The sequence below is a fragment of the Glycine soja genome, chromosome 14 (genome assembly GCF_004193775.1).
Source record: "Glycine soja cultivar W05 chromosome 14, ASM419377v2, whole genome shotgun sequence".
Classification (NCBI taxonomy): Eukaryota; Viridiplantae; Streptophyta; class Magnoliopsida; order Fabales; family Fabaceae; genus Glycine; species Glycine soja.
Window position 1 is genome coordinate 10,770,729 of NC_041015.1, and position 72,089 is coordinate 10,842,817.

The following is a 72,089-nucleotide window of genomic DNA, read 5'->3' on the forward strand; positions in this document are numbered from 1 at the left end:
CAACTCCTTAAGGCTGGTGACATCTAGGCCCTTAATCTTGACTTGATAGAATCTTTTTTCGATTTGATTTGTCCCCATCATTTACCTAAAAAGGGGTGAATCAAGGCTCCGATATGAATGATGCAATGCGCAAGCATGAAATGAAAAGAAAAACAAGTGGTAATTTACATATACGAGACCGAAAAAGATCCATCTTTTTAATACTACGCTCTAGGCATTGCGACGCCCCAACGTATGCATTAAAAAGTGACGCATTACTCTAAAGAGACCAGATATCACTAGCTATACAGCAAAACTATAATTTATGTGCTATTCGCAAAAGAATGCATGAGAACAAATGGCACAGAGCGTGCTTGCTCCATGCTTCTATTTGGGGACCTATAGGATAATATCTAGGGGTCTCTAATAACTACTCCCAACGATCCATATCTCACATGGCTGTTTTCTAGAGGTATCATCACTCAAGATAATAATATTGCGGCGGCATGGAATACCAGCGACAACACATTATAAAGAGAGAAAGCTCTAGACGAGGTTTCACTATTATCAAGCAAGTCAGAGACCTAGCATGATCATAGATTCACCTCCACTCCTTAGATTTCCATAGACCCGGGTATAGGGCCACTTTTTTACTCAAACCCGTGGGTGCTTAGAATGCAGTGTAAAAATGTGGAAAAGACAGCATTTATTATATTTACACAGTTCAAAAAAAATGCACACACAAAGTTTCACAATTCCACACTTTCCTAAAATAGGCCTAACTCACAAAAACAATCCTCAGTGGAGTCGCCAACTGTCTCAACCTACCCTTTTACGGGCGAGCGAGGCGAGGCTCACGGGTGCGTCTTCCATGAGAGGAAAATGCACGGAGTCGCCACCAACGTTTATTTGTGGAAAACGTCGGAAAAATCAAAGGAAACCGGTCATGAAGAATATTCCAGATTCGGGAGTTATATTTACGTTTGAGGAAGGTATTAGCACCTCTCACGTTTGTCCCAAAGGACAACAGCCTTAGATTAGAATTGTGTGAAATTATGTATCTAAATTTTTATTTCTTTTTATTTTGAGGTCAACAAAAGCGGGGCTCTTGCTCCTACGTACCCTCCATCGAAGAGGAAATCAGACCTACGTAGTTCTTTCTAAAAGGCGAATCAAGCGATTCTTCTTACTTGGAAGGTGGTCCTTTTAAGGCGTTGGACCTTAAAATGATCCATTTTTACTTGGTGAGAAAAAACTGAGGTATCGACCCTTAAAATCCTTTTTAGTGATTTTTTGCGGACGAGCTTGACTTTGCGAGTTGATTTTAGCCTTAGTTTCACTTTAGTTATTAGTCAATTCAATTAAGAAAGAGAAACGTCCGATTGATTTTTTTTTGTTTATTTTACTAAAAGATATTTTTGATTATTATATTATTATTTTACCTCTTTTTAGTTTCCAACGTGGTTACGGCATGATCGAACGGTCGGATTTCTTTTTAACAGAAATTAACGGATATTACAAATCAAATGATCGGTGGAAATTTACTTTATTTTTTTATTAGGCGAGAAAATGACTTAAGTAAATGACTGAAGCACGTCAAAAGGGGGTACGGAAAGTAAATGAAACGAAAATAAAAGTACATGAAACAAATAGGAACCACTAAGGGTACATAGAATGAATTGAAAAGTTTGATTTCGGGAATTTACCAGTTGAAGACCGAAGAACGACGAAGAACGAACGACAAACGATGAAGAACGGTTGAAAATCTTCGCGAAATCACCCACGGAAATGTTACGGAAGCGCCTCGGCTTGGATTTTCTTCACGGAAACACTTTTTCTCACTAATTTTAAGTGATCCCGAAATACCAAGAGGGTTGAACCCCTTTCTCCTTCACTCCTCCCCCTATTTATAGGAAAATAGGGGAGGAGCTTGCCACCCAGCTCGCCCAGGCGAGCCAGGTTGCTTCCTCCAGAAGCAACCGCCTTCTGGAGGAACATCCTGGAAGGCCCAAGTGGGCCTGGTTGCTATTTGCACCCCCCTTTTTTTACTAAATACACCCCCTTGCTTTTTTTTATGATTCTTTTTCCGTAACGTTATGAAACTTTACGAATTTCGTAACGATACTTGTTTTCTTTCCGTAAGGTTACAGAGCCTTACGGGTCACGTAATTACTCCTTTTTTGACTTTCGTAATGTTGCGGAACCTCACGGATTGCGTAAAAATGCTTCCTTTTGATTTCCGGCATGTTAAGAAATCTCATGAATTGTGTAACAATGCTTCCTTTTGATCTTTGGCATGTCACGGAACTTCGCATTTTGTGCAACAAAGGGTGCCAAGTACCTCGAAGTGGTCAAACAAATGTTGCATGCCATCAAGCAATGGTCCCCAAACGAAATTAGGGTATGACAGCGTAGGTTCAAAACCTCTACAAAAAAACGTTTGCAAAATATTCTCGATACCAGAGGTTTTTGAAAACCGCCGCTAATTGCTTGTGGCGAATATAACTGCGGAGGTTTTTGAAAACCTCCGTAATTTATTTTGCGGAGGGTAAAAACCTGCACTAAATGAAAAAATAACCTCCATTATTTAACAGATTTGTTGTAGTGAACGCCTACATTCCGCTTGCAGCCAATACAAGCACAACCTAACTTGCACGAGATTCAACAATCGAAACTACGGTAGTCCCTAGGAGAGGACATCCTCAAAAAAGAAAGAGTTAGCAGTACTGAACAAGCGAGTTATCGATCGGGGGTAAGAAAAGGACTACCTTTAAAAAGAAAAAAAGTGAAAAAAATAATAAGTTATTCTATCAATAATTCAATTAAAGATCGAGTCAAGGGAGAATGTTGCTTTAAAAAGAAACTAATAAAGAGAAAATGAATTCCATGAATTAGGAGACCTAATCGAATCCCCAAATCCATCTCTCATTAGCGAAAGCTACCAACCTAGTTTTGCTGAAGCTCTACCAATATAGCATGATGCTCTTTTTTAGTGTCTTTAAATTCGCTAAACACTTCCAATACCTCACCACACCGATTTCACAGCTCGACTTTCTTTCTTCGCAGCTTTCAAGCCTTATCTTTCTTGTCTTGCTTGCTCTTCTTTTTTTAAAAGAAATTACTTGAGCGGCTTTAAAAGAAAATCTTACCTTTAGCATAGCAATAGTGAAAAAAATTAACTTATTATACTTCCAGAAAATTAACTCTATCATCATTAATGTATAGGCCCAAAAAATCTTACCTTTAAAAGAATAACTTATCGATATTCAATTAAAGAAAAAAAAAGTGAAAAAATAATAAGTTATTCTATCGAGGATCAATTGTTGTACCTCATATATTATACTTCTTTCATCTTATTATAATTGTTGTTCTAAGTTATTCTATATAAACTAAGAAAAATTAATAAATGAATAAAAAATAATAACAATTTTACAAAATTAACCCTATTATCATTAATTCATTTTTAGTTTTTATTACCTATGACATTAATATTATTATAAGGAATATAAATAAAAAAAATTAATATTAAAAATTAAAATAATTATTTTAAAATAATTTTTACTTCTACGATGATTATTACGCGACAAAAAAGTAATACTAATCCATAGAATTTAAACAATGATTTTTTAAGAGTTGAACAATAATTAACACACTGTATATATCTCCACAACTTCAATTGATGGATAGAAAAATTAATCTTGAAGTTCGTATAGCAAGTAAAACAATATTAAGAAAGTCAACAAAGTGCGACAATAATATTGAAATCCAAAGCATTTAAAGAAATACTTAAGAGAGATTAAAATAACATCAACACCAATTAAGTTTGATCCAGAACAACTTAAAAAGTACTCATGTTGATAAGGTGCTATCCTTGATAAAATGAATCAAGAATCTTCAGCACTTTGATAGGTTAGGTCGTACGTGATAAATCTAAAGAATTCGTCCAACGTGGATATTAGAGAAAAGAGACTTTAATTAATCTGAAATTTGATAATAAAAAAAAAGTAAAACTTAGTTAAAAATTATTTTCATCAAAAAATTGAACTTTTTATGTCCAATCTTATTCTATAATTAAAAGAATACTTTAATTGATTCTGCTATAGTGTTTTCTGATGTAATGTTTCCGTGTGGTAACTTGGTACGCCTTGTAGTTATCACTGTCTATAATAAAATTGTTTTGCTGTTGTTAAAAAAAAAAAGAATAGTTTAATTAATAGCCTAACTAACTTTTTTGTTGTTGAAGAAATATACCCTAATTAACTAACTTAATTACTTAATTATAATTACACTTAGAGATTAAAAATAATGCAACCTACTAACAATCCTAATCTATTCTACTTCACTAGCCATGATTTCATTTTTATATAATATTTGATCGCAAACAAGATGAAACTTACATGAAATGAAATTTCATAATCTCTAGTAAATTATGCATGGTTTCATTTTTATATAATATTTGACCGTAAACGGTCCAGACGAAACTCACATGACATGATTGTAGTAAAAGACGTAAGAATAGTCTATTAAATTATATATGGTACTTTAAATTTAATTGTTCATTTAAACGAGTCGAAATAAGTCTAGTTGTAAATATTTTATTTATAAATTATTTTATGACAGATTATACATTACTTTGAACATTTAAGTTTCTGAAATGTAAAACAAATTATAGAAGTGTGAACATAAATGTGTGAGGTTACTATACTTACATCATCCTCATGATGTAACGCATGCTCACCCTCTTTTATTGTAAATTTACTAGGAAATTTAAGCGAGTTTTGTTCAAATGTACGTAGTCCTCGTTACTTTACTATTCTATATTTACAAGTCAATGTCATTTTAGTTTGGTGATGATGTGATGTAATAGACATTAGTGTATAAGTGTATTGCCTTGCTTTGTGGCATTTATTAATGCCTCGTCCTGTTCTATTGAATAGTGATGCTCCACAAAAGAAGAAATGTTATAGTTAGGTCAATTTTGTGTCGAGGTACTTTATATTTTTTCGGCAATGCAAGGACAAGCCACGAGCACCACGATATATATAATTCCACGCTACTTTTGGTTTGATGTTTTTGGATGATTCTTACGTGTGTAACGTGAAAGGGAAACCTTTAAATAGTTTAATTTCCTAATTATGCTTTGAAGGAAGAATACGTACCTCCTCATGTTAATATTATTGCATTCATAGAAAACACATATTTCATCCGTTCCAAAATATTAATTATTTTTTTCATTAATATTCCTAAGTGTCACTTTAATTTTTTAATATAATGTTAATATTTTAAGATTAATTTTATAAATTATCATTATCTTTTATCTATTTATTAATTTTTCTTGTAAAGGAAGTAATATATATTCACACCTAACATATGCTTAATTGATGAAAAGGTTTTTAAGTTTGAATATTCACGTCTTTCGATTAATTGAGTTTTCACTGAGTGATTTTGCAAGCTTTTATTGAAGCCTGTGAGATTCTCTAATGTTGAGGAAATTCATAAAAAGAGGAAAAAAGACAGGAGAAAATATCTTATTTAATTTGGTTAAAAGAGAGAGGAGAGAATCCTTTTCTTGTTTAGAAGAGAGGAAAAATATATAATGTATGGTACAAGAAGAGAAGAAAGATGCACGAAAATTAGTTGCAACTCACTATGCAATACCTTCCGTGAACACACGCAGGTAGCAAGTGTAAGTTTTAATAGTTTTCTTAGGATCACAATAATAAAAAAATTAATAGGATTTTAAAATTAATAATTCTTATAAATAATAGATAAATAATATGTATATTTTTTTATAATGAATTTTTTTAAGTACATTTTGATTCCTTGATAGAGAAAAAAAAAATAAGATTTGATTTCTTTTAATTCTTCTTTCTCTTTTCTCTATTTTCAACAATAATAGTTAGGATTAAGATAATATTCTAATATTAAAAAAGAAACCTTATTTCACGTTAATAAATATTAATTTTTTAAAATTATTATTCTCATCAAATAATAATTATTTCTAAAAATTATTTTACTTAAACTCATGATCCATTTACAATTATACTCATAATCATTAATTATTATTTATTTATTAATTCTTAATAAGTCACATACTTTTCGCATAACAAATTAAATCTCACAGCGGATAGCAGAAAACTAGAGATACAAATACACAATTGCAATATTAATAAGAACAAAATTAAAATATCAACAAATTAAGGTTTGGAAATAAAAAGGCAACTTCGAATTTAATTTAAAGAACCGACATATATAGTGTCCTTTTGTCGGTGTACATACTACCTCATTGAATTAATATGCATGCCACTCGTGTTCACATTTCCTTCAACCTCTTTCGTTTTTCTCTTGCCTTAAGATTCTTTTGCAAAAAGAACCCACCACCTTAACGGTATGTCGATAATTGTAGAACCCTCGAGCATCACGAATAATATGACAAAATACATCAATAATGATTTAGATAGGTGATAATAATTTGTGTTCTTCAAGATTTAAATCCTGACATTAGATTTTAAATAATTGGAAATAAATGGATAATTTTTTGATTAAATGATAATGTAAATAATTTTAAACTCAAAACTTTAAAAATATGAATTCCGCGTGCTACCTGTTACCCTTTGTTTTTTACTATACTATGTTGTTCGTACTTCGTGCTTGTTTAGGTTAACAGGGGAAGAGAAAAAAATAGGGGAAAAAAAGTGGCATATATTGGACTGGGTCAAGTTGGGCTATTCTTCTTTGGTGTTGCTAATGGTCCCTATAAAAGTTACTTTTGGCCCCTATCTCCATGAGAAATCCCCATTCTGCCTCCCATTTGAATTTCTCCACCCTTCCCTCTCCCCCATGCTCTTGCCCCTCTTTCCTGGCACTCCCTTCCTCTTCTCTCTTCCCCAATTGTTCTCCTTCCTAACCCTCTCTTCCTCTCCTTCCCTTTCCCAACTCCTATCCTTCCCAACCCTCTTCATTTTCCCTCTCTTTCCTCAACTTGCACCCAACCCTTCTCCCTCGCGTCTCATGTATTTTTTCTGCCATGTCTTGTTCAATGAAATCATGATTTTGTTATAGATGTATCAGCAAAGGAATCACAATTGTGTTTATTTTTTTTCTAGAAAAACATGTAACAGAATGCAATTTCATTGTGTATTCTAAAACAATTGAATCATAATTTTGTTACATATTTTTTTTGGGGTTTAGAAAGACACAACAGAATCCTGGAAAAACAACACAACGAAATAACAATCCTAGTGTCTTTTGATGAAACACAACAAAATCATGATTCTGTTGTGGTATTCTAAACCCAATTTTTTAAATGTTTCTTATTTTTTTTCTTAGTTTAGTTTTTTTCTTACTTTTATTTATTTTTAATTCAAAATGTGTCTTGATGTTTATTATTTTTTAGGACAAATGTAATGTTTTTTAAAATTTTCTTAGTTAAATATAATTGTTTATTCTAAATGATTACTGACTTATTTTCTTCAGATGGCTCGCACGAAGCAAACATCATACATTGCTAAACGTGACCCCTCCAATGAAGGCTCGTTGCAGGAAGGAGAAAATATTGCAGAGAGACATCATAGAGTGACTATGTCGGGGCGTCAATGTCGTGATGATGAGCGATGAAAACAGCAGTTAGAGCTACAACCACAACCACAACCAAGGTCAAGGCTAGTTGCTGATAGGATCATTAGACCTCCATTTGGAGGAGGTCTAGTTGATTGGTCCCTTCTTCAGTCTTATAGGGACCACTGTGCTTGTCATATTTGGATAGGAGTGGTCAGAATTGAAGCTTGTCAACCACAATGCTCAAGTACTACCACTCTCGACTCATCCATAAGTTAGGGCTTACATGGAGCGGTCGAGATTATCAGTTCTTTTTATGGTGTAGTATCTTATCACAAACAGGGGCTTGGTGAATGCCTCTTTTGAGAGATGGCACGAGGAAACGTCTTCCACCTACCTGTTAGAGAGATGACCATCACTCTGGATTATGTGTCTTATCCATTGCACTTGCCTGTGATAAACAGGCTCATTGATCATGTCCCCTCACTCTTTGACAGAGAGACAATGAAGATTCTGCTGATGACTCATTTGGTCGTTCCAACAAAGACAAAGGTTGTAGCGATGGCAAACACAAGTGTTAAGGTGAGTTTGACATGGCTGGAAGACCTTTATCACCACTATGTTGAGTTAGGCTCATATGTTTGGGCCACAACTTATCTCTTTCACTTGATTGGAAATACAATATTTGTCGACAAGTCCTTGACTCACGTTCATGTCGCCTACCTCTAATACCTCGGAAACTTGGATGCTTGCCATGAGTATGCATGGGAAGCAGTTGCACTAGCAGACCTCTACTACAATCTCTCTTATGCGAGTTAGTATAACAACAAACAGTGTGAATGTTATATGATGTTATTCAAAGCAAATGGAGGATTATGTGGTGGAGGACCCGATACCCACCAGACAAAAGGTATTGAGAGGTCCAAGCATGGCCTTCCAGTTAGGGAGAAACTGGATGACCTACAAATGAATGTTGTCGTGTGGTGTCCATATAAGGACCGTGGGGATGTGAGGCCTTTTGCACAACAAATCCTTTTTTTTAGCTTCATCAAATTCAGGACTGACGTGAGGCCTTATCATCCAAAGAGGATTTTAAGGAAGTTTGACCATGTACATATGATTTCACACTACCCACCTCCCCGTTTTATGTATCAGCTTTGTGATTAAGCGTGGGTGGAGTGGCAACAACATATCATTCCTCTTGGCGATGTTGTGCCACCTAGGGGTCCTTGGGCTTGTACCTATGACTATTTGCCTTGGTTTTACAAGGTTTTATACGTTTATTTTCTATCAGATTATAGCTACAACTTAGGTAGCCACTGACAGATTATGTACTAGATGGAGACTACTCTTACCAGGTAATGCAAACTAGATTTTGTTGGTTTTTTTCCTAAATTGTCACTAAAAAATAGTTACTAATTGTAATTGTTATTGCGGGATTGATTCTGGATGGCAGTAGAAGCTATGTAGAGCTTGTTGGACCTTAGAGTTGTGCCAAAGGACACTAGCCATCCCCAACTCATACAATAAGCTTTGCAACTATCGCAGGAGGGCTTAACAACTGGGTGTAGCTCAAACACATAGAGACCCAGGAAGAAGGTTGACAAGGATGGTGGCGAGGGTGGCAAGAAAGGTTGATTATTGTATTAGACATATGTTATTGTTATTATTATTATTATTATTATTATTATTATCATTATTATTATCATTATTATTATTATTATTATTATTATTACTATTTTTTTATGGTTTGATGTAATATGTATAGTTTTTTATGTTGCTTTGAATTTTTTTTTCTAAGTTATGTTAAGGTTGAATTACTTTTCTTGTGTTCATCGAGTGTTTAAACAACACACACTTAGTAATTTAACAACAATGATTTCTTCAATCGATTCATAAAATAAACATCAACAACTTAAGAAGTACTAATATTATAGACTTTTCTTTAAAAAAAATGTATGATATTTATAAAGTAAAAACATAACTAGACAAATTTATCATGCATCAGAACAATGATCTCATCAGTAGATCTTAGTTTTCTTGGTTTGTGCAACAGGACAAAGATTTCATTTGCAAATAGACCAAAAATTGCATTCAACTCAATCAGACCTTTACTACTAAATTCCAAAAAAGATGAAAAACATTTTCTCCACATCATCGTTGTGTTTAAGCTTCATACACTCATATTCAACGCAACTATCACCTACATAAACAGGTTGATGGCAAAAAGGATAACTAAAATTTTGCAACCTTCGATGGCGCGTCCACAATTATTTTCCTTACAACATCAAGTGACATGTTCTCACTTATTGTGATGAATTTCGAACCACTTGGGCATTCAAACAATACTACTTTAGATGATGAAAGTATGTCACCATCACAATACACAATAGCAAATACATTCTCCATGTTTTAAGCAATATGGTGAATATCAAGAAGCAAAGGTGTTGAGTTGCATCAAAACCCTACTGTTATTTATATTATATTATCTATTATTTTCTTTTGAGTCATATCAATGGTTAAGATCGCACTGACAATGTAAACGATTTAGATTGTGTCTATATTTAATTCGATTGGTATATGTATCATAAAAAGACATTGTTCAATCAATAATGCAGTGTTCTAGTATTCAATCAATAAAAAATACCAAATGTATTTTTATTTTGTAACTTTTTTTAAAACATTACAACGGAATCACAATTATTTTGTTTTAAGGGGGTGCCAAAAAAAATTATAATGGAATCATGATTCCGTTGTATTCTAGAAAAATCATAACAATGAAATCATGATTATGTTACGTTAAGGGGGGTGCCACAAAAAACAACGGAATCATGATTTTGTTGTAATGTTTGGCTCACAAAAAAACATACAACATAATTGTGATTTCGTTGTACATTATACAATGAAATTGTGATTTCGTTATGTTGTGAGAGGGGATGCAAAGATGAATGCACAATGTAATGGTGATTCAATTGTGCATTCTATTCAAAGGAATCATGATTCCTTAGGAAAGGCAATTTTGGAATAAAAAAAAGGGTCAACTCCTATGTAGGGGCAATAGCAAATGGAATGAGGCCAATAGTAATCCCTCACTTCTTTCATTATTTGATATGACTTTGGAGTATATTTGAAAGAGGTTGCTATTGGCACACTAAATATTTGCTCCTAGCACCTCCACCCCTAGGAAATTTCCTCTTTCTCCTCTCGTTTTTCCTTAAGCTCTGAAGTTATCTCCCTCTAAGCTCTTTTCCATTTTCATCAATCTCTTCTCTTTTGATAACATTTGTCTCTCCTCTCAAGCTCGAGCTTTCTCTTCTTAGTCTTGGAACCTGAGGTCACAACCTCTATTTCTGGTGAGTGTGGCTAAGTTATTGTTTATTTCATAGTGACAAATTTATCAAAAACTTGTTTCCATTGTGTTCTATAACACAATGTAAACTGAAAACTAGTCTCCTTTTTGTAAATGAGATAGTACAAATTGGAAACAAGTTTTCATTCTTTAGATATCCATGTACAAATGAAAACTTATTTTCATTCTGCTCTATAATGCAATGGAAACAAGTTTCTAATTTGTACTATCTCATTTACAAAACATAATATGTTAGACACTACAAATATTTCATATGTTTTGGGTTTTAACTTAAGTTCTTTCTTGGTAGGTTAGCCCAAAAAAGAAAAAAAGGCTTCCTTTTCAACTCAATGCCCATCCCAGGTAACAAAACTGAACTAACCCAATCAAAAAATCACATTATGATTTGATCCAACAATAAAAGAAAATAGAATCATGACATTTTGTGAGATGATTTTTTTGGGGGTAAATAATCACTTCACTCCCTGAATTTGTAATGCGATGACAATTTAGTCCTTAAAAGATGAAAAAATAAAATTGTACTTGGATTTGCGAAAAGTGCAACAATTTAATCCAAACATTAAATATCTTCATCAAAGCAAACAAAATGTTCTGCATGGCATTCGTGGATGGATTTGTCAGCGAAAATTTTCCTACGTGTATTGTTGATCCGGTGATGAGTAGGATGGATGGATTGATTTGTCAATAAAATTTCGACGGAGTAATTTGTCAATGAGGAGAATTGTTGATTTTTTTACATCAAAAAGCTTTTGCAAGAAAGTAACCATTGAGTTGCAACAACCACTCCTGTTGGATCGAGTGGCCTCAGAATAATTAAGAAGGGGGTGAATTAATTATTCCTAAACCTTTACTAATTAAAAATTACCCTTCTAAGGCTTTTACTTATTTTGTTAAGAGAATATGGAGTAGAAGAGAAACTTAACAGAAAGTAAAAGCACAAATTAAATGCACAGCGGAAAGTAAAAGAGTAGGGAAGAAGGTAACAAACACACAAGAGTTTTTATACTGGTTCAGCAACAACCCGTGCCTACATCTAGTCCCCGAGCAACCTACGGTCCTTGAGATTTCTTTCAACCTTGTAAAAATCCATTTACAAGCAAAGATCCACAAGGGATGTACCCTCCCTTGTTCTCTTTGAACCTAGTGGATGTACCCTCCACTAGAACTGATCCACAAGAGATGTACCTTCTCTTGTTCTCAGTCAAACCCAAGTAGATGTACCCTCTACTTGTACCACAAAGGATGTACCCTCCAATGTGTTAAGACAAAGATCTCAGGCTGTTAAACCTTTGATACTTTGTGAATGGGGATACAAAAGAATTCTCAGGCGGTTAGTCCTTTGAACACTTTTGTATTAGGGAAAGGGAAGAATCAAAAGAATTCTCAGACTGTGTCGTTTTGAATTCTTTGACAAGGGAGAAGGGAGACACAAAAGAATTCAGGCGGTTAGTCCTTTGTTCTTTTGGAAAAGGGAGAAGAGAGACACAAAAAGAATTCAGGCGGTTAGTCCTTTGTTCTTTTGGAGAAGGGAGAAGAGAGACAAAAAGAATTCAGGCGGTTAGTCCTTGACGAATTCTTTTTGGCAAAGGGAGAAGAGAATGAAAAAGATGAATAACACAAGTTTTCAAGGTTTAGAAAAACCAGAAAACTTTGGAAAGCTTTTGGCAAAAGGAAGAAGAAGAAGAAGTTCAAAGAAACTCAGAAATCAATGTGGAAAACTTGCTTGTGTAAAGAATGAATTGGAAAAGATTGATTGATAGAATGAATGAATTGATTGAAAAATGCAAAACAAAGCCTTGCTTTTATAAACTATTCGTGTCTGGTTAAGAAGACCATTTAGAAGAGTTATAACTTTTAGAAAAACTTAAAACCAATTTGAAAAAGTCAAAAACCTTTTGAAGAGTTACATCTTTTGATTTATTCAGAAACAGTCACTGGTAATCGATTACCAAATTAGTGTAATCGATTACACAAAGCTTTTGTGTGAAAGGATGTGACTCTTCACATTTGAATTTGAATTTCAACATTCAAAGGCACTGGTAATCGATTACCAAAACATTGTAATCGATTACAGCTTTTTGAAAATAATTGGAACGTTGTAAATTCAATTTGAAAACTTTTTCAAAACAATTTTGCTACTGGTAATCGATTACAATAATCTGGTAATCGATTACCAGAGAGTAAAAACTCTTTGGTAAAAGGTTTTGTCAAAAACTCATGTGCTATTCAAAGTTTTGAAAAACTTTTTAATACTTATCTTGATTGAGTCTTCTCTTCATTCTTGAATCTTGAGTCTTGAATCTTGATCTTGATTCTTGAGATCTAGAACCTTGAATCTTGATTCTTGTCTCTAGACTTTCTTCTTGAGTCTTGAATTCTTCTTGATTCTTATCTTGAACTCTTGAATTTTTCTTGATTTACTTGAGTTGTTCTTTGATTGATCTTTGATTCACTTTAGTTGTTCTTTGATTGATCTTTGAGCTTTTTGTCATCACCTTTGTCATCATCTTTTGTTATCATCATTGTTATCATCAAAACACATTTGAATCACCTTTGATTCACCATGAAGCTTTGCTTCTACAATTTAGTCCTTAAAAGATGAAAAAATAAAATTGTACTTGGATTTGCGAAAAGTGCAACAATTTAATCCAAACATTAAATATCTTCATCAAAGCAAACAAAATGTTCTGCATGGCATTCGTGGATGGATTTGTCAACGAAAATTTTCCTACGTGTATTGTTGATCCGGTGATGAGTAGGATGGATGGATTGATTTGTCAATAAAATTTCGATGGAGTAATTTGTCAATGAAGAGAATTGTTGATTTTTTTACATCAAAAAGCTTTTGCAAGAAAGTAACCATTGAGTTGCAACAACCACTCCTTCTCCAACAACCATTATATGTTGCTTTCTTCCAAATGAAGCTCCATTTTCTTCTCCCAACTTCAATGGCTAGTTTTTTTCTTCCCCCAATTTGATGCAATTTTTCTTCTTCTTCCAGCCTTGAACGCAAGTGTTGTTGTTCTCCCTCAGCTGCTCAAATTTCATGCAAATGGGTTGATAGGTAACAAAAAGTTATGCTACCTCAACTACTAATTCTACAACTAAAAGAGATAAAATAATAATTCTGAATTCTTCATTAATTTCTTAGAGATTCCAAAAGGCTACATATAGCTAAAACACTAAGGTTACACATGCCCACAATTCTAATGATAACTATAACTATTACCAGCTAATAAAAGGTTGGACTTACAACAAAGCTAACTTTATTGAATTCAAAGTTGGAATCCCTTGCAAGAGCTAAGGTCTTCACGTTCCTTCTTGGTCTTTTAGCAACGTTAGGCCCAATATTGGTGATGGAACTATGATTCACATATGGTGGAAAAAAAAGTCATGGTGAAAGTGGGTCATCCAACAATGATGGTGACAACCATAAGCGTAATGTTAAATGCTGGTGTGGGTTGAAGGCTATAATAAGAACAACTAAAACCTCTAAAAATCCAGGGCCAATCCTTTTGATGAGAGATGGATATGGAAAAACTAAGAATGAGGATGAATGCCTTGCAAATGGAGTTGAAGATAACCAAATACTTTATTTTTCTTTTGTTTTTGGTCATGGTTGGCTTAAGGGTGGTAAGTGGGTGTTGGATTGTGTGACCCAAGTTTGATTTGATTTTGTTTTTTTTTTATGAATTTGTGAGTTAGTTGCTAAATTGAAGAATGCATTTGACATTATCTCGTATTGATGAAAGACTTATTTGTCAGTTAACATAATGTTGAAAATGAGTTGCCGACAATGGTCTCTTCATAGCTTTTCTCTTTAACTCTCACTCTCACTTAAAGGTAGGAGCATCAAAAGGCACCCATGTTTTGCATTGGTGAAAATGGGCAACAAATGGTTACTTTTTTGTGTATTATCCATGTAAAATTTTTTATGATAAATTTGTTGAAAATTTCACCAAAATGTATATACTTATTGACAAATTGATCCTTAACAAATATTATTAACTAACAAACTAGTCCACAAAATAAGTGATAGCATGCACTCACTAGTAGAATCATCCGTGAAATAAGATAACATGAACATAGTCCATAAAACTAAAATGAGCATGCATAGAACATAAAATTGTTGTTCATTACTCATAACATACCCAAGTTCCCAAGTAGTAGTAAAATTTATACTATTATTGTACATTACAAAAATAAAAAACAAAGACACCAAAGCATGCCACAATGTCACTGTCATAATAGAAATTTCCAAAAATATATCCAAAATATGTCCAAAACACGTTGAATCACTTTGAAGAAGGTTGAGGTTGTTGGATACGTAGTGTAGGAATGAAGCTCATCAAGCTTGACTGTGACACTCTTGGAAATATACTCCACTTGGAAATGGAACTCTAACCATAGAAGTATTTGCATGTTGGATAGGAGGTGGTCTGACTGCAGGTGCAAGTGGTACAAATGTGGGGACATTGGAAACTTCAATAGCAGCTGCTGGTGGTGCAACTTCAATTGCAGCCTCTTCAGTGACTGGTGCATTTTGAAAGCAAACCATTTCTTTCTGCATTGAATGAATGAAATTAAAATAAGTTACTATATTGATGTTTGAGAGTAAATGGTTTCTAAGTAAAAATAGATCGCCAAAAATATTAGTATATTGTTGTTTGAGTTGTTGCAGCTGCAGTAGGAGTAACAACAACTTCAGGTGAGGGTTTCCGTTTTTTAGGTTTAGGTGGCACACCACCATTATTGCAAGCCCCTGCTGTTGTGACCTTCAAGGCCACATCTCATACAAGTAACAGTGGGAAAATTCCTTTTCATCCTAGTCCTATTGTTGCTACTTTCTCCCTCAGTTGTGTCCTTTCTCCTAGCTTGCTTAGGTTGTCCATGTATTCTCTTCATTAGGGTGGCTTCGGTTTGTCATATTGTGTCCTCACCCAATACTGTTAACTCCTGGTAGGATGGATGTATTAGGCCTGCATAACAAACCTAGATACAACACAATAAAAGATAACAAGATAGGAATTCAAGTCAATCCAACGCAAACATAGGATAGTCTGAAATAAGAAAATTTAAATATATACATGAACATATATACCAATAAACAAATGAATTCCACAACCATAAAAAAACCCAACATTTTGTATTTAACTATTTATACTAGATCCCACATTTGAATTAATAAATAAATAAAATGAGTAAATAATACACACATAACTTAAAAAGCTACAACAAAGCATGCCTCTATGCTTACACACCATGGTTCAACGTGTTTCCACCTTAAATGCTACAACTATGAACCCATCTCTTAGTCGTTTTTACATTCATAACTATTCTTTCAATACTTATCTACAATTATACCAAGCTTATCTATTGAGTTAACCTTGCCAAATACACAACATACCACACCTCAAACGTTATTGTCTACTGTACATGGAATAAAATAAATTAACAATGAGCTCAATCTAAGATTAAAATTGATTAAAAGGAAACATAAAAAACACTAAAAGGGTAGAGAAAAAAAGATACTTAATTGAACCAAATTAATATGTTGTGTTCATAGTACAACATAAAACAGGGTTCTATAAATCAAATAAATTGATAGAATGAAAACATGGAATACAACATATAAAAAATAGAACTCTACAATTTTATAATTTTATTATAATGAATGTTAAAGTAGTAATAACCTCTCAATGAAAGTTAGAAATGTTATACATGTCACATGCCATAGTCTAGAAGTACAATGCACAATGTTCAAATCTACATCAACCTTTGTTTCGTAATGTTGAATCTCATATCTGTTGCCATCATCATTTCCCACCCACTATGCAATTCCCTTGTTTCTTTCACGCTTTTCTTTCTCCAAACATGATTGTTGCATGTGTGCCAAGGGTCTCATTCTAGCAACCATTTTCAGTTTGTTACTACTCATTTTCCACATGATATAACACCTGATCTCCTCTAATAAAGTCAATATTGGATTGCTCCTATAATTCAGTATCTTGGCATTCAAAGATTCATAATTATTTTTTGTGATAATTCTCACTGAAATAGGCTTTTGTCCAGGATTCCTTTGGCCATTTGTACAAATACTTGAATGCATTCTCATTCTTCCTCTTGATAGTTTCCATGGCCTTTTTAAATTTTGGTTTTGTTGTAGCCCTTGCACATTGCCAGACTAATCCCCTCAGCTCCTTGTCTTTCCATTGTTTGGAAAAGTTCCTCCACAAGTGCATAACACAAAACCTATGAGGAGCTCCAGGAAAGACCTCTCTCATAGTTGGGACCAGACCCTACGAGATCAATAACAAGGCACAACCAGAATTCAATATAAATTATACTGACAATTTAGTCACTAAGGTTTGTCACTTAATGATAAATTAGTCCCTAAGGTTTTTCGCTTAATGGCAGATTGGTCCACGAAATTTAAAGCAACCAAGTAATAGATTATTAAAAATATTCATTCATGCATATATGCATGCAAGGTCATTAAGAGAGAAATTTATCTTTTGTATGTCAAACATGAAGTTCCAACCTAATTGAGAATAATCACCCAAATCTTGATGTAGTAAAGTTAGAAACCATTTCCAATTTTCCTTGTCTTCTACATCCATAACAACATAAGCTATAGGAAATATTTCATTGTTAGCATCTTGACCAACAACACACAACAAATATCCACCATAATATCCTTTTAAAAAACAACCATCAAGGCTAATTAATGGTCTGCAACCAGCTTTAAACCCTTTCTTGCATGCATCAAGACACACATAAATTCTTTGAAAGATGGGTTGGGAATAGGGTACATGAATGCAATTAATTTTCACTGTGCTTCCTTCATTGCTTGTTGTCTGCTCATCAGCATAATCCCAAATTCTTTCATATTGTTTTTTAATATTTCCTTCAACCATGCTTCTTGCAGCTTTCAAAGCCCTAAACATCATTCACTCTTCTACTTTCACACCATAGTCAACCTTCATATGGGCATGTGCCTCATGATGAGTTAAAGTAGGGTGTACCTTTAACTTCTCAACTAGCTTGTTTGCAACCCATTTCCTATTAGCTTGTGAGTTCTTGAAAACACTTCCAACAACTGTGTTCCTTAATGAAAGTTTTCACTTGAAAGCTTCTTGCAGCTTTGCTCCATGCACAATAAATCTCCCATGGATAGTCTTTTACTTTGCAGCGAGCTTTACATCTTGTAAGGTCATTTTTAATCCACTTTACTTCCCTGCCAAGATTAATTGTGTAGTCCTTAACTGCATCTTTAAAAATAGCTATAGTATCAAATTCCATTCCTAGCTGAAAGTGCACTTGGCCAAAGCCGTTATCAGAATTATATTGAGGAGACTCTAATCTCTTTTTGCCATTATCCTCTTCATCACTACTAGGTATAGACCTCAAAGATTTAGAGTCATAACTATAATGACTAGTGCCAGATGAGTCATCAGCATGCACACCTGAAACAAGTTGGTATGCCATGTACAAGTAATAGTACACCTTCATTTAAATACACATTAATTAAAAATAATAAATATTAACACTTACCTGAAAGATTCCTGACAAAGTCAAGATCACTGTTAACATCATCATCATAATAATCTTCAGATTCATCATCATAACCTTCATCTTCTTCATTGTCATCCTCAAAGTCATCAAAGAATTTAGAAATGTTTTCAGCGACTACATTTTCTTCATTAAGACCAGCATAGTCCAGTGGCATATCATATAAAGGTTCCACTTCATCTGCAGCATTTTTAGAAGTCACACCCTTTACTTCTTGTACATTAGGATGGACATCCTTTGCATATTTTTCAGCAAGCACCTCGTCACCCAGTGGCACATCATCTGTAGATTTTTCAGTGTCCGCCGCCACACCTTGTGGCACACTATGATCCACACTATCTGAACATTTTTCAGCATCCACCTCCTCACATTGTGGCACACTAATATCAACATCCTTTGTGTATTTTTTCAGAACCCTCCTTCTCCCCTATTTTCCCATTGTATTCAACATCCACATCATCCTCAATCACCATCACAATCTCCGGTGTGTCATCAACCGCATGATCAAAATATATGTGAACATCCATCTTTGGATCAACATAAGTTGTGTGCTACACATACCCAACACATCTACATCAGTTTCTAATAGAAGTAACCCTTCCTTAAACCCTCTTCCAGGTACCAAATAGAAAACTTTTTCGAAACTAGGTATATCCACCACATTTTTTTTATAGAGATCCTGAATAACCCAAATGTTCATCAAATCAGTCTTGACTGACTCCTAGTAACATTCTTCCCCATCTAAATACTCCAACACCCCTTCATCATTATAGCCAAAACGACCCTTGTAGCGCAACACAAGGTTAATTTCAGACATTCGAAAAAAATGAAATAGGTGCTAATTTAGTGTTTTTTTTAACGCAACGGGGCACACAAGCAATCATCATGAAGCCATAAACCTACCCCTTTCAACAACTCAAAAAATTTCAAAGTACAAACATAATCGAAAAAGACAATGCATTTACGAAAAATGATGTGTTTACCTTACGAAGCACAATGTTGTTCTTCATAGAACAAAATCGTTACCATCGATAGACACTAAAAGCACAACTGGTTGCATTGCGTTCTCACTGTGCTCTTGTCGCTTTCTTGCCGCGTCGCTCTGGTTGCATCGCTTCTGGCCCATTCTTGCAAGCGGCAACCAGATGAAAGTGTAACTAGCGCTGGGAAGGATGTGCGTCGTGTTCGCGTTTTGGGTCTTGGGTGGTGGGGATGGTGTCACGTTCTGGTCGCATGGTAAACCTCCGCGTTCTCGCAAATGGCCACTGGAGGAAGCACAACCAGTATCGAGAATGGTGTGTGTCGCGACAACAAGGAGAGAGGAGTGGGGTATGGTCTGGGTTGACTTTCAAAAAAGAAGCCAACCAAGAAAGGACTTTTTGTCTGTTTTACACTTTTTAATTTTAATGACAATTTAATCTGCACATGTTATACACTTGTTTTGTCAGGTAGATTGATTTGAACCATGTAAACTACGATTGTTAACGGAAACAAAAGGATTTTAATTCTTGGAACAAATTGTCATGACATTTGATATTTGTGGATTAAATAGATAATTTTCATAGTATAAGAACAAAATTGTTAACGAGTATAAATTATAAGGACTAAATTGGTCATTTTCCAAAAAAAAAAATGGGATAAGTTATGTGAAAGAGTATTTTTGATCTTTCACTGAACATTAATACCATTAACATTGTTATTTAACGAAATGTTAGCTTAGGGTGTCAAAATAATGCATTTTAATGGAGGAGAGGAGAGTGCAATAAGTCCTAACTAGGAGAGATGAGTTCAAATTGCTCTTGAAAATATTACATAGGTATCCTCTTAAATATTACACTAACACTTCTTACAAGAAAAGTAAGAGTAATGGTTATAAAATCGGGAGATGCACGTGTAATTATCTGAAATCTGATGTAATTTGCTCTAAAATATAATTAGTTACATTACAAATGAAAAAAAAATAATAATCTGAAATGATTTACGAACAATTTAATTTTTAATTATTTGTGAAATTGTGAAGTAGTGCGGGAAATAGAAAGAGAAAATATTGAAACGGGAGAAAGTGAAAGAGTCTTCAATCACAACGAAGCGAGCTTGAGTCTTCAAACACAGTTTGTTGTTGATGTTTCTGAGGTGTGAAGGGGCTAGGGGCATGGATGAAGATCAAATAGAAGGTTGTGTGAGTGGGTATTTGAAGCAGAAAGGGTTTACGCAAAACGATGACCAACTTCAACTCACCAACACCGATTCATCTCTCCAACCTGATACTATCAATCGCGGCCTGTACTCTCTCTCTCTTTCTCTCTTTCGTTTCAATTTTCGTACATTTTCGTTTTCTTAATTTAAACCCTTTTGCCTGTGAAAATCATGTATGTTATTGGATTAATGGATGAAAGAAATTAGACATAAACTAGCACAGCGTTAGTGTCACCCGCGAAACGGTGGAGCTATTGTCAATAATCAAAGCATACATTAAATTACTTTTATTTTAGGTGTGTGAGTGTTTTAAGTCTTGCAAAAGAAAAATTGATTTAAACTACGCAAGGTCAAGGTATGATATGGCATGGTTGTTAGATATCTTTGCCCTGAGTTTGTGATTAGAAGTTCATCCTTAGGCTGCCGTATATGGAAAAACATTTGTTGAGAGAGGTAAGTTCCTTGATAATAGATCTTAGCATGTCGAGTGATTAGTCTCCGGCTTTTGGTGGGGATACCTTGGGTTCACCCCCAAAAAGCACTTAAAAGACTTAAACCATGTAAGTGTAAATTGTAGTTTTAAATGATCAATGAAATTGTGCAAATTTCAGTGGGTGCAGTTGCCCACCTTAGTGCCTAACATATGAGTTATGTTTCATATTTTGAAGATTCATTGTCTGTTCTGTAAGAAAAGCATGGGAATTTGTACTGTGATGGTGCATTTTTACTCGATAGAGATTTCCTCCCACACTGCCATGCCTTGCTAATCACTTTGCTCATGTAAGTAAATCTAGAGGATGAACTTCAATGGAAATTTATATTGAATTTTATTGTAAAACATGAAGGATAGGTGTGTGGTTTTACTTTTGTGAATGAGGGAGAAAAAAATTAGTGGTTTTCCCAATATTTTTATGTTTTCAATTGGGAAACAATTTTTTTGTTTTAATTAAGATGATGAAAGAGGGCGAGCTCTAGTGCAGCGGTAAAGTTGTGCCTTGGTGACTTGTTGATCATGGGTTCGAATCCGGAAACAGCCTCTTTGCATATGCAAGGGTAAGGCTGCGTACAACATCCCTCCTCCATACCTTCGCATAGCGAAGAGCCTCTGGACAATGGGGTACGAAGTTTTTTTTTAATTAAGATGATGAAACTGCCAGTTAGCTTGCTAGGCCTATTTGAAGTTATTGGAAAAATCCAAGTCCCCACATCAACTAGAGATTAGGGGCAAGATAAAGTATATGTGGGGGACAACCCTCACCTTACAAGTCGGTTTTGTTGGATTGAGTTAGGCCCTTAACCTACATTCTAAGAAAAGTGTGCTTTTAAACCAGCAAAGGTATCTGTTCTTGACATTTTGAGTGTCTCACAATAAAACTATTGCACAAATATGGTTTTGATTTGGATTGTTCTCCTTCAAAAACATCTAGCAAGCATGTAAGCTGTTGAAGAGGGGGTTTACATGTTTTCATAGAACATAGTCATCAGCTTGCCTAGAGCTTACATTAGGTTACCTTTTCAATTCATGTTATTTGTGGAGTGCCTTTTTTTTTTTAATGAAAACCCTTTATTTTGCAGATTGGAGAGAGGTTCTGCTAGATACCATGATGGGTATGGTAGACTAAGATCGTGGGCATACAGATCACTTGACTCATACAAGGTAACATGCCGTTTGTTTTAAGTTCATTTGTGAAATTGCTGTGTTTCAGTTTTTGTAGTTATTACACATTGTTTGCTTCTTCTTCTTTGCAGCATGAGTTGCTGCGTGTGCTTTATCCACTATTTTTCCATTGCGTCATGGATCTTGTGGCAAAAGGGCATATTCAGGAAGGTATGAAATATTTCTACACCCTAACATTTAATAATAATTTTATTAATATAATTATTTTTATCAGATTTTAAAGCTCCTAATGAGGCCATTAGCGCAACATGCATTTTATGCTTCTGTATAACGATTCATAATTCCATTGGATATTCTCAGCTTGAAACTTTTTCAACACCTTTCGTGAAGACCATGAAATGATGCACTCACGAGACCTTCAAAAGTTAGAACTTGTTCTTTCTCCTACTCATTTGGAGGTTTGTTGCTGTCTAAAATATTGTAAAGTATTTTACTGTTTCTGTGTGTTGTACCACACACATAAAACCTTTATTAATAATCTGTAATGACACATAATTAAGGAAACCCAGTAATGAATTTTAATGAGAGAAATCCCTAATTTTAGCTACACAATCAAATTATATCAAAACGTATATTTGACACTCCCCCTCAAGTTGGAGCATAAATGTCATATGATCCAAGCTTGTTACAAATATCGTCAACTTGAGTGCCCTTGAGAGATTTTGTGAGCATGTCTGCCAGTTGTTCTTTGGAGCTAACAAAATCAGTGGTGATTTCTCTTGAAAGTACCTTCTCTCGCACAAAGTGACAATCAATCTCTATGTGTTTAGTCCACTCATAAAAGACCGGGTTTTAAGCAATGTGGAGAGCAGCTTCATTGTCACATATTAGTCTAGTATCCTAAACGTCTCCAAATTTTATCTGTTTGTAGAAGTTGCCTAAGCCATGTGATCTCGCATGCAGCTGTTATACCATGACATGATACTCAGCTTCGGCACTAGATCTTGCAACGGTTTCTGCTTCTTGCTCCTCCATGAGATAAGTTCCCTCCAATAAGGACACAATATCCAGGAGTGGATCTCGTGTCTAATGGTGATCCTGCCCAATCAGCATTAGAGTAACAAACAATTTTGGCATTGCCTTTGTCTTCATATAGCAATCCATGACCTTGTGCATTCTTGATGTATCGAAGTATGCGCATTGCAGCATTCCAATGACTATCAGTCGGGGCTTTTGGAAACTGACTGAGTAGGCTGACTGCAAAAGTGATGTCTGGTCTAGTGACAATAAGGTAATTAAGTCTGTCCACCAGACGTCGATATCTTCCTGGGTCTTCCAATGGCTCCCCCTGACTTGGGAGAAGCTTCACATTAGGATCCATAGGAGTATCACTAGGACAACAATCAAGCATACCGGTCTCGGTTAAGATATCCAGAGCATACTGCCGTTGGGAAATGGCAATGCCAGAGGAGGATTGGGCAACTTTAATCCCTAAGAAGTATTTGAGCGGACCCATATCTTTAATCTGAAATTGACTGTGGAGATGAGATTTAAGGCAAAGAATACCCGCAGAATCATTGCCAATAATAACAATGTCATCAATATAGACAACAAGGTAGATGCAAAGGTCAGATGGCAAATGGATGAAAAACATTGAGGGATCAGCCTCACAACGGGTCATGCCAAATTGGAGCAAAGCAGAGCTAAAACAGCCAAACCATGCACAAGGAGACTGCTTCAAACTGTAGAGAGAACGGCGAAGGCAACAGACCAATTGGGAGTCACCAACTGTAAAACTTGGAGGCTGATCCATATAGGCTTCTTCTTGCAACTCACCATGCAAGAAGACTTTTTTGATGTCCAGCTAGTGAAGTGGCCAATGCTGAACGGCGGCCATAGCAAGAAAGAGACGAACAAAACCAAATTTGGCCACAGGGGAAAAGGTGTCCCCGTAGTCAAGACCAAAAATCTGAGTGCATCCTTTGGCCACCAAGTGAGCTTTATAGTGATCAGTACTGCCATCTAGACCGACCTTCGCTGTATAAACCCAACGACAACCGACAGTGGTCTTGCTAGTAGGTAAAGGGACAAGTTCCCAAGTGCTGCTGGCGTCTAAGGAAGCCATTTCCTCCAACATCGCCTGTTGCCATTATGGATCAGTCATAGCTTCACCTGTAGACTTAGGGATAGACACAGAATTTTACTGTTTCTGTGTGTTGTACCACACACATAAAACCTTTATTTATAATCTGTAATGATACATAATTAAGGAGACCCAATAATGAATTAGTGTTGTTAAAAAGCGGCCATGGCGGCGCCATGGCAGAAAGGCGTCGCGGTTTTTTGAAAAAAGCGGCTGGGGAGGATATGTGCTAAAAGAGAAAATTAAAAGACTCAAGGGAAGTATTAAGACCTGGAATAGAGAGCAATTTGGTGACCCTTTCAAGAAGTACAAGAAGATTGAGGAAGAGTTAAACCAGTTGGAAGCGGACACAACTGACAGACATCTACAGCCCCAAGAACTGTTGACCAGGAGGAAGTTGCAGGAAGAATTATGGGTAGCGGCTCTTTCACACAAGTCCTTAATGAGGCAGAAAGCGAGGTTGAGATGGATTAAAGAGGGTGATTGTAATTCCAGGTACTTCCATTTGTTGATCAATTCGAGCCGCAAAAATAACTGCTTAAACGGAGTGATGATAGACGGCTCATGGATTGAAGAGCCATCAGCAGTAAAAGAGGCAGTGAGGATGTTCTTTATGAATCGTTTTCAAGAATCTGACTATAACAGACTGCGTCTGGATGGGATATGCTTTAGGACCATTGATTGACAGCAAAATGATATTCTTGTGGAGAGATTTCAGGAGGACGATGATAGGACCCAACCAGTTGCAGGAATGCCACATGAGCAGTTGATTCATCATTAGTCAAATGGGCCCAAGGTTTGGAAGGTGTATGCCAGAAAGGGCAAAAAGGGAAATAGTGGCTAGTTTGTTACTAGTGGATGACGTGTCCAGGAATGAAAGAGAGAGGATCTGATTTTTCTTCGTTTTAAGGATGTAGTGGGAGGGGAAAAGGGCATCTGGGATTGGAGGAATATTCTAGAATGTATAGGAGGCTCTAGCTTCCTATTAGGAGCCTTCAGATCTAGGGATTGTTATTCCCTCTTCTGTATTTGCTTTCAACTGATTAGAATTAATAAAGCTTTCATTCCTTATTACTACCCATTTTTCTGTGTTTCCTGTTTTCTGCATTTCTGGTACGTAACAAATTGGTCTGACCTGCCGGATACGGTCGACAACTGAGCCAGTGAATGCCACCTAAGAAGGTGACGTTGCTAGCATTCACGAAGATGGAAGCTAGGGTTGAAGCGTTAGAGACTGAGATCTCAGAAGTGCGATCCGCTCTCGTCAAGGTGCAGAAGTCGGTGACGACAAACCACACTAATTTGATAGCAATGTTGGAGAAATGCTTGGGTAAGTCGTTGCTGGTTGATGAAGGGGATGTGAGCTTCTCTTTTAACGGCTCGCCGGCGGTGACAAAAAAGAGGGACCCACATAGTACTGTTGTCAACAACCTTTGTGGAGTTGCATTGACGGAATTTCGTCAGTCCGTTAAGAAGGTTGAACTTCCGGCCTTTGACGGTGAGGATCCGGCGGAGTGGATTTCACGAGCCGAAGTATATTTTCGCGTTTAGGACACGACACCGAAGGTGAAGGTGAGTTTGGCGCAGTTGAGTATGGAAGGACCAACGATTCACTTCTTTAACTCTCTCATCGCAGTGGAAGAGAATTTGACATGGGATCGGTTGAAGGAGGCATTGTTAGGTAGGTATGGTGGTCACGGAGAAGGAGACATTTACGAACAATTAACAGAGTTGAAACAAGAAGGGACGGTGGAAGAGTATATCACTGAGTTTGAGTATTTAACTGCTCAAATACCCAAACTCCCTGAGAAACAATTTCTGGGTTATTTTTTACATGGGCTGAAAGAGGAGATATGCGGAAAGGTTCGGAGTTTAGCCGCCATGGGTGAGATAAATCGAACCAAAATTTTGCAAGTAACGAGAGCGGTGGAGAAAGAAGTCAAGGGAGGTGGACTGGGCTACAATCGTGGGCCTAGAGCGGGTAGTGGATCTTTCCGAACCGGGTCAAGAAGAAATGGGTCTGATTGGGTCATGGTGAAAGGGACAGAAGTTGAATCAAGTAGGGGTGCAAAAAGTGGAGCTAATGGGCCATGAAGTGATAACCCGGCCCAAGGTGATAGGAGAAGGAGTGGGCCTCGTCAAAGAGGGTTTACTCACTTGTCTTACAATGAGTTGATGGAGAGAAAACAAAAGGGGCTGTGTTTCAAATGTGGGGGTCCTTTCCATCCCATGCACCAATGTCCCGAAAAACAATTGAGAGTTTTGGTTGTGGATGACGAGGAGGATGGAGAGGAAGAGGCCAAAATATTGGCGGTGGAGGTAGAAGACACTGAAGACGAAGAGAAGGGAGAATTCAGTGTGCTTAACCTGCATCACATAGCACATGAGACTCCTCACACGATCAAGTTCCAAGGTCACATTAGGGGAGTAGAGGTGTTAATTTTGGTGGATAGTGGGGCTACACAACTTCATTTCTCGAAAATTGGTGCATCAAATGGAGTGGCCAGTGGAAGCTACTCCCCAAATGAAGGTTAAGTTGGGAGATGGGTTCCAAACCGCAACACAAGGTGTGTGTGAAGGGTTGGAAATGTATATTGGTGATTTTAAGTTGAACCCGGATATGCATTTGTTTGAGTTGGGAGGAATTGATGTTGTTTTGGGCATTGAATGGCTTAATACTTTGGGAGATATGATTGTAAATTGGAAGCGACAAACAATGAGTTTTTGGAAAGAAAAAAAGTGGGTGACATTAAGAGGAAACGAGGGATGTAAAGAGTCAATAATAGCGCTACAGAGCATTTTGAACAAGCCCAAGCCCAATATGCTAGGAGTGTTGTGGGAGGCAGAGAAGGTAGAGCCTGTGGAAGCCCAAAATCCAGAATTAACAAAGGTGGAACAAGCAGAGTTGGAGGAAATGTTGAGTAAGTACGCACAAGTCTTTCAAGAACCGTCGGGGTTACCACCAAGAAGGAAAATGGAGTATGCGATCAATATTGTGGAAGGCCAAGGAGCTGTGAACGTGAGGCCTTACCGTTATCCCCATCACCATAAGAATGAAATCGAGAAACAAGTCAAAGAGATGCTGTCTACAGGGATTATACGCCATAGCACCAGCTCATTTTCAAGCCCTGTCATATTAGTTAAGAAGAAGGACAACACATGGAGGATGTGTATTGACTATCGAGCCCTCAATAAGGTCAGAGTCCCTGACAAATTTCCCATTCCGGTTATCGAGGAGCTATTAGATGAGTTGAATGGAGCTAAGTTTTATTCCAAACTGGATTTAAAGTCCGGTTACCACCAAGTTAGAGTAAAGGAATCTGATGTCCATAAGACAGCATTTAGGACGCATGAGGGACATTATGAGTTTCTTGTGATGCCCTTTGGACTCATGAATGCCCCTTCAACTTTCCAAAGTCTGATGAACCATGTTTTTCGGCCCCTATTGAGAAAACATGTTTTGGTTTTTTTTTTATGATATACTCGTCTACAGTAAGGATTGGAAAACTCATTTGTTGCACTTGGAAGAGGTGTTGAGTCTACTGTCCACCCACAGTCTAGTCGCCAATAGAAAGAAGTGTCACTTTGCTCAAAGGGCAGTAGAGTATTTGGGGCATTTAATAACAGAAGAGGGAGTTGCTGTAGACCCTAGTAAAGTGGCCAGTGTGATTAAGTGGCCACAGCCTAAGAATGTCAAGGGGGTTAGAGGATTCTTGGGCCTCACAGGGTACTATAGAAGATTCATAAAAGATTATGGGAAAGTTGCGAGACCGCTAACTGAGCTTACCAAGAAGGACAATTTTAAATGGGGAGAGGAAGCTCAACAATCTTTTGAAGCTTTGAAGGAAAAACTCACTACAGCACCTATTCTTGCTCTGCCTGATTTTTCTAAAAATTTTGTGATTGAATGTGATGCGTCGGGAGGAGGTGTAGGAGCAATACTGATGCAAGACAAGAGACCCATAGCCTATTTTAGCAAGGCCCTGGGAACACGGAATTTGGTTAAATCTACTTATGAAAAGGAGTTAATGGCGGTTGTGCTAGCCATACAACATTGGAGACCCTATCTTTTGGGGAGGAAGTTTGTAGTATCCACTGATCAAAAGAGTCTGAAACAACTGTTGCAACAGAGGGTGATTAATGCTGATCAGCAAAACTGGGCTGCCAAGTTGTTGGGGTATGATTTTGAGATTGTGTATAAACAAGGGAGATTGAACAGGGGGGCAGACGCGTTGTCCAGAATTAACGAGGGGCTGGAGTTAAACACTATTAATTCTTATGTGAAATGGACGCAAGAAGAACAAGTGCGGGCAGAAAATAAGCAAGATGAGAAGTTACAGAGAATAACGAAGGAAGTGCAGGAAGATCCCATTCTTTGGCCTGGATATGAGTATTGACAGGGTGTATTACTATATGAAGGCAGGTTGGTAATTTCAAACAAGTCTAAATTAATTCCTACACTGTTAGAAGAATTTCATTCTTCCCCACATGGAGGACACTCTGGGTTTTACAAAACCTACAGAAGGCTTGCCGCGAATGTATACTGGGTGGGCATGAAAAGGACCATTCAAGAGTTTGTGAAGGGCTGTGACACCTGTCAGAGGCAGAAATATATGGCATCATCCCCAGGGGGTCTACTCCAGCCTTTACCAATTCCCGCGCAAGTATGGGAAGATATCTCTATAGACTTCATTACAGGCTTGCCCAAATCAAAGGGGTATGAAGCTATCCTGGTAGTGGTAGACAGGTTATCTAAATATTCCCATTTTATACCACTTAGGCATCCTTATACTGCAAGGAGCGTTGCTGATGTGTTTTGTAAAGAGATAATTAGGCTTCATGGAGTACCACTGTCTATAGTGAGTGATCGAGACCCCATATTTATGAGTAGTTTTTGGAAGGAATTGTTCAAAATGCAGGGGACAAAGCTCAAAATGAGTACTGCATATCACCCTGAATCTGATGGGCAGACAGAGGTAGTAAATAGGTGCCTAGAAACCTATTTAAGGTGTTTCATTTCAGACCAGCCTAAGACTTGGATGTCATGGGTACATTGGGCTGAGTATTGGTTTAACACCACATTCCATGCCGCCACAGAGAAGACACCTTTCGAGATAGTATATGGGAGGCCCCCACCGGTGTTGACCAGATGGTTGCAGGGTGAAACTAGAGTGGAAGCTGTGCAGAGGGATTTGCTGGACAGGGACGAGGCTCTGAGACAGTTGAAGAGTCAACTGTTAAGAGCGCAAGACAGAATGAGGAATCAAGCTGATAAAAGGCGTGTGGATAGGAGTTTTGTGTGTGGAGAATGGGTGTTTGTCAAGCTTAGAGCACATAGACAAAAGTCTGTGGTGTCCAGAATTAATGCCAAGTTAGCTGCTAGATATTATGGCCCATACCCTATTATAGAGAAGATAGGGGCAGTTGCATACAGGCTAAAATTACCAGAGGGGTCCAGAGTGCACCCTGTTTTCCATGTGACTTTGTTGAAGAAGGCTGTGGGGAGATATCAGGAGAAAGAAGAACTACCGGACCTGTTGGAAGAACACATTGAGATGTATGAACCAGAGGCAGTGTTGGCAGCCAGGAAAGTGAAACAGCAAGGGGAAGAAGTCAAACAGGTTCTAATTCATTGGAAGGGCAAAACTGTGGAGGAAGCAACATGGGAAGATGAGATTATGATCATAAGCCAATTTCCAAAGTTTGGCCTTGAGGACAAGGCCACATCAGAAGAAGGGGGTATTGATAGGACCCAGCCAGCTGCAGGAATGCCACATGAGCAGTTGATTCATCATGAGTCAAATGGGCCTAAGGTTTGGAAGGTGTATGTCAGAAAGGGCAAAAAGGGAAATAGTGGCTAGTTTGTTACTAGTGGATGACGTGTCCAGGAATGAAAGAGAGAGGATCTGATTTTTCTTCGTTTTAAGGATGTAGTGGGAGGGGGAAAAGGGCATATGGGATTGGAGGAATATTCTAGAATGTATAGGAGGCTCTAGCTTCCTATTAGGAGCCTTCAGATCTAGGGATTGTTATTCCCTCTTCTGTATTTGCTTTCAACTGATTAGAATTAATAAAGCTTTCATTCCTTATTACTACCCATTTTTCTGTGTTTCCTGTTTTCTGCATTTCTGGTACGTAACAGACGAGGTAAAAAGGGCGGTTTGGGATTGCGGGAGTGAAAAAAGTCCAGGTTTAAATGGTTTCAACTTTAAATTTATCAAGCAGTTTTGGCATATTCTCAAACCCGATTTCCTCCGATTTTTGGATGAATTCTGTGTTAATGGGATTTTTCCTAGGGGCTCTAATGCATCTTTCATTGCCTCAATTTCTAAGGTAGCGGATCCACTTCTGTTGAACGACTATAGACCTATCTCATTGATCGGTTGCATGTACAAGATAGTAGCTAAAATACTAGCCAACAGATTGAAGAAGGTCATGCACCTCATCATAGATGAAAGATAGTCAACATTTTTAGAAGGTAGGCACATGCTACACAGCGTGTTAATTGCAAACGAGGTGGTTGATGAAGCTAAAAGGAGTCAGAAGCCATGTATTGTGTTTAAGGTTGACTATGAGAAGGCATATGATTTCGTCTCTTGGGACTTCTTGATCTATATGCTAAGAAGAATGAGATTCTGCACCAGATGGATCCAATGGATAGAGGGATGTCTAAAATCTGCATCCATTTCAGTACTGATAAATGGCAGCCCCTCATCTGAGTTCTCCCCCCAAAAGGGGCTCAGGCAAGGGGATCCCCTAGCACCGCTCCTCTTCAATATTGTTGCTGAAGCCATAACTGGCATGATGTCACAAGCAGTGGGTAAAGGCATATTCAGGGGTTTCTTGGTTGGTCGGAACAAAGTGGAAATCAATGTTCTTCAGTATGCAGATGACATAATCTTCTTTGGCGAGGCTTCTATGCAGAATGTCAAAGCAATCAAGGCAATTCTGAGGACCTTTGAACTTGTCTCAGGCCTCAAGATTAATTTCACTAAAAGCAGTTTTGGAGCTTTGGGCATGTCGGATCAGTGGAAGATTGAGGCTGCCAATTATCTCAACTGTAGCCTGATGTCCTTTCCTTTCACTTACCTTGGTGTTCCTATTGGAGCAAATCCAAGGAGATGTCAGACATGGGACCCTATCATTAACAAGTGTGAGAGAAAACTAGTGAAGTGGAAGCAAAGACACCTGTCTTTTGGGGGGAGAGTCACACTCATACGGTCCGTATTAACATCCATTCCCATTTATTTCTTTTCTTTTTTCAGGGTTCCTAAAAAGGTGGAGGACAAGCTAGTGCGATTACGGAGGAGATTCCTATGGGTGGGGCACATGATCAAACCAAGATAGCTTGGGTCAACTGGGATACAGTGTGCCTCCCAAAAGAGAAAGGGGGTTTAGGGATCAGGGATATTAGCACGTTCAACCTCGCACTGCTTGGCAAATGGAAATGGAATCTGTTCAAGCATCAGAGGAAAATGTGGGCCAGGATACTGGAGTCTAAGTATGGCGGTTGGAGGAGCCTGAATGAAGCACCCTGAGTTCATAGTGAGTCCATATGGTGGCAGGATCTAAAGCTGGTATTTCACCATCCGCAACATGGTCCTGTATTGGATAATGCAAAGTTGTGGAGGGTCAGATGTGGTGATAAATTCATGTTCTGGGAGGACAATTGGATGGGAGGAGCCGGTCCCTTACTAGCCAAATACCCGAGGCTGTATGCTATTTCCTGCCAGCAAAATCACATCATCCAGCAGATGGGAATGTACAGGGATATAGGGTGGGAGTGGGACTTCAGATGGAGGCAATCATTGTTCGAGAGCGAGATAGATATGACTGACTCATTCCTAAGAGATGTCGAATGCTGCATTATTCAACCCCAGAACAGTGATCAGTGGGTGTGGCTGGCAGATACGGCTGGTCAATATTCAGCCAAAAGTGCTTATAGTGTGCTGAGGGGGGAGTCACCCGAGGAGGTCCAAGTTGAAGCTTTTCAGGAATTGTGGAAATTGAAGGCCCCAAACAAAATCTCAGCTTTTGCATGGAGGCTATTAAACGATAGGTTACTGACAAGAGCAAACTTGACATGGCGACAAATTGATCTAGAGGACAATACTTGTCCTTTTTGTAGCAGCATGGAGGAGAGCGCTGGTCACTTGTTTTTCCACTGCAGAAAATTTCTCCCTGTTTGGTGTTTGGTGGGAATCGCTGTCTTGGGTTAACATCAAGGGAGCTTTCCCTTTTAATCAAAAACAACATTTCCTCCAACATGTATCTGCAGTGGCAGGGGGTACAAGAGCTAACAGATGGAAGTGGTGGTGGTTAGCGTTTACTTGGACTATATGGAAGCAAAGAAACAGCATCATTTTCTCAAATGAAACCTTTAATGCCAACAAAATGCTGGATGATGCGCTTTTCCTACTATGGACATGGCTCAGGAACTTGGAGAATGATTTTATCACACACTACAATCACTGGTCTAGCAATCTTAGCATAGTTTTCATTGAGTAGACATGGATACGCTACTAATCCTACACATCAGTCTTCCACATGTAGACTGAAATTGATTTATAGTAATAGTAATACTTTACAGAGTATGCTGCGGATACTACTATTTGTAGCATAAAACTGTAACTTGTAACTTTCGGTACCTCTGGTACTTATTCATTATATATAAAGTATCTTTTGCTGATAAAAAAAAAACAATGATGAAACGAGAGGGAAAGAAATCAGCACTCTAATAAAGAGCAACTACTCCATTTCCAATTCCAATCTTAAAAAACCCTTTGAAGAGTCCATCAGCAGAAAGTCGCAACAAAGCTAAAAGACAAATCTATCCCATAAAAATTGTAGAGGAATAAAGTTATTGATGTTAACTTTTCTTTTCATCCTACTCTATCTTGATATATTGAAAGTTAAGATTTTGTAAGATCTGTTGGCTTTTGACATTTTCATATCAGTAAGCAGAATATATGTTCATGTAAATTTACGTATTGGATAGACTGTGGGAGATATCATCAATGATTTTTTTTCCAAGTTGTTCCAAGACTATTATGGCCAATAGAAAATTTGACTGCTTACACAGAAATTATGGATTTCTTTGGTTAGGTTAATTTGTGAGGGGAGGAAAGAGGAATCTCATTTTTGAAGGAGAGCTGAGGATTTCCTGAGACTTATATAAATAAAAGAGAATATGACCAAATGGTGTAAGGGAATTATTTTATAGTATTCATCTACTATATGATTTGTTTGAGGAGATTTTATATATTTTTGTGTTAATCCTCTGAATGTAAGTATAAGTGAATTAGGAAGCAAGAAATGTAAAGAAAAGAGAAGTGCGAGGGAAGATAACCCAAGAACTGTTTGGCAACGTAATGCTTAATTCAGCAAAACCAAGCCTTTTGCTGCTAGTAGAGTCATTTACATGGATTAAATGACGTCACAATGTTCTGTCGTAAAGTATGTCTATAGACAAACTACTGACCTCTAAATCCTTAATGGTTTTGCTTGCCTGTTGGGAGGGGTCCATAATTGTGTTGATCTGTTTTTCTCATTCTCCTTCTACTCTTATCTGTAGATGGATTATTAGTATTATTTTTTAAATTATGTGTACGTAAAGAATATTTTCTGTTCTACAATTTATATTATGTAATGTTGACCTATTCTTCTGTCTTGCTTAGTGTGTGCAGTGGCATTCCAACTGCAACCACATTGCTACTGGCTCCAGTGACTAAACAGTTCGACTATGGGATGTGCAGAGTGGGGAATGTGTTTGGGTTTTCATTGGTCACAGGAGTATGATTTTATCTTTGGCAATGTCTCCTGATGGCCTCAATTTGGCATCTGGTGATGAAGACGGCACAATCATGATTTGGGACCTCTCTAGTGGCTGTTGCATCACGCCTTTAGTTGGTCACACCTCATGTGTCTGGTCACTCACTTTCAGGTGATCCCTACAAACAACCCCACTCAACTTTTCAACTTGATCATATAAAGGAAATCAAAGGTATTTAAGGTTGCTATCAACTTAACATTACTGCTGTTCTGTATTGTTGGATGTGTCAGTTGTGAAGGTTCTCTTCTAGCATCTGGATCCGCGGATTGCACTGTCAAGTTTGGGGATGTAACTACAGGTATAAAAGTTCCAAGGAATGAAGAAAAGTAAGCGGTTTATCTTACATGAAAACATACAACTATCTTGTTAGGTATTGTCTTTTCAAGGAGTGCTAGAAACACACTTTTTCAAACACTCTGATTAAAATTTATTGAAAGCTACAAAATCAGGAAAAAGAATCATTAGGTATAATGTAAGGCCCATAGACTTGTCATTTTTAATAAATTTTAACCAATAAGAGAGTGCTCCTAGCATTTTTCTTGTGTTTTCTCACGGAGAAACTAACATGTAATTTTCACATCATTAGAAGTGGGAATACTAACAGACTCAGATCATCGAAAAGCCTGCCTACCAAATCTGCTTCAGTTTACTCTCTCCAGGTAAATTCACTGATTATCTATTTTTGGTTTCATTTTTATCCATTGCTAGCCTTGATTGAACTATATGAGGATTTAATAATTATGTTATTTTGTGTTGTGTTGTGGAGCAGTTTTCTAGAAGGAATCTTCTTTTTGCAGCTGGAGCTATTGCAAAAAGTGGCTGATAGTGTGTCTTCAAATTTCAAAGTGACAATTCTGACTTGAAAACCAAAACTAATGCTGTGTTATACAGTTTCATTTGTAAATTTATTTAGAGTAAATTGAATTGAAATATACCGTCGGCAAGTTTTGTAATTTATTGTAAAATTATTCAGAGATCGGAGGAATTACTTTCTATTCAAGGTTTATTCTCATTTGTTTCTTTAAATTCTCTTATGTGACTTTTATATTCTACTATTGCCCCAAGGCCAAGCGTTGAATCATTAAATGCTAATAGGTAGATCCAAAAGCAGATATTGGTTTGCCTTGGATTTTTAAAATATAGCTCCCATTATAGCAACATAGAATGATACTGTGTTTATGATTAGTTCATATACTAAAATAAGTTCACTATGGTCGCCCACTGGCAATCATTTATGCCAGTTAAAATGTTTTCAGCATACGCAATAGCAACTTAATGTGAAATAATATTCACACATCGATTGAGATTTATTTTCATACATGATGTATTTCGTGAGGTCATCTGTACCATTTGATGCCATAGGATTTTATCAACTAAATTTACGGTTTTGCTCAGAAAATTTATTATTTTTTCATTATATTGTCTTATGGAACTTGAGTTTAATTATTTTTCTCACCATGATCATGGAAGCTTCAGAAAGGTGATATAACTTATATGGTCATGTTTAGCTAAAGTTTTTATGCACTTAATTTTTATGGAAGTTATTTTCATTTAACTTTTCTAAAAGTTAACAGTGTATAAATTTAGTTTATGAAGAAATTTAATGTGTTTTATCTTTTTTCTCTTCTATAAATATTTATGCCGAAGTTTATTTAAATAAGGTTTATATACAGATTCCCAAGAAACTAAAAAAATATTTTAATTTAACTATAAATTTATTGTAAAAAACTATAAAATTAATCGTAAAAGAAATCATTAGCTACAACATTACATGAAAATAAACTGAGCTTTTGTTTCAGATGCCCAAGATCTATCATCCGTTACCAACAATTATTGCATCCATCGTAGGGCCACATTGGATGCAAAACAGATTTTTACTGTAGTAAAAGTATATGTTGTGATTAGAGTCATTCTGAAAAATTTGATATTAAGACACCATAAAACTACAATAATTCACCACCACTCCTAGGTAAGAGTGCCATTAGAGGATCATTAATAAAAAACATCGAACCATGTTGTAGTTTAATAAAACAAGGGACATGAGTGCTTTATGTCAGGTGTCAAGGAAGCGTGTTTGATTAAGGGAATCACTAAACCTCGCATGCATTTTAATGTGCGTTAGGTATCTTTAGTCTTAAAACCTACCGAGTGTGCTTAAGAAATACCCGATTATCAAAAAAATAATGATAACAAGCCAAAAATATTTCATTAGTATTGAAATTCATTTTGTCCTTAGTTAAATGTTATTAAGTGTTAAAAGTTAAACTCTCCTCCCCAGATAACCAAACAAACCTCCAAGCTCCAATATAATAATATTTAACCAACACTTCCACACATCAATTACCACTTACTTTCATTAAGTATTTCCCAATATCTATTAAGATGTATTAATAAGTAATAATCTCGTTTAGTTAATTTTAAAATTGCAACAAAGGAGTGGGTTAACATCACCAGATTCAAATAATATAAAAAAATATTAATAATACTCTTTTAAATATATTCTATATTATTGATTAAAATTTATTGAGAATCATGAAATTATATAAATTCCACTCATTTAATGAATTTCATAATTTTGTAATTTGAAATAATTTTTTACAAATAAAATTAAAGCATTTAAAGTCTTCTATTTTGTAAAAAAAAAGCGTATTAAAGAGCATGATATTAATATTCTTCCAATCTAGAACAATTAAAGCTGATACCTTATACCAGCTATAATAATGACATGAGCGTTGCAACCACATTCAACGGCAAAATTTGGCATTCTGAGAGACTAAAAAGCTAAAGCAACAATCGGTTAATCTCCCTATTTTGGGCCTTCTTATTTGACATTAAAATAAGGATAAATAGTTATTTTTGTTCTTAAATATGTAATGCATTTACAAATTCATCTTCAAAAGATGAAAATTCAAATTTTAGTCTCCAAAAGTAAAAAAAATACGACAAATTCATTTATTCATTAACTTTCGTTCGTTACCGTTAATGTAAGAACCTATGTAACTACAAAGAGGAAAATGTCACAAAAATGATTACCAACATGACTGCTGAATAGATTGAACTAAAATGTCATTAAATTTCTATTGGACTAATTTGTCAGACCTCAAATTTCATTTCATTTAAGGGTAAAATATAATTTAATCTTCATCTTCTTTCCCTTTTTTTAATCCTTCCTAGCATAACATTACAATAAACACTTAAAAAATAGAAAAGTAAACATAAGTTAAAACAAATATTATCATAATAAGCATAATTTTCATTAATAAACATAATCTGTCTATTGTTATGAAATTTTTAATGTGACAATATTTTATCCAAAATATGAGACTTAAATAAAAATGTACAACTACTAAGTTAATCCTTACAAAAATAATATCCAACTTGATTTTGTTACTGCCTAATGTTATCATAATAGAAATTTTTCAAAATAAACATTCTACTAGTGTACCACAATAAACATTGTAACAATATACCAATCATTACAAATTTTTCAATCACAAAATCTGGGATCAATTAAATTATATTTTACCCTTAAATAAAATGAAATTTAGAGTTTAACAAATTAGTCTAATGAAAGCTTACTGATATTTTGATCCAATGAAAACTTAGTGACATTTTGGTCCAATCTATTCAACAGTTATGTTGACAATCATTTTTGTGACATTTTCGTCCCCCTGTTACGTAAGCTCTTTCATCAATAGTAACGAGCGAAAGTTAATGAATGGATGGATTTGTCACACTTTTTTTACTTTCAGGAACTAAAATTTGAATTTCCATTTTCGGGGACAAATTTGTTATCGATCTACACATTCAGGGACGAAAATGACTATTTACTCTTAAAATAATTTCCCTCATATAGGACAAATCTATTTTGAGTAAAGTAATACCTTGAATTATAACTTCTTGTTTAAATATCATGGATCGAACCCTAAACCTTAGTTAAAGAATCCAAGTGTCGTGCCACTTGTGACATCATATATAAAACCCTTTAAATGCATGTGAAAAGAATACAAAATGTTCCATCAAATAAAAATTGTTTATCCATGAACCCTTTAAATACTAGTTCGATTAAATTAAATACTAGAACTAGTATTTAATTTTATCACATTCAATTAAATACTTGCTCAAGCCACCTATTGACGCTCAATAACTACAAAATATCTCTCCAAAAGTTTGACTTAGTGGCCTCTATGCATGGATGCATTCATTCTCTTACTAAAGTCCAAATTATGGCCATAAAAAGCCTTTATGGATGAGAAGTATTTAGGATAAAAAGGTTACCTTTTCTATATTTTTTTATATTATTCTTAAATTAAAATTAAAATTTTCGTCATAAAATATTCATAATAAAAAGTTTACATTAAAAGTCATCATATGTTATTGAAATAAAACTCGAATATTAATTTTAAAATAGCACCCAAAATACCAATAGAAATGCAATAAGTCTTGTCCTTAAAACAATGTTCAACACCTAAACCTTTCCCTAAGAATATAGCAAAGAGTCTTATATCACTAAGTAAGATTGGTTACATATATAGATTACACAAAAACATTCAACTAAGTTAAATACTGAAGTTTAATTCAGGGATGTTATTTACCTGAACTCCCCTTAAGAACTTTCTCTAATGTGCCTCTTGATCTCCTTCACCTCTACCCAAAACTAATATCATGCAATTTACTATTCTCAATATCAGTGCCTCTCGATGCCTTCTTTATTTGTATCCAAATCACTTTAGTTGATTTTTTGTAATCTTTTCCTCATTTCCTCATTTGGTGTTACCGATTTCTCCTCACATGTAATCCTTTTGTATGTTGTCTTTTCTCGAGTAGCCTCATCCATTTTAATATTGGTGTTACTCCCTCTTTTTTCCTCTTGTGCCTTTAAAACCGAAATAAGAAAGGAGGTTTTAGGCCTTCTGCAGTAGCCTAAATAAAACTCCCCAATATAACAAACATGCATGCCTACACATACAAATATAGTCAAATTATGATTACAACCATAGCCATTATTATTGGAATTTGGAATACCTTAACAACAAAAATTGTCTAAATTGATCATAAATTGGACATCAACTTTCAAGTGCAGCACATTATCTAATTGCTCAAAATCTAACACCTGAAAACATCACAAAAGTTTTGCAGTATGACACGGTTCTAAGACTAACTAGCAGAATCTTCCACGGCTCACTAGCACATATATCGAGTAGGAGCTTTAAACAAAACCCAAAATATAACATAATTAAGAAGACCACACCACAAGCCAGACACAATTGCTTAATAATCCAGCAAGAAATTGATCAAAACAAACAAAATCTATTAATGTGAAGAAGAAAAAAGAAGCAAATTAAGAAACAGACCACCTAATCCTATACCAAGAAGCAACAATTTTCGCTTATGACATAGCAGTATAACTAAGACAGATTAATACACACTATTCATCCCCAAAATTTTCAAGAAACTGACTATATGAAAGATGCAAATATACTGTGTAGATTGCATACAAGCAGACTAATAATTAATCAAGTAAAACATAAGCTATTAGCAAGAAAGAGTATAAAAGACTAATTTTCAGACACAATTTTAAGAGAAATTCCTTAATAAAGATCAAACTGCAATTTAGAAGTTTTTTTATATCAATATAAAAAGTAAAAATGTCTTGCATTACCAAATATACTTAATATCTGAGTAGAAGTTATATATATGCTTTCAAATAAATTAATATACTCATCAACCAAATTAATGTACAATATCATATGTAAAATTATAGAACATATTGAAAGGTTTCCAGTGCATTCACTAGGGTAAAACCCCTGGAATAAAAGGTGAAGATGAATTTGCTATCCAGACTCAAATTCACATGTGTATTCATTTATGTTTAAATTCTTCTTTGTTGGAGTATTTCTATGCATAACAAAAAGTTGTGATGAATGACTTATTATTATAAATCTTATTTTTATTATTATTTGATATGGCCTCCTCACGTTCATTTGATCAGCTGCCTCATCTTGTCACTACCTCAACTAAAGGAAACTTCTGATGTTGCTGGCTAGACCGAGCTTTTACCTAATGACAGCAATACCAAGGATAAAAATTATAGAACATCACTCATCATGCAGTCACAACACCTCAGTTGCAGTGTTTGCTGAAAATCGGTTAACTTCATTTAGACATGTACAAACAAGACGACTAGAAGCATCAATGAGAAGAGTAAATTATGGTTTTAATTAGGCCTGTAAAAAAAAGGGACAAGGTGACAAATTAAAGGACATCAGAAGAAACTGTTAAGAAAAACCTTATAGTGAATATTAATATCTTTAAAGATATGGTCTATAATTAAGCCTAAAGACATTAGGTGATCCATGAAACTGAGCTCACTTAGTGGATAAGACTTTTGTTGCTGTTATTGTTTAGATATATTATAAAAGCATTATATATGATTGTAAATATATATAGTTACATCAGTATAAAAAAATCATAGATAATTCTTCAGAACATAATTAAGATATTGAGATTTGAAACATTGATGAAAAGGAAAATATGTCAAACTTCTCCTACATCAACAAGCCTTTCATCAAAATTACGGTTGTGATTGATGCATAACAACAGATGATCACAAGAGTCATAACCTAAAATTAATAATTTCAAAATTCAAAAGGTTATTACTTTCTGGATTACAAACTAAAACCAATCACAAACAATTATTAACACAATATACACAACTAATTAATACAATTGTATTTGGTATATTAATTGATAACATAATAAGCAATTAGGCAAAGAAATAGAGCCTTTAAATTTTGTTGATTGGGAATTGACATGAACTTAATTTAGATGTGAATAAAATAGTGAAAATCAGGAGCACAGCGCGCATTTCCAGGTTGATGGCAGAAAAACATGCATAAAATTAAGCAACGAACATTCTGAATTGTGAAGAAGTGACATTCATTCATTTCAGAAATTTTACTAATTAAGAATAATTAATAGAACAAAATAGTACTGAACTAGATTTCTCAAAAACTGAACCTATAATATAACTACTGCAATCATTAATGAAATTATATTGACCACAACCAACAAAAAGTACTCAATAATTTCCAATGCACACACCATTTACTATATATTGTAGATGTTGTCTTTGTGCTGACTGCTGACCGGAGTATGTATATTCATATTATCATAATCAAAAGATAACTATAAAATACAACTGCAAAAGATTGCTGATACATTACAGATAAAGGTGCAATGCAAGAAAAAGTAATTACAGAAAAAATATAACAAAAATAGTCTTGCATCATTTAACGACTTTGACTGCTAATCTCTTTATCTATCAAGAAAGTGCATGAACAAAATAGAAATATAGACCATCAATAAAAGTATAATATAAAAGTTGCATGAATTAGTCAGTTACCTTAACAACATCAATAGACTCTGCTCCATTCATTGTCCAGCATTTTAAATTAATTCTTCCAAGGCTTTTAGTATTAACATGATCAATGTCCAATAAATTCAATCAACTTAAAATCATGAGATAATTGATGAATTCACTCTTTAAAACAGCAGTAACGTATTGTTAAATACTAATGTTAGTAGCTAACTACTACCCGTCTACCATTTGTATTTTAGTAATATATCAAACTGAATTTTTATAACTAACACAAGAACACCTAAAAATAAGGTGATAACTACTGAGCAAAGATTCTTTTGGACTGCTTACAGAACATTTTCAATGACAAATTAAAGCTTCCCGTATGATATAGACACTGTAAACATGCCAGTACTCATCCAATATGATGATAGAAGAAATTATAACAAGTATAGAATTCACAGTTATAAGATAGGAGTTATGCTAGTGTCCTTAATTATATCAACCAACAAATACTTGAAATTTAATTTCTTAATCCAAATTACATACTGCTGATTATAAGAAAAACACAAAGCTACCAAAATTATTATTATTTTTCAATATCACATGTACTACACTAAAGCTCATAATGTACTACGAAATTAAAATTCCAGTCAATGCTTTCATATCAGCATCAAACCAGAAAAAAAATAAAGCAACAGCTTGTTCATAGAGAATACATCATTTATCAGTTTGTCAAGATTAAATACAGTAAATTTTCTGGGCCCAGGAGTTCATTTCCACTTCATATTAGATCACAACACACATCCTCGTCCCTATTCTCTATTTATAAGACATGGTCATCTTTTTTCTCTTATTATAAGATTTCATTTCTCTCTTGTGCATTCATTATTTTTATTTTTTTTATTAAAATATCTTGAATTATTTTTTTTTCTCTTCTATGGAGATTGGAAAAGATGAGTAGGTTCCCAACAAAGTTAAAGATATATCTGAAAAAAAATTATAATTATCGACAAATTTAATATTAATAACTAAATTAATTAACTTTCTTAATAATTATAATTAGGGACGACAGAAGTATATAACAAGAAAAAAAGCCAAACTATTGTCAAAAGGCAACTTATAATAAAGGAAGTAATTATTTGCTAAGTTTAAATGTTTAGCTAACTGTATGCCTATATGGTGTCAGTCTATCCTAAGCACACGTATAAATGATGAGGGTTGTGTAATAAGGCCCTCAATAGTCAATATAAAAGTTGTCAAATTCCCAAATATAAATTACTCACAGCAAATTATATGTGTTCTAATACCAGGGTAGGTAAGGAATTTGATTTAAAAAAACTTGTAAGGATTAATTGATCTCAAAAAAGAAAACTCAATAAGAAAAATAAGGCTGCAGATTGGTTATATAGGATACATTATTTATCAGTTTATGGTGATCGAATACAGAAAATTAATGTCCTACACTAGAACCATTAACACATGCAGTATCATAATACATAATAATAAAAAAAATTAATCCATTAGACTGTTCACTAGACTTCTGTTTTCAAATGGGGTATTATTCTGACATTTCTGTGTAATGATAAACCCTATATTTATCACCCTAACTATAGGGTTGCTTCAATTCCTTAGAATCCGACCACAAAACTCTACTGTTTTAGATATTGTAACAAATTAAGCCACATACTGTTTCAGGTGAGAACATCACAGCAAAAAACCACACCTCATGGCCCGCATGCTCTATATACTCAGAAAAAAAATATGAAATGCTATTAACACAGGAAAGCGATAATATAGCTAGCTAGCTAGAGTGCTAGACGCTAGAAAGTGAGCAACACGACCTGTGTGTGGACCATACTATATAACGTGAATGGTCCCTGCCACTCGCTAGCATACAAATACACATGTATAGATAAAAACAAGTTGCCCCTAAAGATCTGCACCTTTATCAGGGCACCTTGTGCAAGGTTTAATGCTATCAAAAGTCAGACTTATCCATTTTGCAATGACTAGTATATACTAAAAAATATAACAAAGCCAATCTATGAACATGTTTGTGCGTGTGTTCAACTAATAATAGTAGTAGTTAAAAGTTAAAACAAAATAAAAGCATACTTATATGCAAAGAACCAATTAAAGCCATATATACCTTTTTTTCACTATTGAATAATAATGAAATATATAATCATGTAACCTGTTTCAGTAAGAGACGTTTCTCATTACCTCCATCAAAATGAGAGAGAGAGAGAGAGAGAAGATGATGTGGTTTGGTTTTGGTTCATGCAGCAACTTAGTAGACTTGGAGAATTTTCTGGCACATGAAAACCGACAGAAAGAGTGGTGAGCACACAAAAGCAGTGATATAGAATTATATCAAGTGCCTCTTTGTGCTCACTCTCTTCTGTCAATTTCTGTCCAAATGTAAGGAATCAAAAATACCAAGTACACATACAATAGCTTCCAATGTATGGAAAGTTCAAAGAATCACAAACAAAATGTCTTACAAAAAATCCAAAGGAAAAGAACTGATAACTAGGTCAGATCTGAGGGAGAAAATGTAATATCCTTTAATGGAAAACATCATGAAATATGGTGGTGATAAAAAAAAATGGCAAATCTAGGATCTAACATGCATGTTCTTAAAGGAACAAATTTTTCTGAGAATTTTAGGGTTTATAACCAATAACCTGAGATACAGAGAGAGAGAAACAAGCAAAACAAACACCATGGAAGATGCATCAACAGATGAGGAAGGTAGATCAACAAAGAAGAGGAAAAGATTTTGAGGATAAATTAAATAGAACCAAAAAAGACAAGAACCATAAACTCCAACCAAACCATGTTGGGAAACACAAAACTCTCTCTCTTCATCTCTGACTTTCTGTACATTGAGTCAGAGAGAGTCATGCAAAACGTATAGATGACAAGTAGCTACTTAGCCAGATCGGTGTGACTGATCTATGTGCATGAAGGTGTGTGAGATGTAATATCTGAATAAATTTTGGGGTGGGAAAAAACGAAGAGAGAGTGCAATGAGGTAAGGGGCAAAGCAAAGTTGCACCTAGTTAACTATCTTATCCTATCCATTCATCCAACAAGAAAGAAGAATGAGGATGAGAGGCCTTAGCTTAACCCAACCCAAATGAAAATGGAGCAGCCTTTTGGTTGTGGTTTGTGTGGGAGAGAGGGTGGGAGAGTGATAGAGATATAGTAGTTTAATGCTACACTCACAGGAAATGCCCTTTGGCTTTCCCCACTTAAGCAAGCAAGATTATGATTGTTATCATCACCGTACCCCGCCAACCCCATTGTCTCTCTCTTCGGTTTTTGGGAAGACAAATAAAACGAACACCAAGCTTTTGTCGACACATAACCACATTTAATTTGTTTATTTTGAAAAATTAGTAGTATTATCATTCAGGGTAAGTTACGTTTTCAGTTTCTCTATTTTTTTGTGAAACTTAAGTTTAGTTGTGGAACTTTAATTTTAATCAAATTCATCCTTCAACTTTACAAAAACAGTGATTTTGTCGTCCTTCTTCAAGATAATGTTATATGTGAGGAGGGACCAAAACAACTACTTTATAAAGTTCAAATCAAATTAATCATAATTAAAGTTCAAAGACTCAAATTATTTTATTGAAAGTATATAGAAACTAAAAACATATTTGATCCTATCATTTATCATTTTTTTTTCTTTTATCTTGTTGAAAAAATAGGTTATGTATTGAATGTTTCAAACGATTTTGTATTGTCATTAAATGATAAACTATTGTAAGATAAAGAATTATTCATGGATGTGCCAATAAAAAAAAACTCATTTAGTGATTGACCATTAGTCCCTTAAAGGATGATAAATTTTAATTTATTTATTGAAATTAATTTATTTATTGAATGTGTAAAAAGAGTTACAATTATATCATGTTGTAATTATATCGTCATTAGATTGTAATGATTAAGTACTATCTATGGTCTTATATATAAGTAATATAGTACAAATTATGAAGACCAAAGAAATTGGTGATCACATTTAATATTACTATAAATTTAAATTTTATTCTTAAAGTGTTCTTAAGTTTAAATGTTATAAGTGATTGTTTCATTTAATATTAATACTCATAGTCTAATAAAGGAGTGTCTAGTAAATAGAGTTAACAATAAATTAAGGATATAAAAGATATTTAACTTTAAATAAGTTTGAAAATTAATCATCTGTTTATAATTAGGACCAAAAAATGTATCATTTATTGCTTAGATATAAGACTAGAGGTAATATTAATTTGTCATTAAGTTATACATTTGCACGTAACTCTTACACTTTTTTACATACTCAATGATTAAATTAAATTTTTTATTCTTTTCATAACTAAATTATATCATAGTTTATATATTCAAGGGTCAAGAGGATTATTTATTGATAATCTTTTTATTGATTGAAAATATAATTCTACTTTATATTATCAGCTTATAGTTATTAAACTTTCTTATTTTCATTTATTTATTTCATATTTTTCTCTTTTTTTCTTAATTTTTCATTTCAGTTTAATTATTCATTTGGTGTTTATAGTTGCAATTTTATTTTTAACTATTTAGGCTCTTGTTGTCTAAAGTTGCCTAACTTAGTTCCACCCAAATTTTTTAAAATCACTAAAAAAATTAGAATTGGTGGTGTGAAACTGCTAACAAGAGATTTTAACATTTTTCAACTGGCATAAATTAAAAAAAAAAAAAAAAACAAGCAAACAAGATTGTATTGTGGTGATCCATCACCCATGGCTAGGGCAAAGCCACGCGCAATAACTTTCTTGAACAAGTTGAGAGTCTTGATGGCATTGGGTGTGCTTGTATTTTGTTTTTTTTTTTTTTTTTTGCAGTTTTATACCGCCCGTTTTAGTCTTATGGCAGTTTTAAAAGATCTAAATATAACTGTGCTAGGTGACTTTAGATCACGAAAACTAAAAGGATAAAAAATTGTAATTATATGGAACAAAATAACATATTTTAAACTATAAAAGAAAATTAAAAAAAAAGTTGTTTCAACCTTAAGGACCAAACTAGCTCGCTCCACACAAGAGTATCTTCTTCCTGATACTTCAGATTTAATTCGAGCCAAGATTCGTTGCTTAGCCTCTATCTGTAATCGACAAAGGAAGGAGATTCACCTATAAGAACTCATGCTCAAATTAATATGACGCAATTAAGAACATATCTCATAATTAATGTTAAATATAAGCTTTTTATAGCTTTGTTAACCTATCATTTAATGATATTAGGTCTAATGCAATAAACTAATCTAAAGCAAAAAATAAAAAAAAAATGCAATAAATCCTTTCCAAAATTCTTAGAGAAACTTTAACCAATTGTCAAGCTATTTAAGCAACTATCTATTTTTTTAAAACAAAGTTAACTCATTTCATTCAACATAACAGTTTGAATATAATATGGAATATGATTGAAAATATACAAACATAATATAAACATTTTAAAATATATTAAAATATAAATAATTTGATTATTTTCTTATTGTTCAATTTTGATAAAATTTAACACAAATAATCATAGTAATATGTAGATATAATTGAATGATTGAATCAATAAAAATTACATTTTATATAAAGTTATAAAAATGATATAATGGTTATCAAAGTTACACCAATATAATTTAATCCTTCATATATAAAATATTCTAGCTATTTCTCAAACACAATGTTTGAATCAAATTATATGATTGCCAAGAGGAAAAATCTATCTCTATCTTGTCTCTTGGCCTTGTGTGAACTCTAAGTTATTAAAGGAAGCACTTGATAAATAACTAAAATAAAAGCTGAATTTGAAAGAAAACAATAAGTCGACAAGAATAATAATTGAAAAATAATTGCATTTATTTTTTCATTTATTGCTGAAGATCCTTGCAATTAGGAGTGTAAATGAGTCAAGTTAAGCTAAGCTTTATTAGGCATGAGCTCGACTTGAGTTAAATACGCAAGGCTTGAGCTTGGCTTATTACCTGTCATAGGCTTTCTTTAAAGGCTCGGCTCGGCTTACATAAGCTTAGCCTACGAGCTTATTTGAAAGCCTGCTTAAAAACGTCTTTAACCAATTAATTATTTTAAAACCTAGTGAAATACTAACCAAAAAAAGAAACTTATAAAATTTCGTATAAGTAATGTACAAATCCAAAAATAATTGATAAACAAAATCATATTGAATTCAAGTTATTGAAACACAAAGTATATCAAAAGACAATGAAAAAAAAAGAACATAATATTAAAAAAATATGTGGATTAGAGATGATTTATACTAATATAGCCAAATAAAAATATTTAAATTGTCCGAAAGTGTCTTTACAAAATATTTTTTTCTTTGGAAGTATTAATCTGGTTTCATTATCCTTTTAACTTAAGTCTTTTTCTTTTTGAAAATTTTTCACATACAAGTGAACTCTCTAAGCACTTTATGTCACTTCATCCTGTCATTCATAATATCATAAAAATGGTATAGATAATAGTTATTATTATTCTTCTTCTTATTATTATTATTACTTAAACAAGTCGGCTTGTCAAGTTTAACAAGCTTTTTTTATAGTTTGACTTTGGCCTTTTTATCTAAAAAAGCTTGAGCTTGACCTTTATAGTAAACAAGTCAAGCCGAGCCGAGCCTTAAATAGGCTGAGCCATAGGCCCTTGACAAGCGGTTCGGCTCATTTCCATCCCTACTTGCAATGGCTACTTTGTACTTATAGAGATTTTGTGGTAAAATGAGTTTTCAATTAAAGAGAGAGAGAGAGTGCGTGCATGTTGTTGAATTATATTTACATATTACTAAAATCATTTGTGTCAAATTTTGTCATAAATGAATAACAATAAGAAGGTAATAAAATGATTTGTACTTAAATATATTTTGAAATATTTATTTTTACGTCAATTTTAATCTATATGGGCGAGATAATAAATGATTTTAAATTAATATGAAATTTTACATGAGATCTATGTGAAAGAAACTTTCATCCAAGAATGAGTTTTAAGAAAACATTATCTAATTGAAAGTTATAAAATGATGTAATAATTATCAAAGTTACACTGGGATAATTTAATTTCTCTCATATATAATTAAAATTAACAACAATACTAATTTACACTCACATACTGTATTTTTCTATCAATCATTCAAAGATTTTCTTTTTTATAAAAATCATCTCACGTCTTCTTTCTTTGTCTTTCTTCATCTTTCTATTTTCTTTTGACAAAAGAAAGCCTAAAATGAGGTCTACGTCTCTACCATGATAGTAGTATTTTTTTTCTTTATTATATAATGTTGGTTCTATCCCAAAATAAGTATCTCATTTAAAAAAAATATATCTTAAATTAAGTGTTATATTCAACTTTTTAATATAATATTAACTTTTTTTTCACTAATACATGTCACTTTAATTTTTTAATGTAATAATATTAATACTCCTTTTATTTCAAAAACATTAATTGTTCTTTTCCACCAATATTCTAAAAATATGTCATTTTAGTTTTTGAATCTAATATTGATATTATTCTTTTTAATCTATTTAATTATAAAAGTATTATTTTTTCATCTATTTATTAATTTTTCTTGGTCCATGTAAAATAACATAGGACGATACTTATTTTCGGACGAAGAAAATACTAAAGTTAGTTTTATAAAATTATCATTATTTTTCATCTATTTATTAGTACCTCTATTCCAAAATAAGTATTACATTTAGAAAAAAAATTATTCCAAAATAAGTGTCACATCTTTAATTTTCTAATCTAATATTAATATTACTTTCTTTCATTTATTTAATAAAGTTAATTTTTAAAATTATCATTTTCTTTTTTATATATTTATTAGCTTTTGATTTATATAAAACAACTTACAAGTTACAACAACATTTATTTAAATAAAGGAAGTATTTTTATTTAGTCTGTATAAAATAAAATAATATTTTAAGAGAGATAGGGGTACTATAATGGGTTGACAAGTCCAACAACGAAAGGTCAAAAGAGAATCAGATATTGTGTGCGCCTATAGTGGAGACAGAGAGTGCAAAGAGGACATGTGGCCGTGATTAAAAGATGGTTTGCGGATATTTCAACACTAAAGAAATCATAGCCGTTGATGTGTCGAGAGGGAGAAACGCTCTTCCATGCCCTTGGATTGTGAAATGACGTGGGTCATCTCATTTTGTTTTCTTGTGATTGAGCCATCGGCTGATAATACACTTGGATTCGTCATTTCCAGAGACAAAGATTGGTTTAATTTTTTAATTTTATTTTTAAGAGTGGTCATGAACTTAGGTCAATTCAGATAACCCAGCGGATCCAAACTCATTCAAATTATAAAAAAAAATGGATTGGTTCAAATAAATGTTTGATGAGTTCGAAGTGGATGTCAAATTTCTCTTTTTGTCAATCTATTCTATCAACTCAATTACTTACTATGTTTTTTCATGAAAAAAAGTTACTATGTTTTATTTTTTTATACTATACTTTTAACCTTTATATTTAAGATTTTTAGCCTAGTCCAATTTATTTAATTTTCATTTTAAGACTATTAATCGGTGGTTATTATTTTCATACTATGTTTTAATTTATTGAATAAATTAAATCAATACATTACAATTTATTTAATTTTACTACCTTACATTGGGTTTTTTTTATATAAAATTGGTGAAACAACAAAGAGGACAGAATAGTTCCTAGCTAGGTTGCCACACTCCCAAAGCCCTCCACCCAAACATCAAATAACATTAATAAGAAGAGGAAAAGGATAAACATATTAGGGGACTAGGCCAAAACCCATTAGCAAAATTATAGAAACCTATAATTAGGAAGGCAAGTCTTGTTCCGAGGTTACTCATCCCTAACAAAAAATGAGTCCGAGTCCCACCAAGAAAAGATAACCCGAGACAAAGTTCTGAAATTAGCTAGCATATCAGCATAAGAATTTCCCTCCCTGTAAATATGATAAGAAAAACCAAAACTATATCTTTGCAAAAAAAAAAAAAAAAAAAGTTCTCTCATTGCTTACGAAGGCTCCAAGGAACCAAAGAGGGGTTCTTAAAAGCTTGAATAGTTGAAGAGGAGTCACACTCTATCCAAAGATTGCCCCACCCTTTCTGCTTGGCTATTTCCAAAGTAAGGATGACATCCAAAATCTCAACATAGAGGGGAGATTGAATACCTATGTAAGTAGAGAAACCACCAATAAAACCTCTAGAGTGGTCACGAAACAATTGGCCAAAACCAACATGACCAGGGACCCTCTGGCAGAACCGTCTGTATTACATTTAATGATTCCAAGCTCAGTGGCAACCTATAAAACTTACTTAATAAGAGTGGCTTTAGGAGGGTGGATGTTGACTAAAAGAGCCTTAAGAATGGTGAATTTTAGCATAGAGTGAGCCATGTGACCTTTAGATCGAGACTCCACCAGAGAGGAAGCTGAGGAAATGAGATCGGTAGCAACCTGACAAGAAACAATGAAATTGTTGAAACATAATTGATTTCTACAATGTCAGAAAGATCCAAACAGCATTGTCAATACATAATATATTTTCTCATAGTTTTATCTTTTTAGTTTATCTTTGATCATTGGAAAAAACACACATACATTTTTCATCTTTTCATCTCAAATTTATTTTCTTTCACTATTTTCCTTCACATATAAACAAAGTTTCTTTATCAGTTTCTTGATCTTCCTTTGTATTTTCTGTGTTTTCTCTGCATTCGTATATCTAAAAACTACTCCCTCAGAACTTAAGTATAAGCAACATTTTTCTACCCAAATATAAACAAATTTTAACTCACCCTATTTAATAATACTGTCTTAAAAATACCCTTCAATTAACTACAATCGATTCTTTTTTATTTTTATATCAAATTTCAATATATGATTTTTTAGAAAAAAGTTATTCCCTTTATTTCAAATTATATGACGTTATAGAGAAAAAAATGTTTCAAAATAGATGTACTTTTACAAAACTAATATTACATTAAATAATATTTTTCAGGATTAATTTTAATCAATACCCCATGGGAGTAATGTAGCAAAAGAAAATGAATAATTAATTAGAAAGATAAATGATATATCATGTTACCTAATGTTCTCCATGAAATTCAACAAATTAATTATATTCCTTAATTTATATGTCAAAACTTCTTAAATGTAAATAGTATAATTAAAAAAATACCCTAGGTCTCAAATATAAAAAAAAAATTGATTCACCTTAATTAAGAAAGTTAATTAACTACATTTAATTACATCAATATCAATGAATAAAAAAGTCAGTAGAACTAGAATCTTAATTAAATGAATGATATTTTAAAGATAGTAACATTTAAATAAGGTAAAGTTAGTTAAAATTTGATTATATTTAAGACCAACAAAATATGTTTTTTTTTCTTATATTTGAGACTACATGGAGTAAGCAACAAAAATTCTATATGTGATGTACTAAAATTTAAGAAAATTTTAATTAACTTTCCTCTATTTAATTATGTCCTCTTTAAAATATTCTTAGTTTAATTAGAGTTTTATTTTAAACAACATTCTCTTGTTTGTCCTATGTAATTATGTAAATGGTATTTTAGAAAATGAATTAATTTTTTATCGAGATTATCCAAATTAAATGATATTAATTAACTTTGTTAATGAACTTTAATTTTTTTTGCTTATATTTTAATTCAAATAAAATAATAATTAACGTAAAAGTTAGTTAACTTTATTTATATTTAAATCCGAGGGAAATAACACATGCATACTTTGTCATTACTCCACCATTAATTATTTTTGTGTGTAATTTACTCAATCCCAAACATCACCTTATCCTCACTTGCCTTCATTTATTTCTTCATCCGTATATGGACATTCCAAGTTACTCACAAATTACATGTAAACATTACTTCCTTCGTCTCATAATAATAATAGTTGTTGTGTATCAGAAGATAAACAAATATTAAAATAATTATCATTTTAAATTTTAAATAAAATATTGTTTATTTTTTTGCTTATATTTTCTATAATATTAATAATAAGCAACTTATACTGAAAATGAATTAATGAAAATAGATGAGAATTAAAGTTATTTTAAAAAATGAGAGCTAAAGTGATTCAGTGTCCATTTGATTTAAAGACAATTAAAATAAATCTTAATTATTGAATATAATTAGAATATGTGTTTATATTAATTTCATCCATTATAACTTTTATATTAATACATCGCACATGTATGTAAGAAATTGATTCGTAAGGTAAAATCGATCAACCTTACCAACATGTTGGTTTGATAGCAAGACAGGTTTTTTACTTTTTAAAAAAGCTTAATCATTAACATAACCGATAAACACTCAACACTAAAAACATAATAATGCAAATAAAAAAAACTTAATACACGTAGACTAGGACAAAATGTAATACTATGCATAAGGCACTTAGTGTCACGATTAGTTAGAGGCATGTATATATGTCATGGGCTCATGGCTAATACTTTCTTTTTTTAAGATAAAAGGTCATGCTAATATATTATATATATTAGCAATGGCACTTTTGGGGGTCACTCGCCCTTATAGAATGCTATTTGAGAAGCGTAAGGTTACATTATACATGAAAAAACAAGATTCGACAAAATATTGAGACCCACACTAAACTCATGTGGGTCATAGTGTTCGCTGCTTTATTTGTTCTCCTTTCTTAAATGCATCTTCCCACTTACTAACGATATTTTTATTGAATAACAACAGCAATACAAATACTAAATATCTTGATTTTTTTTTATAAAAAAAAGGTCAAAATAAAGTTTTAAGAAAACCTTATGGAAAAGATTAGAGATAGCAATCGGTCGGTGCTATGAAAGTCACTTGGCACAGCTCCATTAAAAGATTTAATGCCACTTTGCAAGTTGCAATTTCCCACTTGTCTTAGATTCCCCATGCCATGACTGACTGCATTATGAGGAAGTGAACAACGATAAGTCTTGTCTGCAATGAGGACAGGTCAACAATAACCCTCCGACCAACAATTTCACAATTATAGTAAGAGATATAAGTCAAAAGTTATACATGTTATTAGAATATTGATTAAAAAATTAAAAGAGTAAAATATTTATTATGTAAATCATAAGAAAATATAAAAAAATCACAAATAATATAATATTTTATCTTTTCTAAAAATATTTTTACTTTTAATTTTTTAATCAATACCCTAAGAACACTAATTAGTATTTACTTTTTTTTTAACTTGTCTAACTCATGATCTTTTTTACGCTCACAATAAATATTTTTTTATTTGATTTTTAACTAATATTCTAGAAACACTAATTAGCAAAACTCTTAAATATTTTATGCCATTAACTTCGTTCCTTTCATGCTTATATATATAAAAAAAAACTTCGTTTGTTTCATGTTTTTTTCAAGAAGCAAAATGAAATTTTATCATACAAGCCATTGGATCAGCATAAGATGTGTCTAAGAGACACAAATACATGAATATTTCGTGCAATACTATGCCAGAGGCACTTTCCAAATACCAAAACCCACCCAAATTACGATGCTTATTCGAAGATACACTTAAAATTATATTATTTATAATTTTTTATAATAATTTTTAACCAATATTCTAAGAATATTGATTAGCAAATCCTTAATATTATATCAAAAAACTAAAATAATAATTATCTTAATTTATTTTTTCTTACATGATAATTATTATTATTATGTTATTAAAATACTAAAAAATGTGTTGTTAGTGCTTCTCTCTCAATATTAGTATATTAAATAATTTATTTAATTTTTATTTGTGTGTATTAAATGCACTAAATTAATTTTTCATTTACGTTTTTTAGAAGCTATTTTTTTAGAAGAGAAGCTAATTTTTTAGTTGCCCAAAAGATGAATATTAAATACTTTTCATATTTTTTACATAATGAATATTTTATTTATTGATAACTTTTAGTAATAGTTTCTTTAGACTTAAATATAAATAAAATTAGTCAACTTTTAAGCTAATTAAGAAATTTAGTTAATGGTGTAAAAAAAGTTATCTTTTAATTCTATTGTGTATTAAGCAAATTTAGTCAACTTATAATGGAGTATCATTTAATTCTATTGTTTATATTTAAAAAATATTTTTTAAAAAAAGTATCATTCATTAGACCATGATATCAAAAACAAAAACAAAAAAAGTTATTCCAAATAAAATCTCAATTTTGAAAGATATTTTTGAGATAATATCATTATATAGAATAAAGTAGTTAAAATTTACTTATATTTAATTTTATTTTTTATTATTATAATTGAATCCGGAGAGTATATGTGTTTAAATAATAATAAAAAAAATGTAATTTTACTTATTCTTCAATTAAAAATTTCACTTCAATAATTTATATACTATATGCTAAAAATCACCATTAAAGATTGACAATATTTGTGGTATATAAGAAACAAATACCTAATTCATCTAGACCAATAAAAATAATTTAACTAGTTAATTTTAATTAATAATATCATTAATTTAAATTTTATTTCAAAAGTACACATAAAATTAAATGATTTAAATATTATGGATTGATTAGTAATTATTTAAGGCTAAAATATATTTTTAATCTTAATAAATATTTAAATTTTGTGTTTGTTCTTTGATAATTTTTTTAACATTGAGTCTCTAATAAAATAAAAAAATTTGTTAATAATTTGATAAATGCATTTACTCTGATAAATATTGAGTACTTCACAATAAATTAAAAATATAAAAAATTGAATTAATATATTTTTTGGTCTAAAACACATATATCCTCCATTGTAAGCAAAATATATTTAAAAGTAATCACATATTTTCTATAATTAAGATAAAAAAATTACTCCAATTATTTTTTATACTCCCTTCATTCTTAATTATAAGACTATTTTTAAAAATTTATTTATCTGTTTTTATAAAAAAGATAATTTTAGAATGATAGTAAAAATAATTATCAAATTTAATGTGATTAAGTAAATTAAGAGAGTATAATTAACCCTTTCTTATTAAGTGGCACATGTCCTTTTTTTTAGGTTTTTTGGTCTTTCCGTTGCTCATTTTAGTGAAATTAACTGAAAATTGCACCTATTTCAAACCCAAGACATATAGGAGGGTGAGCACTCCCTTGTCCACTGTGTTGCATGCTATTAATTGTTATATTATAAGCAAATATACAATACATAGGCAAGATTGAAAATAATTTTTCTCCATTTTGTTTCTTATTTGTTCTCCAATTCAACTCTTTTCCATTTTGCCTCTTTCTTCTCCTAATATCCATTTTTCCTTTTTTTCTTTTTTCTTTTTATGTTATTTTATTTTTTATATTTTTACTTTCTTCTTTTATTTTTTTACCTCTTTTTTTCTTTTTATGTTTCTTTCTTTCTTTTTACGTTTTGTCTTTGTTCATATTTAAATTTATATGATTATTGATGTGTAATTTAGAAAGAAAAAAAATTCTCCAAAAACTTTCTCTCTTTCATTTTGTCTTTCTTTCAAGCTTTTTAAATTTTATTTTTCTATTATCTATAAATTCTAAATAGAAAAAAAATATTTTATTATCTATCCCACTCAATTTTTTCTTGTTTTTTTATTTTAACATTTATTTCTTCTTTTTTTGCATTTTATTTTCTTCTTTTTTTGACAATTTGCAAAAAGAGAATTGGGGTGATAATACTTTATGCATAGGTAAACCTACAATAATAAAATAGATTTTAATCATGATAGACATCACAAATATCATTCACAGAAGACAATTCAGTTCCACACTATTATAAACAACAAAGTTATTTATGAGAATAGTTAAAACAATTGAAAACCAAATATTTAACCATATTTATTCATACTTTGAAGTCGTGTATAATAATTTTTACTTGGAAATCGTTTTTACCTAAATATACAATAAATATATTAAAATTAATTTATTATATATATTTTAATTACAAAATAATTTTAAATTACCTACTTAATAATATCATAAGATAAGTTATTTTAATTTTTTTATGATAGAGACCACAAATATCATTCATGACAGAAAATCCTATTCAACAACATTATGAGCCAACTATTATGAAGGATAAAGTTATTTTTTCAAATATTTAATATGGTTGCATGACTCAGCAATATTTATGTTTAATTTGAAATCCTGTAAAATTATTTTTAATTAGATATTGAATAAAATAATTAAACTAATTTTATAAACAAATATTTTGTTGAATAATATTTATATTACGTGGCTGAAATTTTTATATATACCAAAAAATTAATTTAAATCTAATTTGTTAATATATTTATTACAAAATAATATTTCATCTTTATGTTTGATAATTTCATATATGAAAATTGTTAATTAATGTTTATATAAGAAGGTTGAATATCATTTTTAAATTATTACATCATAAATATATTAAAATTAATTTATTAAATACATTTCTATTACAAAATAGTTTAAAATTGCATACTTAATTACATCATAAATTAAATTAATTTTAATTTTTTTATACTAGAGACTACAATTATTATTCATGGGAACATGAATGAGAATCTAACTATCAACCTCATACCTATTGTATAATATTTTATTTGAATACATGTATTGTCAGTTATATATTTAATATAAAATAATATTTTGACTTTGTCTTTAATAATTAACTAGAAAAAATATATTGATTAATATTTATATGATCGTGTTGAAATTTCTTACATAAATATATTGGAATTTTTTTATTAAATATATATTTACTTGAAAATAAATATGATTTTTTTCAATAATATTGTAAATAAAATATTTTTAAAATTATTTATTTATTACATAAATAATCTTGAATAAGGCATGACAAATAATTTCAAATTCGTCGTGACTATAACGGAAAATATCCGCTTGACTAGGTACATGTATGTGTATTATCTGATTTCTCTAAATGGGAATGAGAATGAGAATGCATATTTAACTATCAGTCCATCTATTATATAATATTTTATTTAATTTTTTTTTATTGTTGACTAATATATTTGCTACAAAATAAGTTTTTAACTATATTTAATGATTTGATATAAAATAATTCCATTGGTAAATGTTTATATAATACTGTGGAACTTTTTTACATAAATACATTATAAATGTATTGAAATAAATTTATTAAATATATATTTACTAGAAAATAAATATAAATCATTTTCAAATAATATTGTAGAAAAAAATGTTTTAAATTCTTTTTTATTTCAAAATACTCTTCGATCATTCATGAGTGCCTGACAAAGAATCCAAAATTGTGGGATCCACCCGAACCATTCCCCACTTTTTTTTTTTACTGGGTATGATTATAAATAATATCTGAATATTTAACTACCAGTCTGTTTATTATAAAATAATTTTTTAACTCTATCTTTATTAATTAATATAAAAAGTTTGATTCTTTATATATATATATATATATATATATATATATATATATATATAATAGTGATGAATTGTTTTCTTTTGAATATTCTTATTATTTTTTCATTTTTGTAGAATATAAATAGCTAATTATGTTTGTTTTAATATAAAAATTTAATTTTTAAGCAAATGTATTTTGAATATGTATGAAAATAAGAATAACTTGTATGAATGGTCAGGTATCTTAAAATTATTTTTTTATTGCATAGATCCTTTTCAATTAGGCATGACAAAGAACACAAACCTATGGAGATCTACCCAAACCTTTTCCGACTATCTACTTTGAGTGTGTATCTGCACTAGCATAGATATTATCCTATTCTTTTAACAACGACATGAATTAATATCTAACTACTAGTCTGATACTTATTATATAATATTTTGTTTCAATGCATGTATTCTTAGCAAATATATTCACTACAAAATATTTTTTGTAAATGTATTGAAATAAATTTTATTAAATATATATTTACTAGAAAATAAATTTAATTTATTTTTCATCAACATTGTAAATAAAATATTTTTAAAATGATTTTTTATTTAATAAATACTCTTCTCCTATGCATGACAAAGAATCACAAACTGGCAGGGATTCATCTAGACATGTTCCAACTTTGATGGAAAATACCTTTTTTGATTGGTAAAGGTACGAGTATGGATGAGTATAATATATTTATTATTAACTACTTGTCTCATACTTATTATATAATATATTTATTAAATGCAAGTATATTTAGCTAATATATTTATTACAAAGTAATTTTTTGACTCTATAATAATTTTATATAAAGTAGTTCTATTTTTTATTATATATATATATATATATATATATATATATATATATATATATATAATGGTGGTGAATTTTTTTTCACAAATACATTATAAATGTATTGAAATAAATTTAATTTATTTTTCAATAATATTGTAATTAAAATGCTTATTAATTTTTTATTACATATATACTCTTCAAAAGACATAACAAAGAAATCCAAACCCACAAGAATCCATCCAAACCTAACTTAACTTTGATGAAAAATATTCATTTTGTGAGGATATGGATACTACCCTATTCTTCTAACGGAGATGAAAATATGTATTTATCTACATGTTCCTTTCTATTATGTAATATTTTCTTTAAATACATGTATTGTAAACTATTTTTTTTATCAATCAATATTAATAGTTAGTTTTATTAAAATGCTAATATTGTTAACTACAAAATAATTTTTTACTCTATATTTAATAATTTAATATAAAATAGTTCTGTCAGTTAATGTTTACATAAATACATCATAATTATATTGAAATTAAATCTATTAAGATGGAAATACGTAGGACATGAACATGGAAAGTTATCTTCAATTTTCAAATATCCTAAATCATGCAATGATTTCACTAGCTTAAAAATCAAGAATTTGTTGAATTATTTTCTATGCTTTAATACTTTTATTATTTTTTCATGTTTAAGAAAATATAAATAGCTAATTATATTTATCTAATATAAATATTTTTTTAAGTAAACGTATTTCAAACTTACGTATGAAAGTGACCCGTGCGAACTCACCGGTATCTTTCTAGTTATACGAAAATTTTACTCCTATCTCGTTTTTCAATGAAATTGTGTAAAAAAGAAGTATCAGTATCAAAAAACAAAAAGAAATGATATGATTGGACATTTCCGTTATAAAGGGTAAACAAAGTGATAGAATATATGAAAGATATTTACTAGATAGACAAAGTATTAAGGATCCCCACACAAAATGACAAACGTAATAAATAGAGGGTAGAGCTGATTTGGCCGTACACTTCAAACATAGAAATTTACTCCCTCGATCGAAGTCACATTGTCACTTTTCATTTTCATTGTCCATTCCCAATTAAGACATATTGATGTGGTAATTTCAAAATTTTCATTTCTCTCTGTCACTAGATCTTTCTTTTCTCACAAAATCGAGTTGCATAGTTGCATTACTCACCAAATTCGTTCTACCTTGGCCTTCCCCCTGTACATGTATACCACCTTCTTTCCTCTCAAAACTACCTCCCACATTAAATTTCTACAACACTTTCTTCACTCGATCTTGACTTTGTCATTCATCACAATGGGGACTGTTAATTTTGTTGAATTTTTTCTTGCTCTAAATTGATCCCTTGTTTTACGTATCCATTTTGGGCATTTGCATATGAAATTTTATGGCTGAGGATTTTTCTTTACAATGGTGTATGCAATCAGTAATTGAAGAAAAAATATAATGGCTTTCATATTCTTCTGAATCCTCCTCTTGTGTTTCCAATAATAATTTAAGAATATTGGCACACACCGAATAAAAATAGAACTGTCACATGAGAATTTGTGAACCATTGCAAATTTGCAATCTTCAAAAACTTGAAGAGGTGGTTCATGGTTTGTTGCTTGGAGGTGGAGGTCGACGAGGAGAAGTGGAGAACTTCTTCAAAGACGGAGGAAGGCTATGCACAACATGGGAAAGAGAAAAAAATAGTTATTGATATTTTAAAAAATAAAGTAAAAAGTAAAATTTCATGTCAATCCTTTAATCCCGTTTCCTTTTATAACGACAAACAAACTTTAACATAAAAAAAAAAAAAAAGACAGACCAACTTACAAATGGACGATGACCATAAACAATCACATGGCATTATTACCTAAGGAAGCACCATTCTTTTTTGTTATTGGCCTAAATTAGATTACAAACAAATAAAGTCAAAATAAGCATGACCCACCCTTCCATCATGCTATGTTTACATAGTGGAGATACCAATGATATCTGTACAATGATGTGTGCAAAATAAGTTTACAATCATATATTTATTGTATTTTAGACATGATTTGAATTAAGGATTTATCAATTAAGAAAAATAAGAAAAAAAAATCCAACCTATTTTTTTTCAAAATGATGTCACGCTCCTCCATTCTAGTAATGGATCATCTATTTTAAATGACTATAGTCAAATATATTCAATACTTTTAAGACTAGTGTATCCATATTGCGTATCAAAATATGAGTTAGCTTTTGACCAATTAATGTATCTTAGCATGCTTCTAGAGAATTATATTTTAAATATTTTTTGGTCTAAATCTTTGTTTGTGAAACGATGCCACGCTCCATTCTAGTGACGAATCATCTATTTTAAATGATTATAGCCAAAGATATTCAATACTTTTAAGATTAGTGTATCTATATTGTGTATCAAAATATGACTGAGTTTTTGACCAATTAATGCATCTTAGCATGCTTCTATAGAGTTATATTTTAAATATTTTTTGGTCTAATCTTTTTAAGTTAAGCTTTGAAATATCATTAATGAGGGTCAAAAGACCATACATCAAACAAGAGGATCTAGTCAACCTGATAAAGTGCCTCCTTAATCCAAACTTTATTTGGATTATCTAAAGTTAAATTAGCCATAGCATCAGTTTCCCTATTTCCAAAAATTTTGCAAAGAAAAGATTAAAATTCACACAAGAATTACTTATGTCTCTGCATTTGTTCAAAATATCCTCAAAGTAGAAGAAAGTTTGTCTCTGTTTCTTTTCCCCAACTTGGAACAATTAAAGGCAATCGGTTTCTACATGATTTTGTCAAAAGATAGGTCTTGAGCCACTTGCAAGGCCTATCATGAAAGCCAAAGCCTCGACCAACTTGGGTTGATAATAGTGGTGTAAGAGTTGTGTAGCTCTGCCATGATGTCACCATTGTCCTCCCTACAAACCATTTCTAGGCCTGTGCCTTGCCCTGGTTTAATTGCTACTTTTATGTTTATCATAACTCCATGTGCTTCCAGAAGTCGCCTCCACATGATATGATGGTTCACATGTCCAATCTCAAAGGTCTCAACTCCTTTTCGTGACATAGAAACCAAAACACTCTGTCCAAAATCACTTCCAGAGGGGTCCATTTTTTTTTCTCAAAAACCGTTTGTTCCGTCTATTCCATATGGACCATAATAGACCAAAAATATTTTGGTGAAAAGTTGTGTCATTTACCTCCAAATAAGCTACTATCCATTGAATAAAAGAGATCTCATTCCCACTCTCTAGTCTTCCACTTAGTTGGCTTGCAAACCAAATGGGTTTCACTACTTCATAGTATAAGAACATGTGTTTCATTGTTTCTTTCGTGTCTCCAGAGTAAGGAAGAATAGAATCCACGTCCACCATCCATTTTTTGAGGTTCATCCTAACTGGAATGATTGTTTTGCAAGCTCTCCAAACCAAAATTCTACATTTAGGCACAACCTTCACACTCCAAATATGCTTCCAAATTGGCCCATTATTACTACTTGTTGAAGTTTCCTCTTCATGCATGCTAGTTATGATAATGTTGTATCTAGATATGATAGTGTAGTCTTCATCTTCAGTGTATCTTTAGGTCAGCCTGTCTTCCCTTGTGTTTATCCTCAAAGGTATGGCCATGATACTTTCTGCCACTTGGTGAGGGAACATTTCTCGAATTCTTTGCTCATCCCACCCTCCACTATATCTATTTCGCATCTCATACACCTTGAGATTTTCATAAGCTCCATTTTTGAATTTCCAGATTAATACCCCCTAGGATCCATTTATCTTTCCACACATCAATATTTATCCCAGTGCCCACCTTCCATAAAGTCCCCTCTTTCAACACTTCCTTTGCCCCATGTATGATGTTCTGAGTATAACTCGCCCATGGTCCCTTCTTAGCTTCCAAAGCATTAGAATGAGGGAAATACTTGGCTTTGAACACTTTTTCCATAAGGGACTCCTTACAAGAGAGCATCCGCCACCATTGTTTAGCTAATAGCACTGGATTAAAATCTTTTGTCATTCTGAAGCCCAAGCCACCTTGTTTTCAACCTTGATAACTTTCCCCAGCTAAGCCAATGGTTCTTCCTCTCCTGAGTGTCCTAACTCCGATAAATTTTTGCAAGTCTTTTAATATGGGTATAGATGGATTTAGTGTGATTGAAACATCCTATCACATAAGATGGTATTGCCTGAACAACCACCTTAATAAGCACTTCTCGTCCCATCACACCTTATGACTAGCTTCGTAAAATTAGTAGGGAAACCTATATGATTAAGTACACATTCCAGAAATCTCTGCTCAATCCTGTCATATGCCTTGGCCATATTAACTTTCAAGGCCATGCATCCCTTTCTCCTTCTCACTTTCTTCTTCATGTAATGAAACATCTCAAAACCAATCAATGCATTGTTCGTAATTTTTCTATCATCAACAAATGCACTTTGAGTCTTATCCACACAATCTCTAGAAGCACAACTCTCAATCTTTTTGCAATAGCCTTGTATATGATCTTAAACACTATGTTGCATAAGCTTATGGGGCGAAATTCACTTGCATGCATAGGCTTCTTGCATTATGGGATCAACACTATGAAGGTTTTGTTTATGTTTGTTGGATCTTCTTCCTCATTTAGAATAAATGAAGCCATTTTCATTATGTCATCCCCTACCATACTCCATAACTTTTAAAGGAAGATGGGCGGGGTACCATCCTCCACCAGTGCCTTAGTAGGATTAATTTGAAGCAAAGATTCTTTAATCTCATCCCTATTGAACTATTTATTCAACCCCTACCTAGCTTGCTGGGTTACTCTTCCTGCAACCAGAGCAGCCACCTCATTCATGTTAGAAGGATTAGAAGAGGTAAAGAGATCAAAGAAAAAACCTATCAACACATTCCATGTCTTCTTCCTCGGTGAAGATTCTCCCCGTGTCATCCTTAATGCATTAGATAAAGTTTATTTTCTTCCTTTGTTGGAAGAAATCGGTATTTCTATTTGCTTCCATTAACCATGAAGCTTGAGATCTCTAAGCCCAATACATTTCTTCTATTTACAACAAAGAATTAAGATTAGACTTAGCCTCTCTCTTGAGACTTAGCACCTCATTTGATTGGTTGGGCCCATTAAGCCTTTTTTTTATTTTGTCTCTAGCCTCCTTAATCTTCTTCTTTAGTGAGCCAAATTTTGAGAATCCCCAAAATCCAGATTTGCACCATGTTCTTGAGATGTTGTTTGTAATTCTCCCACCTCTGATCCACAAGTATTGTACAATATCCTCATACTCTTCATCTTGGAGCCACATCTTTTCAAAATGGTAGGATTTATCTCTTCTTCTCTGTCTATTTTTCTTCTTTATCCCCACCCAAGCATGATCGAATTATGGATCGATTGATGCCTTAGTAGAGTGGACCAAAGCAACTTCCCATATGTTCTTCCATTTTTCATTGGCTAACATCCTTTCATCTTTCTTCAATATGGTTTGGTTGCATTATTTTGTTTGCATATGTCCCTGTTCAATCTCTTCCAAATCACACTCCTTCAAGTTATCACTAAACTCTAGCATCTCTTGTCAATTTGGTTGCAACCCACCTTTCTTATCTTATGGGCTCATAATTTGGTTAAAATCACCAAATACTAGCCACAAGTCCTCCCTTAATGGTGCCAAGTCCTTAATCATAATGTTTGTCATCTTTTTTTGTGTGCCAGTAAAAAAGCCATAAATAGACGAATAAAAAAAACAACTCCCTAATACTGAGTCTTGCATCTTCATATGAATATGGTTTGAGAACCATGAGATAATCTCCACCTCATAATTCTTATCCCACAAAAGAGCTAGACATCAAACCTTATTCCTTCATGTGCCCACGCAATCAACAACAAACATGTTAGATAAACCTCCTAGATTCTTCACACAATTTAGATTTAAGTTAGACTTCTTAGTTCCCATTAAGAAAATATGGTGGGACCTTCCAATTGGATGAGCTTCTGCAAAGCTCTATCTGCCCGTGGGTTTCCAAGCCCATGACAGTTTCAACTAATGAGTCTCATGGCCATCGACAGGGCTATTGAATAGCCTCTGCTAATGAGCTTGGGTAGATTGTTTTGGTAAGTGTGGTCATATAAGACTCTGAATCCATATAAGCAATGTCTTTTCCGTCGCTCCTCTTTCCCATGTGGGTCTTTTCTCTTGCTTCCTTCTTCATACCAGTTTTGCAGGCTATTCTCTTCCATGATCGAAGGTTTTTTCCTCGCCCTTCAACTTCTATGCCTTTTTCCCCATCCTCCTCTCCTGGTTTAGACTCTTCAAAAGGTATTTGTCCTTTCCCTTAATCTTGTACCCCCCCCCCTTTCTTTCACTTTTTCTTTACCCATTGGTCACTCATCTATGCATGTCTTTTTTTTGGATCAATTGTGTCCATGTTGCCTGTGTTTTCCTCAACAATGCTATCTTTTTCTTTTTTTTATTGGGGTGATTTGATAGTTTATCTGAGCCTGTGCCACAATTTTAAAACACCTCTCTTTGGGATCACTTTCCTGCTCATTCTTATTTTGAATGCCTTGGGAGATTAAATGTTTCTTAATTCATCCCATTTTGACTTCTTTTCTTACCCCCGATATGGTCATACTTCTCATACAACCACCTCTTAGCCATGGGCCGTAGGCTTGGTTTTCCCCATCCTTTTTAGATTCTCCCCCTTCATACTCTTCACGTTCCCTTAACACATGGGTTAGCTCCCCCCCCCCACCCCCCCCCCCCCCACACACACACATGCATAATAGAAGTTTCCAAGCCTTTCATACTTAAAGAAGACTTTGGATGCTTCCCCTTTAGCCATTCTTATCAACAACACCCTTTTGAAGGGTTTTTCCACATCAATCGACACCTTAATGTGCATCGCCTTCCCATATTTACTTTCCTCCCCATCATCCCAGCCAATGAAATTCCTCAACATATTTCCAATCATGTTTCTCATCTTCTCATTCCCTAACCCTAGGGGTACCTTGTATACTCGAATCTAGAAACATCTCATAGTAAGTCTTGTTTCCTCTAGGTTTTTGTCCCTAGGGAACTCTACCAATAGTATTAGTTGTTGATCAAAATTCCAAGGGCCCCTTTCCAACGTCTTCTCCATGTCCTTCCTATAAAAAAAACCTAAAGGCGAATAGGTTTTTTTTATACATATTTTATTTCCACCCCTTTCTTGACATTTCAAGCCATAGCCATTATTTACTTAAACGACCTTGAGTTCACCATTCCTTCTTTCAACACCCTTCCAACTAGCCATGCCTCCTTCTCTTCTTTATATTTCCCTTTTGGCTCTCCTTAAACTCAATATTTTTCCACCATTCCATCCACTATAAATGTTCTAGGTCTATTCAAATGCTTACTTTAAAAAATGCAAGAGAGAGATATCAGATATTCCATGAGAAAACCAAAGAAAAGAGTGAACCTTTCTTGTGGGATACGTTGCCTTTATTAAAACCCTAGCAGATTGAGAAATGAGTGATTTTGTTATGAAGATCCTAAAATCATAACACTTTTTTGTTGTTTAATTAAATATTGGTGTTTAAAGTACTTATTTTTGGTGAAAGACAACATCCTATTTCAATAAGAAGCATCCATATGATGGGACTAGCTTGTTGCTTAAGGAGAATTAATCATGTATTTTTTTTGGTAATTAGAATTATGGATATATTACTTAACCAACAATCTGGTGTGTGTGTGTATATATATATATATATACACACACACACACATATATATATATATATATATATATATATATATATATATATTCACATAAAAAATAAAATGCTTTTTTTATATATGTGTGTGTTATTTTTTTTGGATATTAATAATTTTATACATATATTATTAATAAATTTTTGGATATTCATGTGTATGTTATATTTTGGCTTTTTTATAAATACGAACCAACTCAGCGGTTAATTGATATGTTTAGATTGAATTACATTTTCTTTTTGGATTTTTTAAGCCATTTTTGGGTTTGGGTAATATTGATAAGAGTAAATTACACTTATACCAGCACTTCTGAGTTTTTTTCCAAATGCACGTGATATCCTTCTTTTTCGTTGCCTACATCACTTATAGAATACGTTAACCCTCTTAATTGTTTAAAAAACATTATATTATGTATTATAAGAGAATTTATAGTTCTGTAAAAAAAAAAAATTATTGTAAATATTAAAAAAAAGGTGATGATGAACAATCTAAAAAAAGTTTAAGGAATTTCAATGTAATTTACTCTATTGATAATTGTGAGGGAACACTCCGATTCGTCTCCTTCAACTTACAATCATGTCTGCATCTTCTGTTTATTAAGATCGCAGATGCTGTGTATTGCTGTCCTTTTCCTACTTCTAGTTGCCCTTGAACACCTCCTTGTGTCCATAATCAGTTGTAGGCGTATATACTCATGCATATTTTGGAGTATATGTTCATGTATTATCTGAAACTAATTTGAATAACTAATAGTTTTGTTAGGAATTAAGTTAATTCACAATTTGTTCTTTGGGTACTAATTACAAAATGACTGCAGGATTAAAGTATGGCACGTTTGTAATCTTAAAAGACGGTGTCTTTGAGATTTGAGTTTTAATTTGAAAGGATGAAAAGAAAGGATAATATTTTCATTTCTAATAATATTATTATAATTTGGTAACTTTCTTTAAAATAAAAGAAATAAGATGATAGATTAACATATTTTTTTTTTACATCATAGATAAACGTAAACTTAATCTTTTGTTTATTTTTATAAACATTACATTCAGGAATCACTCCAGGAAAATTAAAAAAAGAAAAGCACTTTTATTATGTAGCACTTAAATAATTCTTAATTCATTTTTATAAAATTTTAATAATTATGTCAATTTAAAATGAAAATTATTTTCTCTTCCTTTTCTTTTTATCTAAACATACATTAAAGCCATGTTTAAAATTTTTGAAAAACAAAGTTCTTTAAAATGAAATACTATTACTGGGATCCATTAGGTATTGTATCACTCGCTTAGTTTGATCGAGCTCCAACATGAAACTTATAAAGTTTGGTAAAGTACTAATTAACTGTCAAATAACCTTGATTCAAGCTCTTGAAATATTTAGGAAGAATTAATTAAGTTTAGTCTCTCAAATTTTACAGATTTTAATTTTTTTCTCCCTCAAATTTTTTTGATAATTTTTAGTTCTACATTAATTTTTCATTAATATTTTTAATCTTCTAAAAATTTTGGTCCAAAGTTCCTTTATTTTATTGTTGAAAATTATTTTCAAATATAAAATAAATGAGGAATTAAAAATAAATAAAACAATAACTAATTTTGGATGATAAAAAATAAACAAGAAACTAAAAATACTAATAAAAATTTAGTGAACTAAAAGGTGTCAAAAAAAAATTTAGGGACTAAAAATTAAAATCTGAAAAAGTTAAGAGATTAAAAACTTAATTAATCTGCTGAAAAATTATCAGACCATTGTGCTGCTGAAAGGGTTGCAAAATTTCCCATGTGTTTGGCAATAGATAATATTGTAAACTGAATTCAGAATCAAAGACATCAAACTATCATTGTTGTGAATCCTTGCCTGATGAAGCAATTGCATATTGTTGTAAAATATTGAAAATGTGGCACCAAATGTCAACAAATATCAGATTTAGAGAACTCTGAGAAAATAAGAGAAAAGATTGAGAACACAAAAAGGAAAAACTAATATTATTGATTCTGAAAAAGTTAGTCTTTAATACAGTTACAAAGGAGGTATTTATAAACCTCTAGACCTTGAAGCTAATCACAACCTAACTAACAACTAACTAACAAAAAGTTTGTTAAACTAACTAACAGAATTCTGTTAGTGAAAGAAAAATAGTTAGTTGTCTAACTGTCATGTAATAATTGTTTGTAATAGTTATTTTTATACATTCATTCTAATACCCCCCGCAAGCTCAGGGGGAAGGTTTTTCTACAAAAAAAAAAAATGCTTCACATTGAGTATGTCCCTTAGTGCTTCAAATCTTGTTGAGGAAAGTGACTTAGTTAAGACATCTGCCCATTGATCTAAGGCAGGAAGATGCACAACTAAGAGTTGTTTGGCCAAAACTTGTTCTCTTACAAAAAAGACATCAATTTCCATATGCTTTGTTCTAATATGAAACACTGGATTGTGAGCTATGGACACTGCACTTTGATTATCACAGACAGGAGTTTGAAAAGAAACATGTAATTCCGTTAGAAGGGTTCGAATCCAGGTTAATTCAGTAGATGTTTGGGCCAAGCTTCGATATTTAGCTTCAGTGCTAGACCTTGTCGTGACTTTTTGCTTCCTAGACCACCAGGATATCAAGTTTGAGCCAAGAAAGATAGCTGCTCCTGATGTGGAACGTCTGTCATCAATATCTGATGCCCAATCAGCATCACAGAAAGCATAAAGTGTCATAGGTTTTGAAATAGAAGCAGGTTGAAGGAATAAACCATGAAATATGGTACCCTAGAGATATCTTAATATCTTTTTGACCACAGCCCAATGAGAATCCAATGGATTAGCCATATATTAACAAACCTTATTAACAGCATAACTAATCTCAGATCTAGTAAGGGTAGCATACTGTAGGGCACCCACTACTGACCTATAGAGAGTTGGATCATGAAATAGATCAGCTCCATGTTTGGACAGTTTGCAGCTTGTAACCATAGGAATAGAGATAGAGTGTGCCTCAGCCATTTGGGTTTTATGAAGTAGATCTCTGACATACTTGCTTTGAGATATCAAAATAGACCTGTTAGGAAGATACTTAATCTCCAGCCCCAAGAAATAGTCTAAGTGACCTAGTTGTTTAAGAGAAAAGGTTGTATTCAATCTCGAAACTAACTGTTGAATGAGAGAGTTAAAACTTCCTGTGATGATGATATCATCTACATAAACTAGAATGTAGACAGTGTGTTGTTGATGTGTATAAATGAACAAAGATAGATCACACTTGCTTCCTACAAACCCAATATGTATTAGTGTTGACCTTAACCTGTCAAACCACTTCCTTGGAGCTTGCTTTAACCCATAGAGAGCCTTGTTAAGTTTACAAACCAAGGATTTTTCTTCAACTTCAAAACCTGCAGGTTGAGTCATATAGATAGTCTCCTCAAGTAATCCATTTAGAAATGCATTGTTGACATCAAGCTGAAATAAGTCCCACCTTGTGAGAGAGCAAGAGTTAGAACTACTCTAATTGTAATTGGTTTTACCACAGGAGAAAAGGTTTCATGAAAGTCAAAGCCATGAACTAGATGAAATCCCTTAGCAACTAGTCTAGCTTTGTACCTATTGATTGAACCATCAGCATTTTCTTTTATTCTAAAGACCCACTTGTATCCAATAGCTTGTCTACCAGCTGGTAATGGAACTAAATCCCAAGTTCTGTTTCTCATTAGAGCATTATACTCCTCCTGCATAGCTGCAAACCATTCTGAACTTTCCAAGGCTTGCTTTACACTTTTAGGTTCAGAATCAGTAAAAAATAATGAAGGATGCAGCCTAAGATTGTGTATTCCAGATTTAGACCTAGTTTGCATAGGATGAGTGTTAATGGGAATTAGAGTTGATGCAGACACAAATTCACTACGAGACATAGTATTTGATGATTGAGGATGAGTGGGAGAGGGTGCAATTGGTATAGATTCACTAGACGACACTATATTGGATGATTGAGAATGAGGGGAGTTGGATTCAGGTGAGGTTTGATTTAAGGCAGTAGCAAAGAAACCAGGAGGAACAGAGGGAGCTGAAAGGGAATTGGAGAAAGGTATCTGGGAAAGTGAAGGTGTAGAGGCTGAAATAGGAGGAGATAGGTCAGGATTGAGGCTGAAATAGGAAGTAATATTCTGTGTTGAACTGGAGGAAGACGAAAACAGATCTAAATATGGAAACCTCAACTCATTAAGCAAAACATCCTTAGAAATGTAAATTCTACCAGTTGAAGACAGACATATGTAGCCTTTATGTGAAGAGGAGTACCCCAAGAAAACACGCTCGAGACCTGAAATCTAGTTTGTGAGTATGATAGGGTTTCAACAGAGGAAAGCATGCACAGCCAAATGTTTTAAGAAAGTGAAAACCAGGCTCTTTGTTTAAAAGAGTGACAAATGGAATAGCAAAGTTGAGTGCCGCAGTGGGTAACCTATTAATCAAATAGATTGTAGTGACAAAAGCATAATCCCAAAACTGTAGAGGTAGAGTTGCATGATGAAGTAATGTGAGTCCTAGATCAATTATATGTCTATGCTTCCTTTCAACTACACCATTTTGATGATGAGTGTGTGGACAGATTAACCTATGCGAAATGCCATATGAAGCTAATAAAGCAGAGAAGGGTGTTTATTCACCACCCCAATCAGATTGAACACTTTTTATTTTAGTGTTAAGTTCAAGTTCAACTGATAACTTGAAAGTTTGGAAAACACACAGTTTCAGCTTTGGTTTTAATAGGAAATATTCAAGTATATCGTGAAAAAGCATCAATAAACAATACATAGTATTTGAAACCAGAGTAGGAGGTTAAATGAGAAGGCTCCCATATATCTGTGAAGACAAGTTCTAAAGGAGAATAAATTGAAGTGAAAGCATAGAAAGACAGCCTATGAGATTTTCCCACACAACAAGAGGCACAAAAATCTGAAATCACTTTATTAGATGAAGAAATGTTACACTCGTCAAGAACAAGTTTTAGTACATGACTATTAGGGTGTCCTAACCTAGCATGCCAAAGGTTAACAGTGCTAGGAGATGAAAAACCAGAACTAGATGTAACAGTAGACTCTTTATTAGCAGTAGATGTTGTTGATAACAGCTGAGGTCTGTGATCCTGGATTTTGATGTTATGAAAAGAATAGAGACCATCAGCACCCACAACACCTTGAAGGAGCACTTTATTGGTCCCCTGTGATTTGACAAGACATAAGTGAGAGTGAAATTCAAAGAAAACAACATTATCTTGAGCAAACTGACTGACACTTAGCAAATTTTTCGAAATGGAAGGAACATGTAATAGCTTATTAAGTTTGAAAGTAATATAAGAGTTATTAGGAGGCAAAAAAAAGAACCAGTGTTGGAAATACTCAAACCTTCACCATTTCCTATAAAGATTTGGTCAGGTCCATCAAAATGTGACAGTTGTTTGATATGT

General features: G+C 32.9%; 1 protein-coding gene and 2 long non-coding RNA genes across 8 annotated transcripts; 1 reads left to right on the forward strand and 2 right to left on the reverse strand.

Annotated features, from left to right (window-relative positions):
• Positions 1-14,999: 14,999 nt before the first annotated feature.
• LOC114384675 lies at positions 15,000-19,812 on the reverse strand. Its single transcript, XR_003660751.1, has 2 exons — positions 19,462-19,812; positions 15,000-15,898 (listed from the first exon to the last, which is right to left on the reverse strand). It is a non-coding gene; the product is annotated as an uncharacterized LOC114384675 (long non-coding RNA).
• Positions 19,813-20,481: 669 nt separating this feature from the next.
• On the forward strand, positions 20,482-35,293 carry LOC114383259 (transcription initiation factor TFIID subunit 5-like). Of its 6 annotated transcripts, none has more exons than XR_003660441.1 (9): positions 20,482-20,761; positions 21,343-21,454; positions 22,250-22,331; positions 22,424-22,502; positions 22,653-22,750; positions 34,113-34,378; positions 34,498-34,593; positions 34,854-34,926; positions 35,037-35,293. XR_003660441.1 is itself a non-coding variant. In XM_028342886.1 (8 exons), exons 5-8 carry the CDS (start codon positions 34,230-34,232, stop codon positions 35,088-35,090), a joined length of 372 nt encoding a protein of 123 aa, XP_028198687.1. In that variant the 5' UTR covers positions 20,486-20,761; positions 22,250-22,331; positions 22,424-22,502; positions 22,653-22,750; positions 34,113-34,229; the 3' UTR covers positions 35,091-35,293. The 6 variants fall into 6 exon arrangements, 4 of the variants coding, with proteins under 4 accessions (XP_028198687.1, XP_028198684.1, XP_028198685.1 ...); XR_003660440.1 differs by lacking the exon at positions 21,343-21,454 and adding an exon at positions 33,541-33,638; XM_028342886.1 differs by lacking the exon at positions 21,343-21,454 and having other exon boundaries at positions 20,486-20,761.
• A 3,348-nt stretch (positions 35,294-38,641) lies between these two features.
• LOC114385349 lies at positions 38,642-44,939 on the reverse strand. Its single transcript, XR_003660861.1, has 2 exons — positions 43,318-44,939; positions 38,642-39,226 (listed from the first exon to the last, which is right to left on the reverse strand). It is a non-coding gene; the product is annotated as an uncharacterized LOC114385349 (long non-coding RNA).
• Between the last annotated feature and the right edge of the window lie 27,150 nt (positions 44,940-72,089).

Bases quoted from the DNA above. Each gene is read 5' to 3' on its own strand.
- LOC114383259 (XM_028342883.1), top strand. From the start codon at position 34,230: ATGATTTTATCTTTGGCAATGTCTCCTGATGGCCTCAATTTGGCATCT. The intron at 34,566-34,853 runs GTATAAAAGTTC...TCACATCATTAG, and splicing joins GTTTGGGGATGTAACTACAG to AAGTGGGAATACTAACAGAC. The intron at 34,927-35,036 runs GTAAATTCACTG...GTTGTGGAGCAG, and splicing joins CTTCAGTTTACTCTCTCCAG to TTTTCTAGAAGGAATCTTCT.